Source organism: Notamacropus eugenii, chromosome 2 (assembly GCF_028372415.1).
Source record: "Notamacropus eugenii isolate mMacEug1 chromosome 2, mMacEug1.pri_v2, whole genome shotgun sequence".
In the NCBI taxonomy this organism is placed as follows: domain Eukaryota; kingdom Metazoa; phylum Chordata; class Mammalia; order Diprotodontia; family Macropodidae; genus Notamacropus; species Notamacropus eugenii.
Genome location: NC_092873.1, coordinates 392,334,892 through 392,406,980, shown reverse-complemented (window position 1 = coordinate 392,406,980; position 72,089 = coordinate 392,334,892). Strand labels below are relative to the sequence as shown.

General features: G+C 38.6%; 1 long non-coding RNA gene across 2 annotated transcripts; it reads left to right on the top strand.

Annotated features, from left to right (window-relative positions):
- The first annotated feature begins 18,793 nt into the window (after window positions 1-18,793).
- On the top strand, window positions 18,794-70,416 carry LOC140529098 (uncharacterized). 2 transcript variants are annotated; one of them, XR_011975420.1, is made up of 4 exons: window positions 18,794-18,996; window positions 20,744-20,844; window positions 59,000-59,091; window positions 60,606-61,145. It is a non-coding gene; the product is annotated as an uncharacterized lncRNA (long non-coding RNA). The 2 variants fall into 2 exon arrangements; XR_011975419.1 differs by lacking the exon at window positions 60,606-61,145 and adding an exon at window positions 68,401-70,416 and having other exon boundaries at window positions 18,864-18,996.
- Window positions 70,417-72,089: the final 1,673 nt, after the last annotated feature.

The following is a 72,089-nucleotide window of genomic DNA, read 5'->3' as shown; positions in this document are numbered from 1 at the left end:
CAAAGTAGAGGGGGACATCCTTGCCTCAAATGCAGAAATGAATGGAATATAAAAACAAAAGGCATAAATTGAACAAATGAAAGAAAATTCAGGTGAAAATTGGAATAATAAAATGATCAAGATCTCAGAGCACAATGGAGGAGAAGAACTCAAATGTCTTAAGTAGACGCATTAGTCTCCCCAAAAGGGGCCATCTCTTCTGAAGCAGACAAAGATGAGAAAGTGAGGGTGATGCTAAGGTTATTGGGGGATAAAAGGACACTTTTAAGAGTTGGTCTTAATTTTTTCAGGGAAAGGTCAGGTCCTCTTAATGGGGTTAGGAGTGGGGGAGATTGGATAAAAGAGCAAACACTGTGGAGAGTAAGCTAGAAAGTCAAATTGGTAATAAGTGAAAGGATTAGTACCTAGCAAGAAGTCCACTGGTTATTCAGTAGTTCAGTTGTGTCTGATGTATTGTTACCCTCTGGACCATACAGTCCATGAGGTTTTCTTGGCAAAGATGGAGGGGTTATCATTTCCTTCTCCTGTGAATTAAGGCAAATAAAATTTAAGTGACTTGTCCAGTATCACACAGCGAGTAAGTATCTGAGGCCAGATTTAGACCACCTAGCTGTCCCTTAGTGATTTCTCCAAGGTCATTAGTGTCTGAGGCTGGATTTGAACATCGATCTTCATGACTCCAAGCCCAGTACTCTATCCACTGAGCCATCTTTCTGTCCCTTAAGGGCCCATTTGAGATTGACATAAATTTATAGTAGACCCAGGCAGCCCAGTTGAATGACTTCTGGTGGCATTCAGCAGCATGAGTGGAAGGGGGGAAAAGCAGATATTGGGATTAACCAGGGTTCAGGTTTAGAAAGATGAGTGACAAAACATCAAAAGACAAGGGATGTAGTAAAAGTAAAGAATAGTATAAAGCTGAACTATTTAACAAAAGGGCCAAGCTTTTGAAAAGAGGAAAGAAAGTGAAACCAGAGGAGGGATGATGGCCTGGGACAGCACAGCAAAGTGGGATGACTGTGTGTGTCTGTCCTTTGTTGCCGAAGAAGACCATGCCATCAGAAAAATAATGGCATGAATTGCACTTGACTTTGTTTTGAGTGAGAGAGGCTGTGCAGGTCACTAGCCTCACTTCTTCTCCAAAGCCATCTGAATCCAGTGACCAGCTATTCATCAGGATGACTGGAGATGACCCAGGATGAGGCAGTTGGGGTTAAGTGGCTTGCCCAAGGTCACACAGCTAGTGAGTGTCAAGTGGCTGAGGTGACATTTGAACTCAGGTCCTCCTGACTCCTGCACTGGTGCTCTATCCACTGTACCACCTAGCTGCTCCACTTAGGGACTGTATGAGAAAGTAAAAGGAAGAAGTAATGAAGACAGCAATAATGATGGGAGATGCCGAGGCTTATCACAGTACCCCCTTAGCAATTTCTCATAAAAATATCATGATGAAGACAGCTCCTCCTGTTTACAAGCACCTAATTCTGACTCTACTAATTGGGGAAATAGGGCACCCTCTTTTGGAGGTGTGGGATAAGATTTCACAGTTAAGTAACTTAAGGGAATAGGGAAAAGATAAATTACCTCAAGAGAGAAGAGTCAATAGCCAGTGGATTCAAGCTATTGGGCAGATGGAGGATAGATTTTGGAGACATGACACACAAGGAGAAATGGAAGACTACAAAGTTATAATCAGAGAGAGGGATTTCAAAGTCCTAGTCTGTAGAGGTAGGGCTCTTGAGGGTGATGAGTTCAAGGGCACAGTCACATGAGGCAAGTTAAGGTGCAGAGCATGGGAGATAATGCCCTTAAAGCTTTAAAATCCTGAAGTGCTAAATAAATATTAGATATTAGTACATATTTATCATTATTACTAATAATCATATAGATGATAAATATCCATAGATTGAATTTCACTTTTACAAGAAACAGGATTGTTTCCTATCAACTAGAAATCCATATTCACAGACTGAGGGCTTAAAATAAAAATGTAAAAAAAGACATTAAAAGCTCATGAAACATTCACACATTCAATAGCCCTGAGGCAGTTGATGACCTTCAAACACTTCCTCATCTTAGGCACATCTTAACACTTTTTTTGCTCTTTTTGTCCTTCCTTTTTTCTTCCTCTCCAATTCATTTCCCCTTCTTTTCCTTTCCTTCTTTCCTCCATTTCTTCTCCCCTTCCAACTCCTCTCATCCTTGGGTCTATCAGTAGGTGCCATCAGTATTATTTGACCCCACGACCTCTCAGAGCTAAGGATGCTGCTGACTCCTCTCTGCTAGGCTGGAGGCTGACTGCTTCCTCCTGCTCTGCTCCTATGTAAAGAGTAATGGGTGGCTTGTCTGTCCTCTTTCCTGAGCTCTTTTTGAAAATTTATGTCAATTAAAATGTCCTGAATGCTCTAAGCAAGAAGAAAAGAAATGGTGTTCTCTATTTGTAGTCAAGGTGTTATTAACAATTCAGCCTTTGGACTTTCAAGACCAACCACAGTATGCCTCAGGCATGTACACACAAATAATAATAATAAAGCAATATGTTGGTGTTAATTGGGATTGTGTTTCCTTTTCATCAAAACTTCCACAAGCAAAACCTGAAGCAAAATCTCTGAGCTTTTCAATTGTTTTTTTCAAGTTGAAAAATATAATAATTACCTCCAGCTGACAAGGTTAATGAGCATCACAGGAGCTGTTCATTTAATTCTAAGATGGTTTCAGTTCCTTTATATGCCAAGCTTGGTGGGAAATTGCAATAAAGGAATGCCATTTATAAAGCAAAAGCAAATTGTTTTATGCAGCAGAGTGTAATGATGTATTCCTCCCTCTCTTCAATCTTTAAACCCACACACATTCCCTAAAGGCAGCTGATGGGAAGAACTACATGTTAACATCTAGGCACCTCTGAGGTCCTTTATACTAAAGAAGGGTGTTCTCACTGAGTATGTTATTAAAGACCTGGTGAAACCTTGTTGCCTAGAGTTTTCCTAGGCAACAAGGTATCATTTAGTCAGTGGGAAAAAATATTTAGACCTCAGCACAGTATCTGACACATAGTAGGTGCTTAATAAATGTATGTTGATTGACAGTAAATAATACTGATGCCTTTGATACTTCAGAGGATAGCCAGGCTTATTTCCTTCAGTTAGGATCCAGGAGAGTCAATCTGTGGCAGTACATGTGCTGGATAGGCAGAAAGAATATATACTGAGACAATCCCTCCCCTGCCCTCATGCAAAGTCTTATGCAAAGATTCATCATGCATGAGTCTCTATAGAAAAATATTCCAGTATAACATTACAGATCATTTTGACTATGAAGAAAAGAGGTAGGCGCCTAAAGAGAACAATGTGAGCAAACCCGGAGATTATCAATAATTTTAGATTTTTAAAGGACAAATGCAAGAGATGTAGAAGTCTAGACTGAAAATGAGTACAAAACAGTGCTAACAGTATAGCAGAATAATTTCAGCCCAGTATGAGCTTAGAATAAATGCTCAATTGAATTAAAGGGGGAGAGGTTAAAATCTATAGGAGGCGAGAGAAAGATCAAGGAAGTTATATGGAACCCTGCTAGGTAGAGAAGAGAAGAAAGGTAAATAGAGAGAAGATGAGGGGGGAAGGGTCAGCTCCTGTTGGTTTCTATTTTCACTGTCAGGCAAAATGATCTTTAGATTGGAAAGGATAGGACTAAAATGATTAACAGGGAGCTGAATCCTTGCATAGACATATGGTCCAAATGTATTATATTCTAAGAGCCTGAAAAAACTGGTGGAAATGATTGCTTAGCTGAATCCAATAATTTTCTCTCTCTCTTTTTTGAAGTTTGCAGAGTGCTTTTTAAAGATTTTATTGCTATACTTTGTTTTTGCATCATATTCATTTCCAAATAAATCTTTACCCACTGAGTTATCTCCTCCAAGAAAGAATTAAAAAAGAAAGAAAAAAAAATGTTTCGCAAAATTAACCAATATGACAACCATATCTGGCAGTGTATTCAGTGTTGCATACCCATGGTCCCTAACCTTTGTAAAGAATAAAGGGAGATAAATTTTCTCAACTCTTCTCTGTCACCAAGTTTGGTTATGATCTTTACATCAATCTTTGTTGGGACTGGAAGCTCAATTCCGTGTGGACAGTCTCGGGCAGGTAAAAGTGGGACTTCTAAATCTTAGAGTCTTACGAGGCCCTCCATGAACAGCGGGGGTTCGAGAAGGTCAGACCGAGCTAGCTCGGCTAGCTCGGGTATTTCCGCCTCTCCCCCGGAGATACCTGATGGGTGGAGTCTCCCTGCCCTCGAGGTCGTCCCGGATTGGAGCACACCTAGTTACCTAACAGCATGGTATTGAGATGCAAACTGTGTGGCTGAAGATTAAGTAGGATTGAGGAAGCCAGGAAGCTCTCTCTTAGCACGTGTGGAGCCAAAGAGAAAAGTAGGGCTCCGCTTCTTTTCTTTCCTCTCTCCCCTCCCCCTCTCTCCCCGCTTGTACTTCTACTTCCATTCCCTTAAGCTTAGCCTTCTTAGGAAATCTCCCCCTCTTCGTCCTAAGAAAGAAGACTCCCTGCATTTGTAACAGAAACCCTGTAATAAAGCTCAACCCCTGTTTGACTCTGGAACGTCCTTTCTCTCATATGTGCATCCGGCGTGGCCAGCCGAAGACCTGGACAGGTAAGAAAGACTCGGGTAGCCCAATACAGGCCTCTAGGCTTGGCAGTTGGCGCCCGAACAGGGACTGGGAGCGTAGATAATCCTGGGTGCTTTTGGGGTACACCCGGAAGGGGCTGTGAAAGAAGCGAGTCCCGAATCCTAGATTCGGAAGGAGAGAAAAGGGAGAGAAGCTTCCCAAACCCCTGGGAAAAGGGCAGGGATGAGGAATCAATTGCCAGTAATAAAGCCAGAGGAACAGGAGGTCTGGGCTGAGACACTTCACAGGGAAGGCAGGGAGGCGGGGGTCACAATAGAGTTAAACGACCTCTGAGAATTTTGTAAGGAAGGGCCGGAGAGGCCAGGGCGGGATTGGAATAAGAGTGGAAGCGGAGAGAGGGGAGGGGAGGACCTTGGCGAGCAGAACCCTGGCGAGCAGAAAGTTAAGGAGTGTAGAGAAAAAATAGGTTCGGAGCTCCATCTAGAGGATGGGAAAGGCGAGGCAGGGGAGAATACGCCGTGCCTTCCCTCCGCGCCTCCTTATAACCTGCTCCATTGGTCAGACAGTTCAGGGCCACAGTCCAGTTTGGAAAAAGGAATAAGAAAGGCTATAGAGAATGGAGAAGATGTAGGGACATTTCCTGTGTTAGAAATAGCGGACCCCAGTGTCCCCGGTGGGGTTCGGAGGAGCCACATACCTATAGAGTGGAAGAGAGTGGCGACTCTTAAAGAGGCTTGTACCAAGCATGGCCCTAATTCACCCTTTGTTATAGCCATGCTTGAAACTCTCAGCGGTCAGTTCATTCTGACTCCTAATGACTGGAAGAGCTTAGCTAGAGCCTGCCTTACCCCTGGGCAGAAAGAAATAAGTACAGGGAGGGGCCAGGATCAGCTTCCCATAGCTATTGCCCTTCCCTTAAGGCACTGGAAGCTCAAAGAAAGCCAGAGACCAGTGTGGGGAATAGGAGGGTGCCAAAATACCTTAGAGACAATGCACCCAGTAAAGTGGGAGGCAGAGGATCGCCAAGGGACCGTATGGCCGTTGGTGATTCCAGGACTTAGTTTTAACATCTGGGGCAGGGACATTATGAGCCGCCTCGGGATGAAGCTATCAAATTTTTAGTAAGGGCCATTGCTGTTGTACTGGAGTTCCCACCCTTGAATTGGAAGTCAGACACCCCGATTTGGGCCTTGACTCCAGAAAAACTCCAGGCACTACAACTATTGGTTAAGGAGCAATTAGCACCCTGGAATGCTCCTGTGTTTGTTATAAAGAAAAAATCAGTAAAGTTCAGGTTCCTTACAGATGTTAATCAAGCATTTGTAAGCACCTGGCAGCAGCTATACCTAAGTAAAGAGCCACTATGCATTCTTATCAATTTTACCTTAAAGGCGATCCTCGCTAAACAAAGAAGGGGAGATAGAGATCGCCTAATACAATCAGAGCCAAGATCAAGAGGCCTAATACAATCAGAGCCTGATACAGCTGTCTCAAGGAGCGCACATACTACTCCAGCTATGAGACATTTTAAGATACTAATAGGGGGTCGAGGGTATGTTTGTGTCTCCACAGGAAAAGGTGATGCGTGGATTCCCATTAGAAGGATCCGTAGGTGGGAACCGAGGTCGGAGACGACGGAGACGCAGGAGGCGGAGACCCCGGAGAGCCCAGAGACCCCGGAGAAGGATCATACACCACCTGAGCCTGCTGCTGACAGCTTTAACCTTGCTGCCCAGAGAGGAAGCAGCCCTCATCACAACCGCAGACACTGCTGCTGACAGTTTCCCATCTAGGCATCCTTTTTTCGCCAGCTGAATGAGGACTTTGATATCACAAACCCAGGACACTTGGGTGGGGAGGAGGTGACCAATTTTCCACCTGTATAGATCCATTTGCAAGATTAAGGGAGTGGTGACGTGTAAGGCGCCTACACCAGCTGCTTCTCTTAAAATATGCTTTGGGATTTTAGTTGATTGCACTTCCCCAGTTGTAACTCAGCCATTTAGTTTCATCTTTGTTTTATTTGAGGCCTCCCTTTGTCAGTTGTGCTAGCTGCAGATTTCTGTGTGAATGAAGTCTTGTTGTAAGGTACTCATATGCTAAAGGCCTTCCTAATCCACTCAGCCTCCAGCCACTGTTTGCTCTAGAGCCAGGTGCGCTCCGCGCATAACAAAGAAGGGGATATGTTGGGACTGGAAGCTCAATTCCGTGTGGACAGTCTCGGGCAGGTAAAAGTGGGACTTCTAAATCTTAGAGTCTTACGAGGCCCTCCATGAACAGCGGGGGTTCGAGAAGGTCAGACCGAGCTAGCTCGGCTAGCTCGGGTATTTCCGCCTCTCCCCCGGAGATACCTGATGGGTGGAGTCTCCCTGCCCTCGAGGTCGTCCCGGATTGGAGCACACCTAGTTACCTAACAGCATGGTATTGAGATGCAAACTGTGTGGCTGAAGATTAAGTAGGATTGAGGAAGCCAGGAAGCTCTCTCTTAGCACGTGTGGAGCCAAAGAGAAAAGTAGGGCTCCGCTTCTTTTCTTTCCTCTCTCCCCTCCCCCTCTCTCCCCGCTTGTACTTCTACTTCCATTCCCTTAAGCTTAGCCTTCTTAGGAAATCTCCCCCTCTTCGTCCTAAGAAAGAAGACTCCCTGCATTTGTAACAGAAACCCTGTAATAAAGCTCAACCCCTGTTTGACTCTGGAACGTCCTTTCTCTCATATGTGCATCCGGCGTGGCCAGCCGAAGACCTGGACAGGTAAGAAAGACTCGGGTAGCCCAATACAGGCCTCTAGGCTTGGCAGTTCAATCTTTACATCAATTTCATTTACATTGTTGTCATCATTATCTATATATTTTTCTGCTTAATTTCATTTTACATCAGTTCCTATAAATCTTTCCTTGCTCCCCTCAAACTTCATGTTTATTAACTATATGACACAGTGATATTCCTATATTACAATTTGTTCCTCAATTGATGTGTTGCCAGGAATTTTCAAAGAATCCAGAATTGGAGATGCTATCTGGCAACAGAAAAAGGCAAGTTCTGATTTTCAAAGGGAAGAGAAAGTTATTTCATACAATGAACTAATGATCTAGACATTGACTCCAGGTTAAAATTTCAGAATATATTTACATACATACATATGCACACATATATGCACTTACACATATACTCACATATGGAAGTATACGTACACATATGTACATGTATATTTAATGATTTCTGATCATTGAAGAAGTACCTGATAAGAATCAGCATGGAGCCTGAATTGATAACTAATTTAAGAAATTATAAAATGGGGACAGGCACACCTGGTTTGGGTACTGGGGAAAGACCATAACTAGTAGAGGGGAAAAGGCAGCAATCACATTTTTTTCTGTTTATTTATTTATTTATTTTTAGTTTTCAACATTCATTTCCAAATTTTCTCCCCATCTCTATCCTCCCCCACCCCAAAACACCATGCGTTCTGATTATCCCTTCCCTCAATATGCCCTCTCTTCCATAACACCCCTCATTTCCCTTATCCCCATCTTCTCTCTTTTCTTGTAGAACAAAATAGATTTCTATACCCCATTACCTGTATTTCTTATATCCCAGGTATATGCAAAAACAATTCTCAACATTCATTTCTAAAACTTTGAGTTCCAACTTTTCTCCCTTCCTCCCTCCCCACCCATCCCCCCATTGAGAAGGCAATCAATTCAATATAGGCTATATATGTACAGTTTTACAAAAGACTTCCATAATAGTCATGTTGGGTAAGACTATATTTCACTCCATCCTATCCTACCTCCATTTATTCTGTTCTCTCTCTTGACCTTGTCCCTCCCCAAAAGTGTTTACTTTCAATTACTCCCTCCTCCCATTTGCCCTCCCTTCTATCATGCCCCCCAACCCACTTGTCCCCTTCTCCCCTACTTTCCTATAGTGTAAGATAGATTTTCACACCAAATTGAGTGAGCATGTTATTCCCTCCTTAAGCCAAATGTGATGAGAGGAAGGTTCACTTTTTCCCTCTCATCTCCTCCCTTTTCTCCTCCATTGAAAAAGCTTTTCCTTGCCTCTTTTACGAGAGATAATTTGTCCCATTCCACTCCCCTTCTCCTCCCGATATAGTCCTCTCTCACCCCTTAATTTTATTATTTTAGATATCATCCCTTCTTATTCAACTTACCCTGTGCTTTCTGTCTATATGTGTGTATGTGTATGTATGTGTGTGTGTGTAATCCCTCCCACTACCCAAATACTGAGAGAAGTCTCAAGAGTTACAAATATTATCTTTCCATGAAAGGAATGTAAACAGTTCAACTTTAGAAAATCCCTTATGATTTCTCTTTCCTGTTTACCTTTTCATGCTTGTCTTGATTCTTGTGTTTGAAAGTCAGATTTTCTGTTCAGTTCTGGTCTTTTCATCAAGAATGCTTGAAAGTTCTCTATTTCATTGAAAGACTATTTTTTTCCCTTGAAGTATTATACTGAGTTTTGCTGGGTAGGGATTCTTGGTTTTAATCCTACTTCCTTTTACTTCTGGAATATCATATTTTGCACCCTTTGATCCCTTAATGTAGAAGCTGCTAGATCTTGTGTTATCCTGATTGTATTTTCACAATTCTCTAATTCTTTCTTTCTACTGCTTGCAATATTTTCTCCTTGATCTGGGAACTCTGGAATTGAGCTACAACATTCCTAGGAGTTTCTCTTTTCAGATCTCTTTCCTGAGGTAATTGGTGGAGCCTTTCAATATTTATTTTTCCCTCTGGTTCCAGAATATCAAGGCAGTTTTCCTTGATAATTTCATGAAAGATGATGTCTAGGCTCTTTTTTTTGATCATGGATTTTCAGGTGGTCCCATAATTTTTAAATTGTCTCTCCTGGATCTATTTTCCAGGTCAGCTGTTTTTCAATAAGATATTTCATGTTGTCTTCTATTTTTTTCCTTTGGTTTGTTTTGTAATTTCTTGGTTTCTCACAAAGTCATTACTTCCATCCGCTCCATTCTAATTTTTAAAGAACTATTTTCTTCTGTGAGCTTTTGAACCTCCTTTTCCATTTGGCTAATTCTGCTTTTTAAAGCATTCTTCTCCTTATTGGGTTTTTGGACTTCTTTTGCCATTTGGGTTAATCTATTTTTAAATGTGTTAAATTCTTCAACATTTTTGGGGGGGGGGTCTCCTTCAGCAAGCTGTTGACTTGCTTTTCATGATTTTCTTGCATCTCTCTCATTCCTCTTCCCAAATTTTCCTCCACCTCTCTTACTTGATTTTCAAAAACCTTTTTGAGCTCTTCCATGGCCTGAGATCATTGCATATTTATTTTGGAGGTTTTGGATGCAGAAGCCTTGACTTTCATGTCTTCCTCTGATGGTATGCATTGTTCTTCCTCATCTGAAAAGATGGAAGAAAATACCTGTTCACGAAGAAAGTAACCTTCTGTAATCTTATTTTTTCCCTTTTTTGGGAATTTTCCCAGCCAGTTACTTGACTTCTGAGTCCTTTGTCAAGAGGAGGGTATACTCTGGGGACCTGAGTTCTAAGTTCTCAGTTCTCCCAAGGTGGCACAATCAAGGGAGAGGAGTTTACTCCTCTCATGGCCTGTGCACTGCTCTGAGAGGAACCAAAAACTTTTCTGCCCAGATTTGAGAGTAGAATTCCCACTCCACAACTGCCTCCAGCTCCACCACACCAGTGCTCTTCCTCACCCCAGGGATGAACTCAGGGCTGACATTAAGATCACTTGCTCAGTTCCCCCAGGATATTTAGGAGGAGGGCTCCAAAAATGGATGCTGCCTCTGCAGTGGCTGCTGCAAGTGATCCAGACCACACTCCCTTCTCCTGGGTGGAGGAACTTTCTCACTGACCTTTGAAGTTGTCTATGGCATTTGTGGGTTGAGCATTCTGGGAACTGCTGCTGGTGGTGGCTCCCTGAAGCCTTTTCTGGGTCCTGTCCCTGCTGCGCTGTGCAGCCCACACTGGGCTGCACTCTGCTCCACACCTGATTCAATAGACCTTTCCTTTTGGCCTTCCAGGCTGTCTTGGGCTAGAAATCTCTTTCACTCTGTTGTTTTGTGGCTTCTGCTTCTCTAGAATTTATTTAGAGTCATTTTTTGCAGGTATTTATGGGCTATGTGGGGGAGCTTCTAAAGGTTGGTCTTTCCACTACATCATTTTGGCTCCACCCCCAGCAATCACATTTTAATTAAGAACAAAGAGTATGGGGGCAAAAAGCACATAATGACAGAGACAAGTAGTAAAAGGGTCACAGAGATAGACAGTATGGGAACAGGGGATAGGGTGGTGAAGGAAGGAAGGAAGAAAGTGTGAGGAAGAAGATGTAGAGGTGAAGAGGCAGAGAATATTACTCTGGTAGTCATGAATTAGAGTTGGGAGATCTAGGCAGCATGGACCCAATGGAGATGGAAGATGTCCTTTCTCCCCTGCTGGGGTGGGAAGAGTTTTTTATAGGGGTGTGTGTCTGTGTGTCTGTGTCTGTGTGTGTGTGTGTGTGTGTGTGTGTGTATGTATGTGTAAATAGACCAAATCCTATCTATGCAATTTTGGAGTTATAGTTCATTAACATATCCAAATCATGTCACAGTTGTTGATAAAACTTCAAAGTTAACATGCCTGCATCATTTTGTAATCATCAGTACATTTTGTGTTCTGCACATGTTGGGAACTTGTCAGAGATTTCCATATCATAAGACAAGAAGGCCCTGAGAGCTGTGCCTACATGGCTTCTGCTAGTTCAGCACATATTATCAGGATATGAATTTTGGCTAATATATAATTCAGTTTGTAGATGATGCTCCTTTGATCTTTGGGACAATTTGTACATGACTTGAAGTTTTCTCTTTGCAATCTAATTTCCTGCTATTGTCACTTTCTACTGGCTGCTTATAAATTTACTTATTATGTTGTTGTTTAGTCATTTTAATCATGTTTGACTCTTCATGACCCCCCCTTTTTCTTGGTGGGGGGAGTTTCTTGGCAGATATTGTAGTAGTTTTCATTTCCTTCTCCAGCTCATTTTACAGATGACGAACTGAGGCAAACAGAGTTAAGTGACTTGTCCAGAGTCACACAGCTAGGAAGTGTCTAAGACCAGATTTGAACTCATGAAGATGATTTTTCATGACTCCAGGCCCAGCACTCCAGCAACTATGCCTATGTGCCACCTATACAGACTAGAAGAGATGGAGTGGTCATTGGGACCAGAACCAAATATAATTTTAACACATAGCCATGAAGAAGTATTCATGCCCTTACCTTCATTCTGTATTTGACAGATATGTTAAGGGAATTGGCTTCAGTGGGAAAGAGCTGTATGGGAGTAGAGAAAGAAAATGACTTGGCATGGAAAAGAAGAGGGGATCATGGAAATTGTGAGGGTTTTCTAATTGTGAAGATGAAGACTAGAGATAGCAAGTGGGAAGAGGAAATTTAGAGGGACTTGAGTTGAAGGAGAAGAAATTGAGAAGAGCTCAAACAAAACCTAAGAATGAGAAGGAACAGGAACAAAATGAAAAAGGTATGCTAAGGAAAGAGAAAAGACATTAAAAAAAGACTGGAGGAATAAAAGGGAAAGGAAGAGAAGGGAGTTGGTAAACTAACCAAGAAGTTGATAAGATAGGTAAAAGGCAGTAAGAGAAAGAACTGAGGTGTGGTTACCAAGCTGCTATTAAGGTTAAAAGTGAGGAGAGTGACATCTTATGTTGAAGACCCCCACAAACAGTTTGCCAGGATAGTTTCCAGTGGGGAGCTATTAGCAGGGGAAACAAAGTGACTGAATTTCACTTCCAACAGAGATGGAGTTCAGGAGGAATTTTTCAGTGACTTACATATAATGAACCAAGTAAATGGTATATGTGCTCAAAGTATAGATTGGTCTGCCTTTTGGAAGAGAAGGTAAAGAAACCTTAAGAATGGTTCTCTATTCTCTGGACTTTTAGGAAAAATTAAATATTCCTAGGACAACTAGATGGTCAAAATGTTCCACTTACAGACTTTCTGATTCTGGGTTGAAATCCTTTCTAGCCACTCTTGGGCAAGTCACTTAACCTTTAGTCCTAGAGGGTTTAACCCCCTCCTTTTATCCTCTACTTCTTCATCTGATAACAGATAAAGAATTGTTTTGAGGATTAAATGAGATAACAAATTGGTGGGCCAAACTTGAAATTCCTGGATAAATGTTAGCTACTGTTTTTTTTTTTTAATTAAAGAACTTTAATATGAAAGTGAAGAAGGAAAAAGTGATCTGGGGAGGGTGAGCTTCAAAGTGAGTCTAATTGGTTGTATTGATGTTTAATAATAATTTTATATAATATAAATATTATATTATATAGCATAAGTAATACATTATAATAAATCATTTAATTTTAAAATAGATTAGGAGGCAAAAAGGAACACTGATCTGTATCCAGATATTGAGGGTGAAAGAATGAGGCACATAAAAGAAAGGGGAAAAGAATGATTACTGAATTCTTGATTATGAGAGCCCTTACCAAAGAAAAGGGGTTGAAACTCTCTAAGAGCAAACAGCTATTTGTCTAAATGAGTTCAAATGCAAGAGTGGTAAGCAGGGAAAAATAAGAACAATAGTGGTTGGTGACTCCTTGCTGAAGAGCACTGAGGCAGCTATTTTTCAACCTGATAAAGAGACTGAAAATACATATCAACAAATCACTATCAAAATTTGTTGTCTTTCTGGGCCATAACAGGGAACCTCCTAAAACTTGTCCAACCCTGATTTGACTCTCTGCTTAAGATGAGTCCCATGAGTACTAATGACACTTCCAGAAAGAATGTAGAAAATATGGGTAAAGAGCAAAATATGTCTTGAGCAAAAATACTGAAGGACTATGGGACAATGGTGGCATTCTTGTTACTAATGTGTAATATATCAAGACAAGAAATTCAGGAAACAAAGGTAGTTTCAAAAAGTGAATATCTGCTTAAGACAGAGTCTGAAAATGGGAGTTGGATGTTTGTATTATACAATTCATGTAATTTGTCATTCAGTCCTTCAATATGCATCTATTAATATGTTAATTCACATGTGGACTATTTGTGCCTGACCTGTGATAGAGCTTTCCAAGCTCATACTGGGCTAATCAGCCTCAGTTGGACACACTGTACCCTGACCCCAACATAGTGATGTCATTTTGGTCCTCTTCCAGAACAAAAGACAGCAACCAACCAACCAGATACAGAAGATGCAGAGGTAAAAAATCACTATTCTCAAAAAGTTTACATTCTATTGGGTGTAAACAATTTGTATACAGAGCTGTGTGTGTTTGTCCTTCGTTGCTGAAGAAGACCATGCCATCAGAGAAATGGTGACATGACTTGCACTTGACTTTGTTTTGAATGAGGGAGGGTTGTGCAGGCTCACTTCTCCTCCCCATTTGAATCCAGTGACTAGATATTCATCAGGATGACTGGAGATGACCCAGGATGAGGCAATTGGGGTTTAGTGACTTGCCCAAGGTCACACAGCTAGTGAGTGTCAAGTGTCTGAGGTGAGATTTGAACTCAGGTCCTCCTGACTCCTGCACTGGTGCTCTATCACTGGCACCACCTAGCAGCCCCAAACAGAGCTAAATTACAAAATATATAAGGTAAATACAGAACAGTTTGTGGAGAGATGCAGTAGCAACTGTAGGGATCAAGATAGCCCTTTGTCAGAGAACCTACTCAGATTGAGGCTTGAAGGAAAGTATGAATTCTACAGGGATAGAAGTATAGAGGGAAGGTATTCCAGGCGTGAGGGCAAGCATGTAGTATGCAGAGAGATAATAAGTGTCATGCCTGGGAAAGAAGAATCATAGATTTGTTCTTTTTGACCCTGGAGAATAGAAATAGGAGCAACTGAGCAGAAATTACAAAATGGATTGCTGCCCAATATAAGGTGGGGGGAACCCTCTGGTTAGACTGTCTTAAGTGAAGGGGCAGCTAGGTGGTGCAGTGAATAGAGTGCGGGACCTGGAGTCAGGAAGACTCATCTTCCTGAGTTCAAATCTGGCCCCAGGCACTTATCAGCTGTGTGCTCCTCAGCAAATTACTTAACCCTGCTTGCCTCAGTTTCCCCATCTGTAAAATGGTTTGGAGAAGGAAATGGCAAACCACGGTAGTATCTTTGTCCAGAAAACCCCAAATGGGGTCATGAAGAGTCAGATATAATCAAAAACGAAGCAATAACAATAAGAAATGGTAGGTGGCCCCTCAACTGAGCTCTTGAAGCAATTACTACTTATTGGGGATATTACGGAAAGGATCCACAGTTTGGTGTGAATTGGCTGCTGAATTCCATTCCAACTCTGAGAATTTTTTCGATTTACAGAAAGAGCATCCTTCCTTACCATGTCCAGCCTTAAATCAAAGACTGTTGATTAATGGAGTGACATCAGTCTAAACTAGATCTGTCCCTGGTCTTACTCCATTCAACAATTTTATTAATGGCCTGGATCAAAGCACAGATATCACACTCATCTAATTTTCAGGTAGCATGAAGCTGGCAATAATTGCTAATACACTGGATGACAGAATCAGCATGCAAAAATATCTTGCCAAACTGCAGTACTGGACTGAGGATAGTATGAAGAAATAAAAGGGAGACAAATGCAGTCTCACTTGAGTTAAAAAATATCAACTCTACAAGTATGGGATGGGTAAGACGTAGCTGAAAAATAGGTTAAATGAAAGATACCTAAACTGTTGGTTTACTGTGACAGCATTTATAATGAAGCAGACCAAAAATAAAAGGTAAAGCCTTTTTATGCCTAAATTAACAGAGGCATAGTTAATAGAAGGAAGAAGGTAACACTTCCATTGTCTTCTACCTTGGTCAGACCACCTCTGGGATATTGTGTCCAGTTACAGGTACAGTATCTTAGAAGAGATATTCATAAGCTGGTGCTTTGTCAAGGGCAAGATGACCTGATTGATTGAGAGGAGTTAAGCTCATGGCATGAGAGGATCACATCAAGAAACTAGGTGCTATTTGACCTGAAGAAGAGAATCCTTAGGCATGATAGTGATCCTAAAATATCTGAGGGAATAAGACCCATGTGCAGAAGTATAACAGGGAGTTTTCAGCTAAACAAAGGAAAAAATTCTAATTATTGAAGATATCCAGAGATATGTAACACAAGTTTGATGCCTACTTGCCAGGGAATTTGTCAATGAGATTCTTCTTTTTTCTTTTTTTTAGATACTGGTTGGAATAAATAAATGACCTCCATAATCTCTTCCAGCTGTAAGTTTATAATTCAAATTCCACAATTCATTTTTAGCTGAGCAACAATACAAAGAGTATGTTATCCTAATACATGATTGAGAAAGAGGAAGACCAGCCCTGGAGTAGGGTGTTGCTGAGGCAACCCTTCAGGCCCGCTGAGATTGTGGTGGTGGGGTTGCTAAGGAAACTCTGCCAAGAACGTAAGGACAGCTTCACCCTTGAGCCACACACTCTCCTGAAAAAGCCTTTGCTCCAGATCTCCAACAGCTTAATGGATTGCCAACAAGTAACAATTATATAGTGTTTTGTAAACCTCAAAGTTCAACATGAATGTAAATTATCATTATCATTGTGATTACTTTTGTCCTTCATCCCAGCATGCTCCTGGCTAGAAGTGTGACTCTTTATAGAACACCTGCATGACATGCCTAGCATGAGCTCCCATTTCCAATCTGGGCTAATTTATTCATCCCAGCCTATTCATCTATTACTCTTTATATTGGTAGTTCCGGGTTTCTGGAGAAGAAACCTTTATGTAGTTACAATTCAACCTCTCTTAGGGTCCTACGAGTAATATTGCCATGGGAAAATGTATTCCTCCTACATGCTACAATGGGCAACTAGGTATAGTACACAGAGTGCTGAGCCTGGAGTCAAGTCATCTTCCTGATATCAAATCTAACATCAGATACTTTCTAGCTGTGTGACCCTGGGCAAGTTACTTAACTCTGTTTGCCTCAGTTTCCTCATTTGTAAAATGAGCTGGAGAAGGAAATGGCAAACTACTCCAGTATCTTTGCCAAGGAACAACAAAAACTTGCTATAATAGGTCATATTACCCACACCTTTGTGCTTCCAATCTATACCAAATCAGTCACTCACAATGACACTATTAACTTAAACATAAAACATTTGCATTATGACAAAGTAAAATTAATAATAGGCATATCCAAATCTATACATAAACCTAAGTCACATTCGCCCACCAATGCCCACAGTGATTTTGGGGGGAGAATGGGCAAAAAGAAATCCAACAAGCAGACCCATGATTGGGGCCAGTTTGTGCAGTCTGGGATGACTCACAGCTCTGAACCGAAGTCCTTGAGATCCTTGGTCCTGTAGCGAATAATTTGTGCCACACAAAACCACTTCTCTGTCATTGATCCTCTTCTGGAACTTATCACTCTCCGGCAAGGCAACTCTACTCTTCCTCCATTCTCAAACTGATAAAGTAGTTGAGAATTCTTACTCACTATCACCCTTACTAGATCAATGTGATAGAGGTGCACTAGTGAAATGATAAGGAATTCCCTTAAGCCAAATACCTTCAAAGCTCCTTAGGTTGGCTCTCAGGCCAATCCAGATAAACCCTGACTGTTTTTCCCATGACTGAAATGTGTCATCTGCTCAGGTCTCAGTATCTTGTCAAGCAAAGCTGAGCTCCTAGCAAAGCCTGTCCTTCCCCATCTGCTTTTCCCTCTTAAAAGAGAAGGGCACAGTAAGACAGTAACCAGGAATTTATAGGGTGAGGAAGCACAATTAAATGTGCAAAATTCTGCTCCCTCATTCAGAAGCATCACACTTTCCACAGCCAATCCACACATCAGTGTTGTTTTTTCTCCACAGCCAATCCACACATCAGTGTTGTTTTTTCTCCAATCAGCAGCCTCCTAACTACACTATCTAAAGTTTTCCTGTAGGCTGACTGATCCTACTAGTAGCTTCACCCTCAGTTCATGCTCCCTTATTAACTATAAGCTGTGGTCTTCTCTCCTGATGGGTACTTCAGATCTCTCAGTGTGTCAAATTAGAACCTTCTGGTGCTCAGTGATTTATCTCACCCTTATGTAAAAAACTAATAAAATCGGTTAGTTTTGAAATGAACAATCTATTTAATTATTCCATACTCCCTAGTCATGTGATTTAAACTCGGTTAGTACCTTCTAAAAGAAGGTGCATGCAAATAAGCCGCAGGACTACAATGTCCCACAATCTCAGTCATTTTTCTGTTCTCAGAAAGATCCTCTATGTTCTCTGTTCAGTTCTCTTCATATTATGGTTCTCTTACTTCTGTCTAAAAACTTTACACTTGAATGCTTCATAAGCAAAAGACCTTATTTTTTCTACTTTTATACAACCCAACTGTTCCCACAAAAGGGGTATTACCGTACATTCTTTGCAAATTTAATTCTTTTTCTTTACACTTGAGTTCATTTTTTGCCTTCTAAACATTTAATAATAATATCAAATAGCTGCTATTTATTTGAAATTCTAGAGTTTGCAAAGTACTTTATACAGGTTAACTTCGTTGATCATTTTATGCCTCATTTCAGCAACCAGACTGCTCATATAAGAAAGAAGCAGCACCTTATGCTTGGTTGTAAAGGATACTTGATATCTATTCTCAGGTACTGACTCCAATTAGATTTATGCCTAGGGCTGAACTCACCTCTGCTAATATTTTTGTTCCTAATCACCTCTAACTTCCTGATGATGTTTTAGTGGGCTTGACTAATCTAACCTGCTCCTCCCTGTTTTGTACCTTTCCATTGTCCCTTTCTTTAGTGCCCCATGGCTTATTGTCCTGGCCACTTGACTCTAATTCAATTCTACAAACATTTATTAAATACAGTCTGGGCCAAAAGTTATTCTAATTGTGTGACATACAAAGAAAAAAAGAATAACAGTCTCCAACAATGAGTTTATAGTTTAATTATATTTACTTCCTTCTCTATTTCATCACTAAATTATTCCTTGTTTTAGAGGAATTCTAATTATATCTGAATATCATCTTTTGTCTTATACTGGGTGAGGAGTAGGTGGGAAAGTGGGGTATTACAATAGCTGTTCTAGCCCTGTACCTGGTTCTTCCCTGCTCCCTATTGTCTGTTTGCACCTGTAGCAGGTTAACCTTTTGGCAGTAATTGCTTCTCTGCCCTCCCCTGGAAAGAATTAGTTAATTAAGAACAGGCCTGAACTCTATAAGTTCATGCCTCCAAGAACTAAAGGTGGCGAAAGGAGAAACCTTTTTGAAAAGGTTCTCTTGGGGTCCTGAAATTTAAACTTAAAACCATTGCATGAAGCTAATTCCTACTCACTGGATTTAGGAAAAAATTGGAAAGGTAAGATTGGCAAAAATCGTGGAGACTCAGGGTTAGAGTTCATGTGTCACTTAGAATGTTATATATAGAAATAAGAAGGGAATAATGCAATGGATAGAATGTAGTGATTAGTACCACAATTTGCCTATATGCAGCCTTTATTAAACCAAGCTTTATATTATCACAGAACTTTTTGTGTCTATCCCTTACCTATTCTTTGGATGGCAACCAAATAAGTAGCCTATTCATTTCCAAACTCAAGACTGGAAAATTCTTGTTCTCTAATAGGAAGAAGACTTATCAGGATGGTAGCCAATAAGATGTCTCTTTAAAAAAAAAAAAAAGGAAAGAAAAAGAAAATATTTAAATAGCAGCTCTGGTAGAGAGGAGGGACTTACTTTTCTTGGTTGCATGATGCAAAAAAGCTTGAGATATTTTTCTAGAGAGTGAAAGATTATAAACTGCAATATAACTGATTTGCAGACAAATACCCTTAGAATAGTGGAGGAGAGAGGGAGAGGAAAAACCTTCATACAACTCATTCATACAGTAGGAGCTAGATGAGGAAAAAGGAAAATTGGTCACACTTGCCATATTTTTTTTAATCTTAAATAGACATCTAGGGGGTTAGTTTGCTACAACATCTAACATGGATATAAATGCTGAAAATATTACATTGGATCTAAGGCAAAGGATTGGGAGTCAGAATCTGGAATTTATGGTCTAAGACCCTAGTGGTGAATATCCTGAGAAGTTCACTAAGCTATAGGGGAGCTATCTGGTAGCACATGGGTTTCAGGGATGGGAGTAGGGAGTTCTATATGCTAGATGACACATTTTTTGATGCTTTCTTTAGTGAGTGTGCAGGAAGGATTCTATTTTTATTGCTTGACTCCAGTGGGCAGAACTAGGATTAATGAGTAGAAGGGTCAGCTTTAGCCTTCAAAGATCGTAGGATCATAGATTTAGAACGTGAAAGGGCCTTAGAGGCTATCTAATCTAATCCCCTCATTTAGTGGATGAGGAACCTGAGACCTACAAAGGTTAAGTGATTTGCTGTAGATCACTGTGTAACAGAAGCAAAATTTGATTTTAAAGTCCATGCTTTCCCTCTACAGTACCATACTGCCTTAATGTAAGGGGAAACTTCCTGTTAATTTAGAAAATGGAATGAGCTATCTCAATAAGTAATGAGTTCTATAACACTGGAAATCTCTAAGCAGAAACTGGATGAACACTTGTAGGCTGTGTTAGAGAGTAGATCCAGAATCATTTAACAGCATTCTTGGAATGCATTCCCTTTCTCAGTTCCACTTCTTATAATCCCTAGCTTTCTCAAAGTTCAGCTCATGTGTCACCCTTTACTAGAACTCTTTTCTAATTCGTGTCTTGCATAATACTTTCTTCTTCCTTGAAATTTGATCATCTTAGCTAGGCACAAAGGAGGACTTGCTTTTATATTCCTGGGTCACATGACTCACAATGGCTTGAGACTTTCTTTTAGATAATCAGAGCACCTGTGTAGCAATACATTGATCACTAATATGCTAACAAAACCCCAAAGAAATCCATGGAAAGGAAAAAAAAAAAAACAATCTCCATACAACCCATTGGGGATTTGTATCATTATGTCACTTTAAATTTCGCAAAACACTGTATACGCATCCTCCCATGCTCAGTGACCAGACTCAGTGGTGGCACAAGCACAGATTGAGGAGACTCAAATTGCCCTTTCATATCTAGACTATGTTATGTGTTCTAATTGCAGCTGAAGGATATTATGGTATTGTAGAGTGTCAGAGAAGACTCTTGGAGGTAATCTCTTCCAACTTCCTCATTATACATATGAAGAAACTGAGACCCATAGAGGTAAGGTGATTTACCCAACTATTTAAAGAAAAAGACAACATAGGAATGAAGTCATTTTTATTCACTTTCTTTTTCTTTCTCCTTTGTTTTTTTGGGGTTTTTTTTTTGTAAAAGGATTATAGTTCTAGAGCTAGAAGGAACCCCAGAATCAGTCATTAAACATGTATTAAATATCCACAGTGTGCCAGGCATTGTGCTAAGTACTGTAGTTTCAAAGGAAGGCAAAAAATTAAAAAAAAATAAAAAACAAACAGACCATTCTTTGCCCTGGAGGAGTTCATGATCTAATGAGGAATTCGCAATTGAATATCCTCATTTTATAAATAAGGAAATTCAGGTACAGGGAGATCAAGTACCTCTCCCTAAGGAGAGAGGGAAAAGTTGGAGGAAGAGTATTGTCAGTGTTAATATAAATGACATACTATGGCAAGTTTTAAAATTTTTTCCTTGAAAATTTATGCAAGAGACTGTAAGCAGAAGATTCACTGAGAACCCAAAGGTAACTGGACTGGAGCCAGTTATAGTTTATCCTGGAAAAGTGACTGCAGTCTCTCTTCCTTTCTTTCCATAGCTCTCTGTGTTCCCTGAACAGAAAGGCCCCCCACTCACAAATACCCGTATCCAAAAAATGCAAAGGAGAATATCAAAATTATAGCACTGAAATGGGCCAAACAGAGACACCTTCTGGGAGAAACTAAGAATTCCACCAGAGTTTTACAGTCCAATCCAGTCCATATCTAGGATTTTAATAAATGCGAATTGCATTGTAATACTAGATCTGACTCGGTAATAGGGGCAAAAAGGAATAGGAAAGGTGTATTCTGTGGTCCAAAATGGCAGGCAGTCTTTTAGTTAAAAAAAAAAAAAAAAAAAAAAAGGCAATCAGGAATCTTGGGCAAAATTCTTTGACTTTCTAGGCCTCTCTGCCTTTCACTGATGAATCAGACTCAGTCAATTGATCAACAGGTCTTTATCAAATTCTCACCATATGCCAAGCACTGTACTAGAAGACTATGCAAAGAAGTTGAACTAGAGACTTTCTTTAAGGTTCTCTCTAGACAGTCTGTTTTCCTAGAGTAGGGCTTTCCTAGTCCTGGTTTCTGTCCTGTGAAACTCAGACCTCAAAGTTCTGGTTATGGTGTTTCCAAGACTGACCTTACATGTAGGAGAAGTAGAAGTCTTCAACATGGTGCTATGAGTTGAACAGAGAGAAAGCTACTTAACCAAAATATCAAATATCTCCCTTCTAACCCAGTGTGAAATTTAACTTTTAGAAACTCATTCATTTGGGTTTAAAATAGACTCCAGGAATGCTACCTGCCTTTTTTTTTTTTTAAAGAGATAAGAATTCATATGAGGAATGATAAAGCTAATTCTGGTTTAGCTTTAAGTCGTAAATACCCTAATGTAAATGGCTTTACCTCAAACTTTCCCTAAGAGGCCAGGTACCAAGCAAGGCTTGAGAAGTTGTGAGAACACTGGGTACCTTGCTGGGATAGCTAAAAGGGGGCACAAAACAAACTTCATTTATTTCACAACAGTACCCAGGGTTGGTCCTAAAAGGACCTGGAACATCCTCTAGATGTTCCAGCCTCTAGAACCAACAGCTCTGAGAATTTCTGGCTAGGTTAAATAAGACTTGGTTGGATTACACAAGATATTTTTAAGATGGTTCATTTTATGTTTTTTTCTGAGTATTTTCAGTTTTATGTTGGTTGCCCAGGAAACCTCTATTAATTTGAGTTCTAAGAACTGGAAAGTTTAATGTTTTTGCTTCATGGAAGACTCCTCCTAAAGCCACGATGCTTTCATATTCTCAGAAAGTAAAGCCAGAAGTAGTCTGGGAACCCAGTCCAATGCATGTGTGCTAATGAATGGGATGTTTGTATCTCCTGTGAAATATGGTTTGGTTTTGTGTGTGTGTGTGTGTGTGTGTGTGTGTGTGGTGTGTGTGAGGTTTTTCTTCAGCTCTATTTAGGCTTGGCAGGTAAGCAGTGGAGTGATGAATCTATTGATTTTCTGAAGCAAACACTCTTTGGCACTTTAACTGTGAGATCAAGGCATGTTGGGTACTTTAAAATGAACTGAAGTACAGGTGGCATTAGAGACTTCTTTACTGTCACCAATGATCATGGATGTCATATTTTGGGGTGTGCTGTATTACAAGCCTTGGTAGCTCAGTTCAACTCAATTCAACAAACATTTATTATGCACTTATGTTCCAGGCACTGTTAAGTGCTAGGGATACATAGACAAAAAGCTCACATTATATTCAACCACTTAGGCTCATGATTTTTGCTGAACTACCAATCTTCAGTGCTGCAATTGATGGCAAAAGCTTTAAGACAGTTTGACCACTATGTTGGCATCACATATAATCTGATCAAGTCATTTGCTGCAAAGATCCAAGCAAAACTGCACAGTGTCACACACACAAAAAATGACAGAATAGCAATACAGAAAACAGAAATCCAGTAGTTTCTAAAATGCACTTTAATAGTTATAACTAGTCTTGGAGGTATACCCATGGTTTTGAGGTCTGAGTTTCACAAGGCAAAGGCAAGCCTTTCTACAGTAGCATGTGTATGTGTTTCTATATGTGTATGTTTGTATATAAGTGCCATAGAAGCTACTTCAGAAAATCAGTAGGTTCATTACTCTACTACTTACTTGCCGATCCTAAAGAGAAACAAAAAATTTCATGAGAAATGCAAATATTCTATTCATTAGCACACATATATAAAAATACATGTATATAAACATGCATATATTTTTATATATGCACATAATTATATATTTAGCATATATTATTAATATTTAGATATTTATAGATTTATCATGTTATATATTTATATAGCATGCCAGTTATATATTAGTATGTATAACGTACTAATATAATTTATATATTATATATGCTAATATATACATATACCATTCTACTATTCTACCAAACAGTTCCAATACATATGTGTACAGACAGATATGCTTGTAACTATGAAATAATCTGTTCATTGTCAATTTGAGACTGCATTCCAAATTGTTGTTTTTAAATTTGATATTGAAGTTCATATTAATTCCTTCCCTACCTGCTTCAAATAACCCAGGACCAATGGTAGAAAACTAGTTCCTGCTATATAGAAAGGTGTATGTGTATATGTATTTATGTGTATATGTGTATAATGTGTGTAGTGTATATATGTGTGTGTGTAAAGTGTGTGTGTGTAATTTTAGAATTTTTTTATTTTGAATTGCAGTTCTCTGCCTCCTTCCAACCTTCTCCCTGCATTGAAAAGGCAAGAAATATGATACCCACTATGTGTGTGAAGTTATGCAAAACATGAAAAATACCTATATTTATAGAACTGGATAAGACGAGGGCCAGACTTGTGAGCTAATTGGTGTAAGAACTCCTGGTGTGTGCATAGGAAAGAGGTCCTTTTACCAACACAGATCAACAATTTATGAATAACTTACTCTGAAAATATTACCTAAGACACTGAGAAATTAGTTGGCTTGCCCATAATCACACCGCTAGTGTGTATGTCAAAGGCTGTACTTGAGAACAGGTCTTCTTAACTGCAAGACCAGAACTCTATCCCCTACCCAGTGCCTTTCATCTATAGAACAAGTGTTAAAAGTTGTGTAAAGCAAATTTATACAAGTCAAATTCTATTTTCCCTCATGGGAGTTTTACCATGATTTACAAATAATCTTCAATTGTTGATGCGTTCTAACTTTTTTTCTTTAGTTTGTTTCTGTCTTAGGAATTCTCTTCCTCAGATAAATACCACTCAACAAACACAGATTCATCAGGGCACTGACACTTTAAAGGACTTGTCTCTGAAGTTTATTTTTTTGTTGTTGTTGTTTTTATGAAGCAAATCTCTTTGTTCAAATGACCTTGAAATTTTTATTTTGAATTATGTTTGGAAAGATGTTATGACGATCCATTAGATATTCTGTGTGTATCATTTTTATTTGATAAGGATGCCATATTCTATGTGAAACTACACTCTCACCATTTACCTTCATCCCAATTTCCTACACTGGTAGAGTAAAATAAACTTTGACCTGTTTATTATTCGGTCAGTCAATAAGCATTTATTAAACACTTGTGCGCCAGGCAGTGTGAGGAAATTTTGTGAATAAAAATACAAGTAGAGAGAGTTCTTGCCCTCAAAGAATGAACATTCTAATTGAGGGAAAAGACCAAACAAAAAGAAGCTAAAAATTGTCAGGGGCACAAAGGTATCGTGTGTGGAGAGAGGAGAGAGAGAGAGTCTGGGGTAAAGCCCAGGGAACAATGAGACTTAGTTGACCTGGGACATCTTCCTTCAATGGAGGTCCTGGGAAGAACTATCCAATCAGAGAGGTTACAGGGGTAGAGAAAACTTCCAATTTGTGAATTTCAGGGTTAGAGTATATTAGAGGAAGTCTGAAGTACAGCCTGGAGAAAAATGAGGATAGAACTGTCTCTCTATTGTACTTTACAGCATGTATGCCTTAAAAGACAATTTGATATTTTAATGATGTATTTTATGGGAGACTTTCTTTACTATGAACTGATATCAAAGGACTGAGGTTTAAATTTTGTCTGTGCTATTTATTACCTGGGTTACCCTCAGAAATTCATTTGACTTCTCTGGGCCTTGATTTCCTTATGTGTATAATGAACATGTTAGACTGCATGGAAGAATAATGTTCTAAATGATGAATTGATAGTCTCAACCATCTCTGTCCTGATCAGAGATCTTAGAGGAAGCTAGTGGAATGGTAAATAGAGAGCTGGGTCTACAGTCAGGAAGACCAGAGTTCAAATCAGACGCTTAGCAGCTGCATAACCCTGGGCAAGTCACTTAATCTTTTTGCCTCAGTTCCCTTAACTACAAAGTGGAGGTGATGATAACACCAATCCAGTATCAAATGAGATAATATTTGTAAAAGCACTTAGCATAGTGCTAGTACATATTAGGTGCTATATAGATTCTCATTCCCTTCCCTGTCCCTTCTTCCTATGGTCAGATCATATCTGGAGTATTGTGTCCAGGTCTAGTGCCACATTTGAGGAAGAACTACTCAGAAGAGGGTAACCAGACTGGTTAGAGACCTTGAGATCATGCCATATGAGAAGTAGCTTAAAGAACTAGGGGTCTTTGGCTTGGAAAAGAAATTCTTGTGGGGAAGGGGAGAGAGGATGATAACCTTGAAATATTCAAAGGGTTGTCGCATGAAAAAGATTCATATTTCTACTTGGCTATAGAGCATGAAACAAGCTTAATAACAGGAAAGACTTCAACTACAAGAGATACCTTAATCTGGAATAAGCTGCTTCAGAAGATAATAGAATCCTCCTCACTTGAAGCCTTTAAGTGATAGCTAGATGACCACTTTTGGGTTGGAACAACCAGCCTCTGTGGAACACGCCAACTCTGAGATTTGGTGATTCTCTAAAACCTCTCCCAGCTTTAATATGTTACAAGTCTGTAATCATAAATTCACTTTGTCCAGTTTTGTTTCAAGAGGATTTTACTGGAGTGAATATTTTCATTTATATCTAGTCCCAAGCAAGGTGTCTCTATCCATATATTAAAATGATTCAGGATTCTTTGGAAGATGTAACAACAGAAATAACCTAGTTCAATAACCCACTGATCATAAACATTAGGCAACATATAAAACAGGAAAGAACCCATTCAACAAAGAGGTTTACCACTGTGATGGAGGAGATCCAATATAGAGGCCAGGTTAGTGAGGGATTCCCTGGGATTATTGGTGTCAAACTGAAATAGAAATGGCTCCCTGCCACTGAATATTGACTAAGAAAACCATAAATGAACATTATCTCCATTGTATTGCATGTTTAATTATTTTCTTAAACATTTCCTTACATATTAAACTAGTTCAACAACACTTAGGAGTTTTGTGGACTGTGAGTTTGATACCCCTGCTATGGGCCATGAGGTCCTCCAAATGTTCTTCTTTACAAATAAAATTGTAACTAATTTCAAGAGTACTGTGTATATACATATATACACACATATGTGTGTGTATATGTATTTGTATACATACATGTGTATACACATCCTATGAATTATACCACCGACAAATCTGGATTCCATGAGATGATCTATGAGTGGCATCATAATTGATTTTCTAAAAGAACTGGTGAATAAAGGAGCTCAGTTAAATAGGGTGGGGACCCCTAAGAGATTCCTCTCCCCTAATGATGTGACTTTGAACAAACTACTCAGCCTCTTTCAGGCTCAACACTCACTGTTGTAAAAGTAATGATAATCCTTGCACTGCCTTTTCCACAGTGCTGTTAAGAGAAGGGTCCTTGGTAAAACATAAATTTTAGTTATTATTGAAGCTTTTGGTCAAGTATTTGTGTGGTATCAGAAAGGCAATGGGAGGTCTTTGGAGGATTTCTTTCCACTCAGCTGCTCAGCATTGCATACATATTTGTGTACTATCAGGCAGCAAAGCCCAGAAGTGCGCTCAGTTATCAGGCTTGCTTTGCACCTGACATATGGAATTGTTATAGACTAAATCCTTAGGGGTACAATATATGTCTGGACCTCAGGACAATTTAAACATCATAGACTCAGGGGACAAATGTTTAAAATGTACATCTTCCTGATTACCTATCAGTGAGCAACCTAGTAGGTGGCAACCTAAGAGAATGCACACAGTAGACAGAATGTTCAGGAACTTGGGTCTCTCAGACTTCTCACCATTCTGAAGACTTGTCCCTTCTTTCCCTCAGTTCAGATTGTCATCTATCTATCTATCTATCTATCTATCTATCTATCTATCTATCTATCTATCTATCTAATCTATCTAATCTATCTACCTACCTACCTACCTACCTACCTACCTACCTAATTTTGAGAGCTAACCCAAGCATGAGCCTAATTCCATTTGTGTTTTATGTGTAAATGTAATGGCTGTTTGTAACCTTACTGTAAAAGATGGTTTGCTCTCCTGTTGCAGATCTCATATTTGTTCCCTTCCCTACCTTACAGTTCATCTGAATTTCTGTTCCTACTATGTTTATCATTTGCTTGGCAATATTTTTCAAATAATTAGGTTTTAATTAAATTTGGAACACTATTAAAGGGTACCAAGATAAAACATAAATTCAATTTGTGTTTTAGTGCATTGGGGGAAATACAAGTGGGGTCATACAAGTCTTCAAGTGATCATCTTTTTTTTTTTTTTTTAACTGGATTTCTCTGTCTTTTGAAGTCTGTAAGTAGAGGCCTGATTCTATTATGATAGGCAAGAGAACATTAATCTGCTCTGTTTCCAACCTGGGCTGGTTCCTTAAACATATCTCTTCCACATCTAAGGGCCAACCACATTAATGTTGAACTTATTGTGAATGCCAATTCAATTTAGCTCTCTGTAGCTCAGAACTCCCAAGTTTAAAAGGTTTACTACCCTCAGCCCTACATTGCAGCAGGGACCACAGACATATGCCACCATATCCAGTCAAGTATATATTTTTAGACAAATTTTGTAGATAGGCAAAAACTGAAGAGCATTGTGATTTCATAAAGTGAAGATTATAGTTCAAAGAACTATTAAATGAATTCTAAATAAAAATAGTCAAGGCAGTATAGCAGATGTATTAGAGAAAGAAATCTTGCTTAACAGAGTCCACAGTTGCCATGGAAAATAATGAGCTGACAAGAGTAGTGGGAACCTTTCCTCCTAAAGGGAAACTAAAGAACAAGTCAGCCCTGGACAACCTTAAAAACTCGAAAGACCCTAGATTCAGTGAGTTCAGAATTAAAATAACCACATAGTACTGAACACTTAAATTACTGAACCTTGAACTTCATTTCTTTTTTAGCCACTTTGGACTTGGCTATGATCAGGGGAGCTGCTGTAGGAAAGGTGGAGTGAGCATGAATCAATTCACAAGAATTTATTGTTAAATTTTCATTGTGAGACTTTCAGAGCAATTACACTTGGGAAATCAGTAAATGCTACAAATCAGGGTTTGATTTATTACTTTGCTGTCTGGATTTTTAAAATGGAGAAAATGGTAATAATACAGATTAGATTAGGTATGTCTTTGTGTACATTTTCACCCCAGACATCTGGTTGTTAAATGTTTAGCAATATTTACTAGTACACCACTCACTGGCTGTGAACCCGGTTCTGATCAGGCTCCTACCCAAGGCACAACTAATACTTGTGATCCTTTAGACAATAGAATTTATAACCTCTACACATCACTATGGCTTCCATATCACGCACCATTGTAGTTTCTAGGTGCTTCAGTTCCAAAATGCATTATCCTTAGGTATCTATCTCCTCTAGTTCATGATATGATCCTATAAATTCTTGCTAGGCTGATCCAAAAAGCAAATACTGTGAATGTTACTTGACTGAAGAATCTGTAAGCAAAGACAAGATGACCAGGATGTAAAAGATGAAGCAATTTAGTTTCATAGATGCCAAGGAGTCTGGGAAAATAGTATGTAAGTCAAGCCTAACAGAGGTATACAAAATAAAAAGGGGAAAATTGGATAAAAGGAGATATTGGGAAAGGTGGTAAGAGACAGAATTTTTACCAGAATTTCAAAGAACATAAGCAATAAGGAAAAGAACTTCTTTAAGACAAAGGAGCAGTTACTCCACTGGAAAAAAGATAATAGATTGTATGGCAGATTGGTACAAATTAAAATAAGACCAAAAATCAAAAAACAGGAGTTCTTAACCTGAAGTATGTGAACTTTAAACATGCACACACACACACATACACACAAAATTAATTATATTTCAATATGATTAGTTTCTTTTGTAATTCCATGCTTCCCAAAGAGGTCTAAGACACAGAGAAAGCTTAAGAACTCCTGACCTAAATGAAGGTAAACACCTGGAAAGCATATCTGGAACTGTTTGATTTAAACCTCTCAAGTTAACTGAATAATGTAATTCTGTTTGTGTGAGCTATCCGAGCACTGCCACAGTAACCCTCATACTACAGGCAAGTGCAGTTGTGCAAGGAACCAGCTATCCAGCTGTACTACAACAAGCATGGCAGGATAGAGAAGAAATGCGGTGAGAAAAGATTCTGTATGTTCATCCTTCATTGCAGAAGAAGACCACGCCATCAGAGAAATCATGACATGAGTTGTACTTGACTTTGTTTTTTGAGTGAGGGACGGCTATGCAGGTCACCAGTCTCACTTCTCCTCCAGAGCCATCTGAATCCAGTGACCAAATATTCATCAAGATGACTGGAGATGACCCAGGATGAGGTACTTGGGGTTAAGTGATTTGCCCAAGGTCACATAGCTAGTGAGTGTCAAGTGTCTGAGGTGAGATTTGAACTCAGGTCCTCCTGACTCCTGCACTGGTGCTCTATCCACTGCACCACCTAGCTGCCCCTGAGAAAAGATTCTAAAGATACATTATTGGGTAGAAAAATCCTCCACCTCTTTTTTTTTTTTGTTTCATTTGATTTTAGAAGTAGGCATTTAAGCCTGGGATATAACTATGAATTATTGGACCTGGGGCAAAGAGAAGCCATGGCCCAAAGGAAAGTCATTCAAGGGCATGTATACCCCCACAATAGGGGGCATCTATGATCTAAAGATAGTCTACTCATCAGGTATTGAGGTGTTAGTGGAGAGAAGACAGACCAAGGTAATAAGTAAGTACCAAGTGGTCAGGCAAAGTCAGACCGCCACAAAGGGATTAACAAAAGGTTTAATTGCAGAATGGCAAAAAGCAAAAGATAATGAGTGCCATCTGCTGGAGGACAATGAAATTGTCAGACTGTGGGAGAGGATGTTTGAACTAGTTTAACTACTTGAGAGTGTGGAGGACTGCAATGAAAAGATGGTTGCCACCTCTTGGGGAATTTCAACAACCTGGGGCAAAGGGGCAGGACAACTGGGGAGAAAAATAGGAACTACAAACATTTCACTACATCTTGATAGATTAACATATTAAAAATCTCCCAACCACCTGGTGGTCTAGCTAATATTAGAAAATTCCCAACCCTAATACAATGACATAGTAAAATGGATGGTCCCCTCTACTGTTGCTAACAACTACTTTCTATTGTTGGGGAAAAAAGACTCTGCAGTTTTATCTAAAAAGACTGCTTTCACAATTGTAAAAATATTTAGTTTCTTGCCTTGACCTCTTAACCTGAAATATGTGAATTTTTAAAAAAATATATATTTTGATGATTATATTTCAATATAATGAAGAACTCCTGGCCTAGAGGAAGGTTAACACCCCCTAAGACACACCTGGACCTGTTTAGTGATTTAAACCTTGAACAGGGAATGTTGTCTTATTCTAATAATAACTCATTGCCTCTTTCATTCCAGAGACTCCTGTTTTCTCTTTTTTGACGGATCCCCTGCTTTCTCTTCCCTTCCCTCTGCTATGAACTATGTTATCTTTCTATCCTAAATTGCTTCAGAATTCTGATAATTGACTGGCTATTCTAGGAGGACCTTAAAGGTTACCAAAAACAAAATCTGTCCTCCAAGAATCTGAATTTACTATCCCTGAGATTAGATTCTTTAGCTTGCTAACAAATCTCTTTACCTTCTTTTTGACCTCTCCTATCTTTGAACCACAATCAACAACCTACCTTTCCCAGGCCCTCCATTGATAGGTATGCATTTACCAAGAGGTGGAGAGAGTTCCCTAATAGCAACTAGGCCTGTTGGAGTGGTGGCTCTGCAGAAGCAGTGCCACGCTGATAGGGGTCTATGATCCACCACAAGACAATGTGCTGGGATGTTGGTTCCTACAGTGAGCCACTCCTGGGTGTTGGTACCCTGCAAAAAAAAAAATCTCATTTTTCTCATGCTAGAGATTTTTCTGCCAGTCTGTAGGGTATCTACCTACTTTCCTCACCTTCTCTCTTCCATTTTCCAAATAGCTCATCCAACTATAACACTGCATGTCACATGACATGTGAAACATTCAGCAAGGCCAACACAATCTGCTACCATTACCCGTACCCCTACTACTGTAATTGATGAGGTTGTCAGAGGGCAAGATTTGTCAAAACTGATCTAACCAATTGATAGGTGTAATGAAGGGAAGAGGGTAGAAAAGACAGGGAGAGAAATACAAAAGATAGAGGAAGAAAACTAAGGCATGACAGCAATAGAAGATCACTATTTTTGGCCAATGGTTTGATTAGCTTGTTAATTTAGCAAATTTTCTAAACAAAGTTATCAAATGTTATAAGAAACCTCCAAAAGAGTTTTTACTCTAACAACATCTGAAAAGAGCTAATTTTCCACTAATTTTTTGGCAGTTTCATTTTTTTCTTCTCATTATGTGGCCTCTCTTATGTACCATAAAGATAAATTTGGTGCTTTCATCTCTAAAACTTGCATCCTGAGATATTGAACATAAAGATTTTCCGTAATTCCCCATGTCTACTAAACAAAATTCAAATTGCTTTAGCTTAGTGTTTAAGGCCCTCTGAAAGCAACATATCCTGTAGCTCTGCCTCATCTGTAAAATTGGAACGATAATGCCATTATTGCAAAATTGTGAGAAAAGTGCCTTGCAAATTATAAAATGCTATTGAAATGTGAATATCACTGACATTTCAAAACAGTGTAGTTAGCTTTGTACATGTCATATCTCTCTTCCCAGATGATGAACCCTTGAAAGAAAGAGCCTTGTCTCATTCATCTTTGTGTAACCTATGTCAGAGGCTCTCTCAACTTATTGCCCAGGTATTTCAGGGACCACTAATTTATCCAGTTTGTTGCTTTCTTCTTTTCTTCCTCTTCCCCACCCCCTACTCTGTCTCTCTGTGTCTCCCGTGTGTGTGTATGTGTGTGTGTGTATGTGTGTGTCTGTCTCTGTCAATCTCTCTCTCTTTAGGAATTTCAGTATTTGACACTCCCCAAGGATATTCCCCAGCTCTCTTTATAAGCACATAGCCTCATAAGTCTCAAAGTATGAAGAGTTTTATTTGCAATTCAATGAGGGGAAGGGGGGAATGATGGCACTTACATATGAGGTGATAGGAAAGAACAACATAGCATGGAGTAAAAGCGACCATGTCGCAGAAACCAATACAGTCTCATGACTTACAGTCCTCTCCTTAGTAGGACTCTATTTCCCGGGATGGGTCAGCTCCTGTTCCATATCACTTATTTCTGGCAGCTCCCTGCCTCTCTGGGGGCACCGCTAGTCAATGTTCCCTCTCAGGCTGCTGGCAGTTGTCTACCTCTACAGCTTCGCTGGAGATCCCAGTTCCCAACAAGTGACAGCCATTGTGTTATATTCTGCGGGGTCTTCTTCATGCAGCTTTCTTCAGTCCATGGTCCTCTCTTCTGGTCTATGGTCCCTGACTTCCATAGCCTAAAAATGTTATTGTCAGATGGAACTCATTGTCCTCTGCTTCCTGCCATTCTGTTCTCACATCTTTTGCAATTTCCTGTGGTATGACAATTTGACTTTTCTTCACCAGGTGATCACATCTGGAGTTTTCTTGGCAAAGATCCTAGAGTGGTTTGCCATTTACTTCTCCAGCTCATTATATAGATGAGGAAACTGAGGTAAATAGATTTAAGTGATTTGCCCAAGGTCATGCAGCTAGTGTCTGAGGATGGATTTGAACTTGGGTCTTCCTGACTCCAGCTCTGGTGCTCTATCCACTGTATATATGTGTGTGTATATATATATATATATATATATATATATATATATATATATATATATATATATATATATATATATATACACATACATACATATATGCGCATATGCATGTGTATATATACACGTATATGTGCATGTATATATACACACACATATGTGTATATGTGTATATATGTGTGCTTATATCATAAATACACAATTTGATTATTTCAATCTCTCTTTAAATTTTTTTTAAAATGAGTATCTGACCCCTGCCCCTTCTCCTCCCACAATGAGAAAAGCAACAAAAATAAAATAAAATACACATTATTAACATGTATAATAAAGAAAAGATTGCCTATTTGGCCATGTTCACAAAAAAAAAAATCTCAATATCCTTTCTAATTCCATCACCTCTCTATTAGGGGATGGGTCGTCTCTTTCACCATGAGCACTCTGGGATCTTGGTTCATATCTGTGTTGATCAGAGTTTCTAAGATTTTCAAAATTTGTTGTCTTTACAATATTATTGTTATTAATTATTCTCCTCGTATATTCTGCATTAATTCATACAAGTCTTCCCAGATTTCTTTAAAACAATCCTCTTTATCATGTCTTACAATGCAGTAGTATTATCTTACATTCATATACCATAGTTCCCCAAAGGATGAACCCTGCCTTAGTTTCCAATTCTTTGCCACTGCAAACAAAGTTACTATGAATATGTTTGTACATATGGTTTCTTTTCTTTTTTCTTTGTTCTCTTTGGGGTGTTGACTAAATAGTGGTATCAATGAGTAAAAAGGTATACACAGATTAATAGCTTTTCAGGCATAGTTCCAAATTGCTTATTAAAATGGCTAGACCAGTTCACAGCTCCACTAACAGTACTTTAATGCACCTGTTTCCCCACAACACTTATCGTTTTTCTTTTCTAATCCTGTGGGAATGAGATAGAACCTTAGAGTTGTTTTAATTTACATTTTTCTAATTATTAATGATTTAGAGCTTTTTCATATGACTATTAATAGCTAAGATTCCTTCCTCAGAAAGTTACCTATTCATATCCCTTGTCCATTTATCACTTGTGGAATGGTTCTTATTATAAATTTGAATCAATTCTCACTTAGAAGTGAAACCTTTATCAGTTTTCATGTTTTTTCCCCAATTACTTGCTACTCTTGTAGTTTTACCTTTATTGATTTTTTTATGCAAACCTTTTTAAAATTTTATATAACCAAAACTGTCTATTTTGCCTTCTGTGACCCTGTCATTTGATAATGAACTCTTTGTCTATAGTTATAATAGATAATTTCTTCCTTGATCCTTTAATTTGTCTATAATATTATCTCTTATGCCAAAATCATGTACCCATTTGTAGCCTGTCTTGGTATATGATCTGAGATATTAGTATATCTAGTTTCTGTCAAATTGCCTTTCAGTTTTCTCAGTGGTTTTTGTTCAATAGTGAGTTATGTCCCAAATAGCTGGTGTCTTTGGGTTTATCCATCACTAGACTTCTGTGATTATTTACTTCTGTATTTTGTGTACTTAATCTCTTCCACTGATCAAGTTCTCTATTTCTTAACCAGCACCCAATCATTTCGATAGTTATGACTTCATAGTATAGTTTGAGATCTGGTACTAGTAGACTCCTCAGTTGTTTTTTTTCCATTAATTTCTTTGAGATTCTTAGCCTTTTGTTCCTTTAAATGAATTTTGTTATAATTTGTTCTAGTCCTATACACTGATCCTTAGGTAGTTCTAAGCTTTAGTCTCAGAAGCCCCAAACCTCATAGAAGACCTATGCTATGAGGGGAAGTGGTTCCTCTAGAAGCCCATCTCTTGCACCAATCAAGCAAGCTTCTGTCTCCAACAGCATGCCAGGGAATTATTCCTTTGATTCTATTATCTCAAGCCCAAGACACATTCCTCTGTCAACACTATTCACTGTATCTAGAAGTTCCTTTCACTCTCATCTCTTTATTCCCCATCCTGACAAAGGTAGTTGGGCTAGGTTCTTACAATGACCTAGGGTTACTTCCTGAAAAACATAGAAACAGACTGGGAAAGCACAGGAAGGATCTGTAGTCTTGATCTGCTACCACAGTAACTCTAGTTCCTGTCTTGTGTACTTTTAAGGACCATGTCTTAGTAGAGGAATCCTATGGGTAAAGGACAATGCTCCATAGTGGAACTCTGAGCATTAACTGTATATTTTATAAGCATCTTAAACTCAGCATTTCCAAATTTGAACTTCTTGTCTCCCCAACAAACTCTCCCCTCTTCCAAACTTCCTTATTAATGTAGAGAGCACTACCATACTTCTAGTCACCCAAACTCACAATCTAGGTGTCATTCTCAATTTGTCATTCTCCCTCTTTCTATACCCAATCTGTTATCAACTCCTATCAATTTTCCTTTCACAACATCTCTTGTATACATCCCCTTCTCTTCATTAACACTGCCATCAATCACACTGGTACAAGCCCTCATCACTTCATGATGGTACTATTGCAGTAATCTGCTACTGATCTCCCTGTCTCAAGTCTCTCCCCACTACAGTTCATCCTCCACTCATCTGGCAAATGAGTCTTCCTAAAGTGCAGGTCTGACCATGTGAACCTACTACCATTTCCCCTAAATTGCAATGCCTCCATATCACCTACAGGATCAAACACAAAATTCACATTTTTGCATTAAAATCCCTTTGTAATCTGGAAATTCATCTCCAACCTTTCTTACACTTTACTGCCTTCCACTGGTCCAATGACACTGGCCTCCTTGCTATTACCTTACAGCTTGGTACAGAACCATTTGCAATATTTCTTCCCCTCTGGATGACCTGAGTCCTCTAAATAATATAAAGTTAAATTAAAAGGAATAACTGTGCTCTCTCCTCCTGTCTCTTTTGGTGTTCCTCTGCTTTCATGCTATGATTAATACAGAAAATTCATTTCTTTTATCAGTCCCATCACTTTGCCTTTATGAAGCAATGTAATCTTTTGAAAGTTCATGTTGTTTGTGTCTTGACTTTCATAAAGCTTTGGGTACTTACCAATATAAAGTTTATTAAATATTAGTTTATTATGAACTTCTACAAGGACGCAAAGGCTGAAAAACTGACCTCATCTTTTTCCGTGCAGCACCATTTGAAATTGCTGTAAAGTGACCACATTTTTAAGCCCTTGCATCTTTGCTGGTTATCACATTCTGTCGCTATAGACATGAAAGCAATATGATTTACGTGTTTGGAAACATTCCAGATTTATAAAGCTTTTACTCTGAACAGCCAAGAGCTTTGTACTTGTTCACTACAAAGAAAGCCTTGATAGTAACTGAAAGTGACTCAGTACTGTGAGAATGGTTAGTTTCAAGCCAGTCATGAAATGACAGAAGTCACAGAGACTTCTCCAACTAACAAAAGGATAAAATTTTGTTAGTGTTTTTTTAGGTCTTGAAGAAAAGTCAATATTACTATTGAAATATAACACTACATAGTGGATAAAGAGCTGGCTTTAGAGATAAAAAATTTTGAGTTCAAATCCTACCCTTGACACAGACTAGTTGTGAGATTCTGGCCAAGTCACTTAAGCTTTCTGTGCTCTAGAAAACTCTTAGACTCTAAGTTGCATATAAGGTGCTGACCTGCTTTGGTAGAAAGAATTTCTTCTGCAGGTGTTTTTTCTAACAGTGAAATCATAAATCTAGTACCTATCTCTATGCTTGAGAAATTGTATTCAATTAGAAGCTATAAATTATATTATACACTTTAAAATACCCTTGAAGTAATCATTACCAAAACTGATATAAAAATTGTCACGGTGCTTTAATCATATTTGAGGCATTCTGCATGACCATAATACCAAGTAATGAAGAGGGATGAGAACTGATGCTCAGTTCAGGAACCATGATCCTCGTCAGCTGTAGTGGGCATGTTGTAAGATTTGTACTGGAACTTGGGAACTGTACCAGAGCAGACTGTGTGTGTTTGTCCTTCATTGCTGAAAAAGACATGCCATCAGAGAAACAATGACATGACTTGCACTTGACTTTGTTTTGAGTGAAGGAGGTCTGTGCAGGTCACCAGCCTCACTTCTCCTCCACAGCCATCTGAATCTAGTGACCAGATATCCATCAGGATGACTGGAGATGACCCAGGATGAGGCAATTGGGGTTAAGTGACTTGCCCAAGGTCACACAGCTAGTGAGTGTCAGGTGTCTGAGGTGAGATATGAACTCAGGTCCTCCTGACTCCTGCATTGGACCCGAGAAGACAGACCTGAAGAGAAAGAGGGAAACAGCTGACCCTTGTCATGATGGTATCCATTACCAAAGTGGACCAATAAACATTGTTGTTCTCTAGGCCATGAATATACTGACGGAGGCAAAAGAAGAAAGAGCTGAGGATATTGTCTGAGAAGTAAACAATAACAATGGGTTAATGGTGCTTATAGGTCAGAGCCTGAGATAATAAGAACCTAGGAAACTGACTCCACATGAAGACAATTGGTACTCCAAAGACAGCAAAAAGATATATTGATACTAAAGCCCTAATTTTGACCACTAGTGGCATAAGCTGTCATGGGAATACAGTTTTTCCCCTAATAGCCTTTGGCAGTATAGAAGAAAATACTCATTTGTGTATGAGGTGAGGCAATGCTTGCAGATTATTTTATTACCTGTTTATTCTCTTATGGATTTCTTTGCTATGTTGTACCAGTTAAATCTTTCTGTTTGGTTTATGGTTTCCACCTGATCTGAGAATAGAGATATGATTGTGGAGGAGGGTGGGGCTGGAATGAATCATGATTTCCACAATTTTAATCAGCCCCGAATACCCCATAAGGCAATGAGGAACTCCAAAATTTTGAGTTACCATTTCTTACACTTAGATTTTGAATTGAAAGGGACCACCCTTCTGCACCTATCACTTTATAGACAAGGAAACTCAGATCCTCTTGCTGCCCACCTCATTTTATAGATAAGGAAACTCAGATCCTAGAAGGTTGAGTGACTTAGCCAAGATTATATGGTGTAATGGGATATAAGATCTTTCCCAGCAATGAATAGGTCTCACATGGAGCCCTAGTGCAGTCTCAATTAGGCTCTGGGCCACAGGGATTCCCAATGAAGTGCTGATTTTCAAGCTTCCCTAAACCAATCAAGTGTCCAGTCTCTGATTGGAAACAGTATATATTGTATTGCTTTTGAGGGAAAAGGGTAGGTGGGGAGCGAGAAGCAGGCAGAGATAAACAGACTGAGGGAAGAACTTGCTTAGTGGAACTTGCTTGCAATGTCAGCTCTCCCTGGATTAGTGATAAGTACTTTACTAAATTTTGCCTTCTGGCATCTGAATAGCAGTGTTCCAAATAAACATTTTGGTTTTGTTTTGGAGGAGGAGAGTTTATTATATTTTGTGAACAAACCCTCAGAATATATATGCATATTCGTAGAAGCTGCCATGGGTATTGCATTGGTGTTACACATGGTTCTTAAGTGACTCATTCTGGCATGGAGATCACATATGCTAATGATAAATCTAGGGTTCTACTATACTCTACATGTTCAATATATTAAAAGTTGTATTCAAATATGTTTTGCTTTAGGCAAGGATAATATACCTATAAGACTTGTGTGCTTCCATTGACTTACATTAATATTTCCAACAGTTTTTAATTTATTTCTGATTGATTTTCAGTTATGGGTTACTCATTACATGCCTTAAGTTTCAGTGAAAATAGAGAAGTGCACTCACTTTTCCAAAAACTCAAGGATGGGTCCTTTTTATAAAACAAATAATCATCCTTTTAATTTTTCTATTTATTAAACTTGGATTCTCTGAATGGGGTTCTCCATAAACAGAGATACACCTCTAGTTTTAACAGAAAACAAAATAATTTATGGATGCAAACTCAAACATTTTCTGCTTTTAAACTTTTGGCATGGATTTGATTGTATCATGTTAGCCTTAGTGAATGGTCTCAACCGAGAGTCTTTTTCACTTAGTGGTCAAAGCCAGACTTCTAGGATTTCTTATTGATAATGAGGATTAACCTTGATAAGAAGAACGCTTTCATTCAATCTCAGTCTTGCCAGTTTGGGAATGTGACTACTTAACACTTCTTTTTCAATTTCAGAAGCAAGTAGTCCCTACAAACTAAGACATTCATCATTTGCTAATGGATGGAGACTTGTGCCTGACGGCAGATCTTTGGCAACATTTCAGTCCTTAAACTAGGAACATTTTCTAGATAACTTCTCTCTGTGTATACTGTTAACATGCACAAGGCAGCTCAATTTCAGGAGGAAAAGTTGCCAAGAAGCTAGAGACTGATGTTATGTGGTTCTGCAAATCTTGGTTGGTGGGGAAACAATCAGCCAAACTGACCTATGGCTATGACAGTAATGTGAGTTTTGAATAGGATAAAAAAAAACAAACCATAAAATAAAGACCATAAAAATGACCCAAAAATATAATTCTCTTTACTAATGGTTTTCGACTGCAAATGAGTCTTTGTAGTTGTTTCTGAAGAGGATTGGAGACCATATGAATCACAAGTAAAGAAAGTAGGCAAATAATAACTGGTATACTGTATAGCACTTTAAAATATGCAAAGCACTTTATGTACACTGTTATGAGAGTCTCAGAAGAATGCTGAGACAGGTATTAGTATCCCTACTTTACAGATGACAAAACTGAGGCTCACAGACATTAAATAATAAGCCTGTAGTTAGCTTTTGAGGGAAAAGGGTAGGTAACTAGCAAATGTCTAGAGGAGACTATGAACTTATTCCATATCTAAAAATACTTCATCTCGTAGCCATATAGCCTTTCATTAATCAGTTTTCATATTATAAATTTTGTTTTCTTTATTTTTTGTAATTTTTTTCCAATTACATGTAAAGATAGTTTACAAAATTCATTTTTATAAGATTTTGAGTTCCAATGTTTTTCTCACTCCTCTCTCCCACCCCCTCCCCAAGATGGCAACCAACCTGATATAGGTTATACATGTACAATCATGTGAACATATTTCTACTTTAGTCATGTTGTGAAAGAAGAAACAGAACAAAAGGGAGAAATCACAAAAAAAAAGTAAAAATAGTGTGCTTCGATCTGCATTCAGACTTCATAGTTCTTTCTCTGGATGTGGATAGCATTTTCTGTAATGAGTCTTTTGGAGTTGTCTTGGATCGTTGTATTGCTAAGAGCTAAGTCAATCCTAGGTGATCATTGCACAGTGTTACTGTTACTGTGTACAATGTTCTGGTTCTGCTCACTTCACTGAGCATCAGGTCAAGTTTCTCTGAAATCTTCCTGCTCATCATTCCTTATAAGATGTATTCCATCACTTTCCTATTTATTTATCTATTTGTTTTTAGTTTTCAATATTCACTTTTATAAGATTTTGAATTCCAAATCCCCCCCCTTCTTCCCTCCCCAAGATAGCACACAATCCGAAGTAGGATATACATATATACATATAGGTATATAGATACATGTACACATATTTACATATATAATCATATTAAACATATTTCCACATTAGTCATGTTGTGAAAAAATCAGAACAAAAGGGAAAAAAACAACAAAAAAAACAACAAAAAAAGAGAAAATAGTATATTTTGACCTGCATAAGACCTGTTTATCATTTCTTATAGAAAAGTAGCATTCCGTTACATTCACATGCCACAAATTTTTCAATCATTTCCCAATTGATGGGCATCCCTTCAATTTCCAATTCTTGGTCACCACAAAAAGCTGCTAGAAATATTTTTGTACATGTCAGTCCTTTCCCCCTCTTTTATGGTCTCTTTGGGATATAGACCTACTATTGATAGTTATGGGATCAAAGGGTATGCAAAGTTTTATAGCTTTTAGGGCATAGTTCCAAATTGTTCTCCAGAATGGTTGGATCAGTTCATAGCACCATCAACAATGCATTAGTGTTCCAATTTTCCCACATCTTTTCAAAATATTTATCATTTTTATTTTTTGTCATATTAGCCAATCTGGTAGATGTCATGTGGTACCTCAGTGTTATTTCATTTGCATTTCTCAAATCAATAGTGATTTAGAGCATTTTTCCATGTAACTATAGACAGTTTTGATTTCCTCATCTAAAAACTGCTAAATTTCCTTTGCCCACTTATCAATTAAGGAATAACTTGTGTTCTCATGAATTTGACTCTGTTCTCTGTATATTTGAGAAATGAGGCCTTTGTCAGAGACATTTATTGTAAAGATTGTTTCCCAGCTTTCTGTTTCCCTCCTAATCTTGGTTGCATTGATTTTGTTTGTATGAAAGCTTTTTAACTTAATATAATCAAAATTATTTATTCTACACTTTGTAATGCTATCTATTTCTTGTTTGGTCATGAATTCTTCCCCTCCCCATAGATCTGACAGGTAGACCATTCCTTGTTCCTTTAATTTAATTGCTTTATTGTCTATGGCACCTGTTAGTAAGATGTAGTTTCCTTTTTTATCTCTTTTAATTAGACATATTTTGGTTTTTACTTTTTCTAGGATCAGGATTGCTACCCCTGCTTTTTTTTTTTTTTTACTTCAGTTGAAGCATAGTAGATTCTACCCCAGCCCCTTGTCTTTACTCTATGTGTGTCTCTCTGCTCAAGTGTGTTTCTTGAAAGCAACATATCTTAGGATTCTGGTTTTTGATCTACTCTGCTATCCACTTTCATTTTATGGGAGAGTTCACCCCATTCACATTCATGGTTATGATTATTACCTATGTATTTCCCTCCATCCTATTCCTTTCCACCTCACCAGTGTTTTGCTTCTGTCTACCACTTCCTCTGATCTGCCCATCCTTATGTCAATCCCCTACCCCTTTACTTAATCTCCTCTCCTCCTACTTCCCTGTCATGGAAGATAGATTTCTATATTCAACTGATTGTCTACCCAATATTATTCCCTCTTTGAGTCAATACTGGTGAAAGTAAGGTTCAAGCAATGCTCATTGCCCACCCTCCCATCTTCCCTATCATCGTAATAGGTCTTTCTCACCTCTTTGTGGGAGATAATTTACCCCATTTTACCTCTCCTTTCCTTCTGCACCCTTTATACTACTCTTTCTCATCTCTTAATATTTTTTGTCTTTCCCTCAAATTCACCTTCTTCTTGTATCTTTTATGTATATGCCTTCTATCTGTTCTGTTACTAATACAGTGTTTAAGAATTGTGTCATCTCCCCATGTAGGAATGTAAACAGTTTAGCTCTATTGAATCCCTTCTTTTCTTTTCCCTTTTTACCTATTAATGCTTCTCTTGGGTTTGGAAATTAGAGGTCAAAATTTTGGGCTAGTTCTGGTCTTCTCCTTATCAAGGCTTGAAATTCTTCTATTTTGTTAAATGACCACTTTCCCCTGGATGTATTATGCTTAATTTTGTCAGATAAGTGATCCTTGTTTGTAGCCCTAGCCCCTTTGCCCTCAGAAATATTCTGTTCTATGACCTCCAACCTTTTAATGTTGCAGTTGCCAGGTCCTGTGTGATCCTGATTGTTACTCCCTGATATTTGAATTGTTGCTTTCTGGCCATTTGTAGTAATTTTTTCCTTGACTTGATAGTTCTGAAATTTAATTACAGTATTCTTTGGGGTTTTCATTTGGGAATCTCTTTCCTGAGGTGATCAGTGGATTTTTTCAGTGCCTATTTTGCCCTCTGGACAATCAGGGCAGTTTTCCTTGATAATTTCTTGAAAGATGCTGTCCAGATCCTCCTTTTGATTATGACTTTCAGGTAGTCCAATGATCCTGATATTATCTCTCTTGTATCTATTTCCTAGATCAGTTGTTTTTTTGATGAGGTATTTTACATTTTCTTCCATTTTTTCATTCTTTTGAATTTGTTTGATTCATGATATCTCAGTTATTAGCTTCCACTTGCTCAATTATAACTTTTAAGATATTGTTTTTCTTCGTTAGTTTTTGTACTTTCTCTTCCATTTGGCCAATTGTACTCTTTAAGGAGTTGTATTCTTCAGTGGATTTTTGTATTTCCTTTTCCATTTGGCCAGTTCTACTTTTTAAGCAGTTTTCCAGGCTGTTGACTCTTTTTTTTAATATTTCTCTTGCATTACTCTCATTTCTTTTTTGTAATTTTTTATCAGTATCTCTTATATGATTTTTAAGCTCCTTCTTTGTGACGTCTTTCTGGACTTGAGACCACTTTTCATTTTTCTTTGGGGTTTTGTCATTTGTCCTCTTCTGAATTTGAATCTTGGTCTTCCCTGTCATCATAATAACTTTCTATGGCCAGATTCTTTTTTGTTGTTTTCTATTCATCTCTTCCTCCTCCCACCCCCTGCTTTTTTTTTTGGCCTTTTTCCTTTCTTTAAATTTTGAGCTTTGCTCCCAAGGTGGAAGACCGACTGTCTCCCAGTTCTTATGCTTGTGGCTGCAGGCCCTGGTCATTTACTTGGTGCTGCATTGATGTTGCCCTGAGACCTACAGAGGACCTATCTGGTGCTCCACTGTAGGGATGGGGTGGGCTTTGGCTGGTATTGCTGGACTCCTTGGGGTTCTGGCAGATTACTTGGTGCTGACCTGGGGTCCTATTGGTGGTCTGTGGCATGTGCAGAGGCCCAGTGAGGGTGTTTCTGTAGTTTCTGTATTTCCCAGTGGTTACGCTGAATCAAGTGGTCAGGTCTCTGGAGGCTACCTATCTGCCTGGGGCTATGCTGCAGCATGTGGTGGTTCTGGAAACTGAAGTCTGCTGATTTCCCTAGCTATGCTAAGGCACATGGGAGGTCCTGGTGTTGGCATTTGCCTGATTTACCACACTGGGGCTATATACCTTTGAGAACCAGTGCCTCATTAGAAATTAACAAAAGGTGTGGACCTTCCTACAAAATAAATCTCCCCTAATCAGGCTTCCCATACTGAACAGGTCCATTAATGGGTGGGGAAGATCTTTAACTCTTATTAACATAATTAACATTACAATTGCCCCCCCAAAACCTGCTGCTGACTTGCCAGATGCTAGTGGTCTGTGCTTCACTCTCACCACAGTGAGACAAAATTTTACTTTTGTTATTAAGTCATTTTTTCAGTTGTGTTCAACTCTCTGTGACCCCACTTGGGATTTTCTTGGTAAAGATACTGAAATTGTTTGCCATTTCCTTCTCCAGCTCATTTTACTGAGGATTAAGTGACTTGCCCAGGGTCACACAGCTAATAAGTGTCTGAGACCAGATTTGAAATCATGAAATTGAGTCTTCTTGATTTCAGGCCCAGCATTCTATCCACTTTTCCTCTTTGTTGCCCTGAGATCTTCTCTAACAACAGCCTGTCTTGGGCTGGAAACTTGTTTCACATTATTTTTTTGTTGGTTCTGACACTCCAGAATTCATTTTGAGGCATTAATTTGAACTTATTTGAAGGGGGATTTGGGAGAGCTCTGCCTTTATTCTGCTATCTTGGCTTTACCCTCTCTAGGCTATCGGTTTTGTTTTTCAATAGGATAAAGAGGAGATTGGACAGCATCTTATAGGAGTTATATATACTTAAAGAAATCTGGGAATCAGAGTAGGGAAATACGTTATTAAATATTTTGTTAAGAATCAATGAAAGAAGACACAAAGGCAATTTTGTCATCAGAGCATATTACACAATAAGAAGAGAAAGAGGGAATGAATGAATAGATTGGGGAATAGACCACAAGTCTGGAAGATGATATAGGATAGAACATAATACCTAAGCTCACATAACCTGCTCTTGTGAAGTTTATAATATAAAGTTAGGAATATAACAAATATATAGATTTGCTTATATTAGCTTAGCTTATATTACTTATATTTCTTATATATCTCAACTAATATCCAACTTTTCAGTGTGGGCCATCAACCTTTAAGGATTACAACCTGTCTATACCTTCTTATCTTGTATGATTATTATTTATATCTTCCCACGAATTTTCCATAGCAGCTACTAACTTCTTGACTTGCCTTAATAATAATTTTACCACTGTGATACCAGTGATTGTGGAAAGATGTTATGACCTAGAGGAGTTCAGATCCCCGCTAAACACTCTAAGACTCTAAAAATGTGCCAAAATAAACAATGATAGAGGAAATCAAAGAGAATCAACTATAAACTATTCCCTTCACTTAGAACTATAGATAGAAGACTGTCAGAATGCTCAAGGGACCTTGAATGAAGAAAAGCCAGGGTAAATGGAAAGTATATTGCAAAGCAGACTGGTTCCACACACAGGTTAACTCCAGTGCTCCATAGGACAAAAGCCTCCAGATGTACCCCAAACTGGGCTGCTTTGGAGCCCCAGTTGCAACAAGAGACCCAAAAGAGTATACCAGTTGTCTGTACCCAGGCAATTTCATGCAACCCAGAATCTAGGCAAAGTGACCAGAACCAGAATAATAATAGCATTTATGCAATAACATTACCAGAAAATAGACAAAAAACCTTTGAAAGACTGATGGACTCTGATCAAGACAGTCACGCCTTCTAAAGCTGAAGCATTCTATTTGCTGTATAACAGAGAAGAGATAGACACATATATTTGGGCATTTCCAACATGTTTTGTTTGACTGTGGATATTTGGCATGGGTTTTCTTTTTGTTGGTTGCGCTATTGCTTAATTGGGGGTTAGGTTAAGGTGGAGGAAGAGAAAATAAATTCTCATTAATTCTTTTTAAAGAAAACAATTTTAGAAAGGATTTCATCCTTCAAAAAGTAAAAAAAAAAAAATACGAGGAAAAAATATTTACTGAGTGTAATTGCCACTAACGTGGAAAAAATTGGCTGCTGTGCTAGAAATTACACATTATGATAATTTAGACCTACCTATTAGGATTTCTTCTTAATCAACCTTAGGAGGAAGTAACCACTCCCTCCTAGAGTTTGTGATAGAGAAGAGGAAAGCCCGACATAGTTTGACATACATCCCAAATTTTGGGAAAGCAAATTTCAGGATACAGAAGCAAAATAGTCATGATCCCTTGGTCCTGAAAATATCACTTCCTTTCTGGATTATATTAGTTAATTTGCAGAGTAAATATTTTTCACAACTACCACCACCACCACCACAACAGCTAGCATTTAAATATGTTAACTTACTTGATCCTCACTGTAACCCTGAGAAATAGGTGCTATTATTATCCTCATCTTGGAAAAACCGAGATCTAGAAATATTAAGTGACTTTCCCAAGATCACACAGTTAGTAAGTGCCTGAGGCAAGATTCAAATTCATAATTTCTTGACTTCGAGTATCACACTCTCTCCCTTGTGGCTCTGCTGACTGGACACGTATATATATATATATATATAGAGAGAGAGAGAGAGAGAGAGAGAGAGAGAGAGAGAGAGAGAGAGAGAGAGAGAGAGAGAGAGAGAGAGAGAGAGAGAGAGAGAGAGAGAGAGAGAGAGAGAGAGAGAGAGAGAGAGATCAAGGATATGGGAACTTGTGCCAAAATAGAATAACTGGTCCTTTACAATATTTACTTTGAAAACTGACTATGCTAATTACCATTTCTACCACTTACTACTGGCTATACAATCTGCCTCTCCTATGTATGAATCAAATTATTGTGTCAAGAACTTGGAATTGCAAGTCAGGAGACCTCGTTTTAAATCCCTGCTTCACTGTTAACTGTTTGATCATGAACATGTCATTTAATTTCTTATTCTGAGCTTCCCCATCTGTAAAATTGGGATTATAATAGTTTCTACCTACTTTACAGGATTGTTGCAAAGAAAGCACTTTGTAATACCTTAAAATATTATGTAAATTTGAGTTATTTTATTAGCTTAGTTACTGTTATGCCTCATCTCATTTCCTGGGATGGTAAGATGCTTGAAGAATCAGACTGTCTTCTCATGCTTTATCCCTCCCCAACACTTAGTTCAGTGCCTTTCTTTGTGAAAGCACTTAGACACTAGAAGAATTTCCTAGAAACAAAGACTGGACTCTTCTCCCCCATCCCACCACAATGTCCTCTCATTAGAGATAAAACCTTTACTTCAAATAAAATAGTAGACACTTTTCATGCTCTGAAACAACCCACCCCTGTTTTGTTCTAAACTTTATAAGTCACTGAAGTTTACATCATGTTTTATCTTTATTGAATAGCCTTTGGTCAAAAGCATTCAGATTCTGACCTTAACCCACAAAGCCCCAAATACCCATCTTTTTTTAAAAAAATGGCAACTGGGAGAGTTATTTATTTGATGTCTGCCAGTTCAACCTGGGGTACAGGCTATTACTATTCTTAAATGGACATAATGCCTAAGATAAAGAATGAATAAGGACTCCAATGTTATTGTAACCAGAAAATCTCTGGGCCATCCAATTCAAACCATACCTGAACACAAAGTCGCTAGCTCCCAAGGCAGTTCTTTCTGCTTCTGGAACTATTAATTGTTAGGAAATTTCTCTTCATACTGAGTCAAAATCTAACTTCTATAACTTTGACCCTTTACTCCTATAATACCATAGCATCATAGATTTCAAATTGGCAAAGATCAGAGGTCGCTTAATCCAATCCACTTATTTTGTATATGAGGAAATTGAGATTTGAAAAGTGACTTTCCCATGGTCACGCAGATCATACATGTCAAAAATGGTCTTTGAATCCCACTCCACAATTCAAGACTCTTCCTAACTCTAACATTATGTCTCTCCATGGTACAAATTTAAAAGTATTTAAAGGTAAATTCTTTCTGCTGTTTCATCATGTCACTTCTCTGTAACCCATAGAAAAGTTGATTAGGAGAGGGAATGGAGAGAATCTTACTGACAGATGTTACCTCATCAGGAAACATACTTCCAAATAGATTGGTTAAATATAAGATGGTCAGTTTTGCTCCCAGAGAGTAATAAATTTAACCTATTTCTGATTTCAAGGTAAATATTATTGAGTCCTTTAAATGAAACCTTCATGTACACAGTTGGAACTGCAAATGTACTACTAAAATATATATTATATGTGTGTGTATGTATATTATATGTATGTGTGGGATGTGATATGAGTGGTGGCATATTTATTGCCATTATTCCTAGCTTCTGTCTCTGGTACTGTGCAGTTTAACTGAGAAACTTTGTGATAGAATGGAAAGAACATAATCATTGGAGCCAGAAAATGCAGGTACAAATCCCTGCCCCTTCGCTCACTGATGTTTAGCCTTGGGAAATTCACTTTGCCTAAGACTCAGTTTGCCTGCCTATGAAATGGAGACTAAAAATACCTACAGTACCAACCTCGCAGTTTTTGTAAGGGTCAAATGAAATAAAATATGCTAAAATCCTTTGTTATCAATGAAGAAACATTTACTTGGCCCCTATGATGTGTCAGGTACTATGCTTGGTGCTGGAGGATACAAAGGCAAAAAAAATAAAGCTATCTCTGCCCGTAAGGAATTCAGATTTTATTAGGAGAGAAAGTGTGTGTATGTGTGTGTTTATATCTACACACACACACACACACACACACACACACACACACACACACACACAGATACCTCCAAAACAGAACAGTGCAACCTTGGACAGCAGGCACTATAAGGTGTCATTTAAAGGTTGGCTATTATTATTAAGATCTTTGGGTTAAACAAAGAATAGTTAGTCACTCGATAAGCATTTATTAAGCATTTACTGTGTCCAGGCATAGTACTAATTGCCAGGGATACAAAGGCAAGAAATCCCTTCCCTGAAAGAGCTAATGATCGATCTATTGTCCAGAATTGGGGTGGGTAACCTATGGTCTAGAAGCCACAGGTTCCCCACCTCTGGTCTAAATTAATGCATTTCAGTGTCTCTAGAGGTTTGCGAAGTTCAATTATTTTTTTGATTTCATAACACCTCTTTTCTCTGACAAGTGGTGTGTGTATTTATACCCATGTATGAATGAGTATATATGTATGCATTTAACCTAGAATGGAAGTGGCATTCTGAAACGACTTTGTGAATTTCTCAACATATGGGACCTAATTAAAGGTAATCTGGAATATCACAAAACCAGGCTGAGGCATGAGTTTAGTCTGAGTTGTTCCATGAATATTTCTGCTTTAATTTCTTAAATATTTCTGCTTTATTTTTATTTTCTCCAGTCCCAAGAATAGTATCTCCAAAATATGCCAAGGACCAGCATTAATCAGCTAGCATCATGGATTATAGATTTATGAAAATCCCAGGCCTTTTCTGATAAAGGATGCCAAGTTATCAGAAAATAACAATCTAGTTACAGGAGGAAGATAGATTTTTGCTGTTGGCTTTTTTGTTTCTCAATAATTCTTTAACTAAAAGACCTCCTACATTTCCCTAATTCAATAGGAAAAACCAAAGGGGGCTTTGAAATGTCAGACTAATGCTCATGGTGATTTCCAGATAATTAATTTGATTTTGAAATCTAGGAAAAAATAGATTCATTTCAGTTCAGCAAATAACTTCTACTGTCAACAACTTTCAATCTACTTATTTCTAAACACTCTGTACTCAATGTTTTTAAAAAAAAATCTTTCAAATAAGAAAATATATTGCTTTAGCGATAATCATTAGTCATCATGAAATATCTTTTCCATTATTTTTCTTTGGACTATTCAGGTCAGGGGGACAAGGGAGAAGAAGAATAACTACTTTTATTTTACAAACTTGGACAGGTGAAGAGAGCAAACATTTATTTTTAATAGTATTTTTTTCCAATTACATGTAAAGACAATTTTCACATTCATTTTTTAAAAAATTTTGAGTTCCAAATTTTATTCCTCCCTACCTCCTCTTCCCCTTTCCTAAGATGGTAAGCAATTATACATACATACATATATATATATGTGTATATATATATATATATATATATATATGCAATCATGTAAAACATATTTCCATTTTAGTCGTTATGAAAGAAGAAACAGAACAAAAGAAAACACACACACAGTGAAAATAGTGTGCTTTGATCTGCATTCAGAGTCCTTCAGTTCTTTTTCTAGATGTAGACAGAATTTTCTATCATGAGTCTTTTGGAATTATCTTGGGTCATTGTATGGCTGAAAAGAGCTAAGTCAGTCATAGCTGATCATTGCACAGTGTTGCTGTTACTGTGTACAATGTTGTCCTGGTTCTGCTAACTTCACTTTGCATCAAGGCAATTAAGTCTTTCCAGCTTTTTCTGAAATCTGTCTGCTCATCCTTTGTTATAGTACAATGGTATTCCATTACAGTCGTATGCTACAACTTATTCAGCCATTCCCCAATTGATGGGCATCTCCTCAATTTCCAGTTCTTGGCCACCACAAAAAGAGCTGCTATGTTTTTGTGCATGTGGGTCTTTTTCCCTTTTAGATGATCTCTTTGGGATACAGACCTAGTAGCAGCATTGCTAGATCAAAGAGTATGCACAGTTTGATTGTCCTTTGGGCATAGGAACAAGCATTTATTGAGTATCTACTCTGTGCCAAGTACTTTATAAATATTTTCTTACTTTATTCTCACAACAACCCTGGGAGATAGGTAGTGCCATAATTATCCTCTTTTTACAGTTGAAGAAACTGAGGGAGGAAGAAGGTTAAATGATTTGCCAAAGGTTCATACAGTTAATAAGTATCTGACACTGAATTTAAACTGAAGTCTTCCTGACTTCAGGCCCAGAGCTTTATCAACTGCACTATCTTTCTGCCTTTTTGGGCCTTCTGCTCCAACAGAGTGGAAAGGTCACAGGAATTTGGGAATTAAATGATAATAAATGGTTGGTTTTGATGGTTGGTTGTTGTCCTTAGTTCACAAAAAGGAGCAAAATGACATCACCATGATAAAGTGAAGTTTCAGTGTATCTGATTGTGGTTGATCAGACCAATATGAGCTCCGAATGCTCTACCACAGGTTGGGCACAGATAGTCCATGTGAACATTTGGGGTAGATATGCCAAATTTGCACATCCTGTGTTTCCTTTGTGCTGTGTCAATTCTGCTTTGCTCATAGAGCACAGCACCTTTTCTGATGTGGGCACAGCATGCTGAGTGGTCCTGTGCCAGAGTCTCCCATGTTGCACAATCAAATCCAAAGTTCTTGAGAGACACCTTGAGAGTGTCCTTGTATCACTTCTTCTCACCATCATGTGATCACCTGTCCCACGTGAGTTCTCCATAAAATAGTCTTTTGGGCAAGTGTGCATTCTGCATTCAAACAACGTGGACAGCCCATCAGAGCTGCGCTCTCTGAAGCATAGTTGGAATGCTTGGCAGTTTAGTTCGAGCAAGGACCTCAGTGTCTGGTACCTTATCCTGCCAGGTGATCTTCAGAATTTTCCTAAGACAATTCAAATGGAAGCACTCAGTTTCCTGGCATGGCACTGGTAGACTGTCCGTGTTTCACAGGCAGTGATAATAAATATTGGGGGAGTGAAGTAAGATAAGTGTAGAAAAAGTAGAAAATAGGAAATTCATATCCAGAATTTTTTGAAGGATTTAAAATTTTTGAAAGGTCATTTTTAAGAAAGCAAATTAAAGGATAGAATATTAGCACTAAAAAAGATCTTATCTCTGAATCAGTTTTCTCAACTATAAAATGGGGTATTTGAACTATGTGACCATAAAAGTCTTTTTTTTACATGATCTATGATCTTACAGTCTGAAATGGGGGAAACAGTAATTCTGTCCTCATATGGTTGTTGTGGAGTAATTGCTTTGTAAATAATAAAAAATGAGTGAAGTATTATATAAGTATGAGCTATTAATATCTGGTCAACCCCTCTCCCCATATTTAATATGAGCAAATAACCCCACAAAGGTGATGTGATTTGCCCAAGGTTATATAGCTTAATTCTGGCTTTGATTCCAAGTTAAAAAATATTAACTATATTATTATACTATAATTATTATATAATATATTATAATATAATTACTCTATGACAATATTATAATATTATATTTATATTATAGGATATTATAATATCCTACTATACTATTAGGAAATAATCTGATAAAATATTCAGTTCAATCAATGGTCATTTATTAAATGCCTAGAATGAGCAAGGTACCATATTAATGAAACTAGGTATGGACAAATCCCACTCTGTTTTACTTAAATCCAATTCATTTGCAAGTCAAGACATAACCCTCCAATCCTGGATATCTCTGTTGAATCAACCAGCGTATCCATCACCTCACCCTAAATGATGTGGCTGAAGAAAGCCTAGACCTCTATTGAATTAAATGAGTGAGCATGGCATGAACAAAGCAAATATACTGGGATTGGTTGAAAAGAATTAGATACCTCTAGTGAGATATACCACAGAGCAGAAAGGAGAGGGGCCAGTGAACCCAGAGGGAGTGGCAGAGTTCCCAACCCCCATCAACCATATTATCAGAGACAATGCACCAGAAATAAACTGCATCCAGCTGGGAGATAGGAAAGCACACTAGACAAACTAGAGAAATGTAGCTTCAGGAATTTATAGAGGCTCTAGTACTAGATGCTCAACAGGAAGCTACACAAGCCAGATGGCTACTTCCTGAGGATTCCACAAAAGAAGACTTCCGCCAATCAGGTCCTATAAGTTATCCCTTTGCCAAATAGATTCTCTATTCTTGCGCATGCTTGCCTCTGGATTGTATTTGTACTCATGGGAGAAAATGTATCCAGACATTAGTGGAGGGGAATATTAGTGTACAACAGTCCTTGCTATGCCTTTTTAGTAAATATCCCTTTGTAAAAACTAATTTGTTATTTGATACTGTGAAAATATTAATTGGTTGAATGATACTAAGGAGCACATCAGTTGGGGATCCATAAGTGACAGTATTAGAAAGCCCAACTACACAGTTATCCCTAGATGTCTGAGTAATCAGGTACCCTCTGGCAACCCAACCTACTGTTCTGAGTTCAAGTTGGCAGAGTGAGCCCCAAGAGGGCACCTCATAGACTTTGGAGAGGCAAGGACAAAAATGAAATAGACTCTGCCTTCAAGAAATTTGCATTCTCCTAGCACAGTTGACACTTACTTTGTATAATCAGGGGAGGTTCACACAGGAGATTGCACCTCCACAAGGACTTAAAGGAAATCAGGGATTCCAAGAGGAGGAAGAGTGCTCCAGGCTTGGAGCCAACCTATAGAAAGACATAGAGGCAGAGGATGAAATTCGGTTTAAAGGAAGAGAAAATGAGCCAGTTTTAAAATGTATGAGGGGAAGTAATATGTAATCATATTAAAAACATAGACTAGAACTGGATTGTGAAGGGATACAAAGACCAAACAGAATGCTAAAGTTTCTTGATCAGAGAAATGAAATTGACAGAAGCATATTTTAGTAATATCCATTTGTAGTTGCATGATAGGATTTGAGAGAGTGAGAAATTAGAGAAAGAAAAACCAAGTTAGGAGTAGATTGTAATAGTTTATGTGAGAGGTGATCATCATTGGGATGTCAATCAACAAATATTTATTAAGCATTTACTTTGTGCCAGGCAAGTTACTAGTGCTAGAGATACAAAAAACAGTAAAAAGACAATCTCTATCCTCAAGGAACTCACAGCCTAAGGTTTCAGGTTAGGTTGGTAGCTGTGTGAGCGGAAAGAAATGGGAAGATGTTGGAAAGGCTATGGAGGTTAAATTGGCAACTGATTGGGTAGAGGTGGTGAGACTGAAAAGTCATGGATGACTGAGCTTGTGAACTTGAAAAAGTAAGAAAAATGTTGGTCCTTTCAACAGAAAGATGGAATTAGGAAGTACAAGTTATAGTTAGGTGGCCCAATTTATAGATTGTCAGACCTGGAGTAAGAAAGATTTATCTTTATGAGTTCAAATCTTGCTTCGGACACGTAATAGCTGTGTTACTCTGGGCAAGTCACTTAACCCTGTTTGCCTTAATGTCTTCATCTGGAAAAAGAGCTGGAGAAGGAAACGGCAAATCACTCAAGCATCTTTGCCAAGAAGATCTCAAATGGGGTCAGAAAGAGTCTGCAATGTCTGAAATGACTCAACAACAGCAGAGAGCACATTGTGCTTTTATAAATTCACCCTTTGCTTGCCATTTCCTTCTCCAGTTTACTTTACAGATAAGGAAACTGAGTCAAAGAGGATTAACTGACTTGCCCAGGGTCCCAACAGCTCACATCTAGAGGTTGTATTTGAACTCAAGTCTTCTGACTCCAGGCACAGTGCTCTATCTACTATGCCATGTGGCAGCTTCTAAGAATTTTGCTGCTTATATTTCTTCCAGTGACCTCAAGGCCACATGTGGCCTTCTAGGCCCTTGGATGCTTTTATTAAGTGAATTTGTTCTGTGAAGTTTGGATTCAGTCAAAGGCTGAACCTGAGGACCTAGAGGGTGATGTGACCACCAGGCTGCTGGTGCCCCACCTCTGTTCTATTTTACCACGCTCCTTGGAAGTGTAGTCATCTCTTTCTCATTGAGTTGGGATCATTAGATTTGTTTCTCCCTTCATGGTATCCAAACATGTCTTTTCTCTTTCCTTCCAACCCTTTCTTTTCAAGAAAAAGAACGTGGGGAAAGAAAGGAAATAAAATCAGGATGAGCTTTCTTTAGCGTCAATTGCCTGATTCTCCTCCTTAGCCCTAGATAACTTGGTCTTGCCCTCATTTTTTTTTTCCTTTTTTACCTCCCTTTTTCTAACTAGCCAGTCATAGCTGAAGTATGTTTTGTTTATGACTGTGCCTTTCAACTCCACCCTTTCTCTTCCATCGCTTTTTCTTTTCCCTGCCCCTGCTCACTTCACTGCCTACTTTGCTGTATTGCTGTGTTCAATTCCCTTTTTTGATTGTACAATCCAGAGAAGAATGAGAATCATAAGATTCCCTCTCCCCTTCATTCTCACCCAAGTGATTGAATGCTCTTCTCTCACATTCCAAGTTTGAGAAATAATAAGCTTCTCCCTCCTCCCATTCTTCCTCCCAATTTTAATAAAAAACAAGAAAGAGGACTGTATAAGAAACTGTGAACCTCTCTTCTGTACAGTTTGTATTTTAAGTGTAATTTACATTTAACCATGTTCATTTAATGCTTTGCTCTATATGTTTGTGTCACTTTGTCTCCTCTGTATTTTTTAATACTTTCTTGATCCTCTTTTTCCCCCCATCTGTCATGTTCCACAAATTTGTCTCATAAAAGTTATTCTTTATAACAGGTACAATTAATTGCTCATCACAGAATGACAAACATTGTACACTATGAATATCACTGAAAATTTTCTTTTGCCTTCCATCCTTCCTAGATCTGATATCCTCAGTTCTCTCTCATTATTGTTAACTTTTGAGGCCAACTATACCATGAAGAGCTCCTAAAATAAACTGCTGGTGGCCACACCTCTTCATCTCTCTAAAGGTTCCATCATGGAGAGGTGCTGAATTTGGCTCTATTTTTTTTTAATAGGACCTTCGCCTTTTTCAGAGAAAAGGCTAATTTTCTTAACATCCTTAGATTGGCAATTAGAGACTATTAACCAAAGGCCCTATACAAACAGTAGCTGAGTGTAGCTGATTATAGAAGATTAGATTTAGCTAAGTACAATTTAGGTTTCACATATGGAAACTCCCAGCCAGATTTAATTAATACATTAAAATTACTATTCTTCCCTAAAATTCTTACCTTCTCATTAGTTTTGAAAAATTGGGTCATTTGGTTTTCAATTCAACATAGAATAGGAAAAATAATAGGTTGGGGGTACAGAAGACTTCAGGAATACAAGGTTAATTGTCAAAAGGGCAGAGTAAATAAAATAGGGGCTCATAGAGGAGATATTCCTCAAGCTAAACTGGTAAAGGATGTTTTCTTTACATGTAGGATTTGAACTGAGTCTTGAAGGATGGGTGAAAATTAGACTGGTGAAGAGGAAGGAGAGAGCATTACAAGTGGAGAGAAAAGTATACAGTAGCGCTGAATAAGTTGAGATATGTCACAAAAAAATTGAGAATTCCATTTAGGTAAGAGAAGCTGGGTATACAGGAACAATGTCATTATTTTAAAAAAGGAGGTGGTAGAAGAACAAGAGAGCCTGACAACAAAGGGGATTTTCCAAAGGGATAGCATTCACAGTGGTTTCTTTTCTGAAGAGTTGTGATTAATATTTTCTGTTTCTTACATCACCATGGTATCCTAGGTATCCCTGCCCCTCCTTTTCCTAGAAAGCAATCCTATATGACAATAAACAATTTTTAGAGGAAAAAAGAAGTCATCACAACTGATCAAAGCATTGAGAAAATTCCCAAACATGCAATTTGCAACACTTTTGGACCTCCTACCTCTAATTTCCATTTCTTCTATTATCAGTGTTCCGTGTGATTTCTGTGAAGCTCTTTTAAGGCTAAGAATCCAAGTTTGGTAGAGAGTGTGAAAAGTGAAGGCTATGCATAAATAGTAGTGATTTTACCTTAATTTTACGTGCCTTTTCTTCACCAATAACTTTCAGCGATACACATCCCCTCAAATCAATAAATTGCTTTAAACAGTCTACACTCTTCTTCCTCCTTTCCAACCTATATCTAATTCTATGATCCCATTTTACAGACAAGGAAACTGGTTAAATAACTATATAAGGTCAGATAGCTTAACAAATAAAGGAACTGGCTCTAGAAAACAAATATTTTTATAGGCCCACTTGCAAAAAGAAGTAACTCAGAATAGATTACTAATGATGCTGCTTTTGCATCAGAGACATAGGCAGGCAAAACAACAGGGAGGAATGCGCAAGGATCATGGGATCAAAGTCTTGGAGCTGGGAGGGAACACAGAGGTCATCTAGTCTACCTCCTTTATGTATCCATCATGCCATGCTTCCTGCCTCTCCATGTCATCCTGTGCTCTTCTGAATTCTTCATATTCATCCCCAATTATATCATAGTAGCATTTTTTTATATTTGTAAAGTACCAGAATTTGCTTTAGTCATTCCTCAATTCATAAGCATTTACTTTGCCACTAAGCCCTTTGTCACCACAAAAAGTATTATTATCAATATTTTGGTGTAAATATGTGATTTTTCTTCCTGTCTATGGCTTCCTTTGGGTCTATATCTAGCAACAAGATCTCTAGTCAGAGGTTATGGAGTGGAATGTTCACTGGAGTCAGAGGACCTGGGCTCAAATTTCATGTCTGCCACTTAATATCTTTCTGAAAATCACTTAACCTCCCTGGGTCTCAGTTTCCTTTTCTATAAAATGAGAGGATTAGAATAGATAGCATCGGATGTCCTTTCTGGTTCTAGATCCATATAACATTTTAGTTTTTTTATGAGCATAATTCTAAATTGTTTTTCCAAATAGACCAATCAACAGCAAAACCTATAGTTTATTGTGTGCCTGCCTTTTTACTGTATCTCCAACAATGAGTATTTCCATCTTTTTTTCTTCTTTGACAATTTCCTGCGTATGAGGTGAAACATTAGAGCTGTTTTAATTTGCACTTCTCTTATTAACAGTTTGCAGCAATCTTTCAAATATCTACTAATTTGTAATTCTTCTTTTGAGAACTATTTCTTCATATCCTTTGACTACTTATCCTTCAGGGAATGCTTTCTCATGTAACATATTTGATCAATGCCTTACATATCTTGGATATCAGAGATATTTGATGTGCAGACTCCCCTATTCCCCCAACTGACAACTTTGTTTCTAATCCTGGCTGCATTGATTTTGTTCTCTGAAGGGCTTTGCAATTTCAGAGAACTGAAATAATCAATTTTGTCTTTTGTTCTCACTTCTGTCCCTTGTTTGGTTCATAACTTTCCTCCCAGTCATCATGGGGAAGGCACCTGATTTCATTCTCTTTGTTGGTACCTGCCTCTAACTTGAATTTGCATTGCTTTCCTTATTGTGTACCTATCAGGTCTCCCACTTTAGTTTCCTTTCCTCTACAGCATGAATTCCTGGGAGCTGGACTTTTATCATTTTATCTTTTAGACTCCATAGCATTATCATTCATGGCAGATGTTCCAGCACCAACACTCCCTATAGGAAATTACACTCAGTTCTCAGGCTCATGGCTCCTTCAACACTTTGTCATCTCTGAAGAGGCGATGTTCTTCTCACCATGCTTGGATTATTCAATAATATATGCAGTTTGGTTTCCTGAAGGCAATTTGTTCCTTCTGGGATACAAGTGCAGTTTTGAGAGGGGTTATAGACAGGGGTACAGTATTCAAAATTGTCATTCTGATGTAATCATTTAGAGCAATGGTATCAAACACAAATAGAAATAGGGGTCATTAATCCATACATAAGAATCCCCATGGATCATATATTACTTTAGTTTTAAAATGTAACTCTATATATGTGTGTATATATTTACCCATGGACATATATATATATTGTATTTTTATTTGTTTTATTAAATATTTCCCACTTACATTTTAATCTCATTTGGGCCCACTCAAGAACATTGCAGCCACACTTTGACACCTCTACTTTAGAGGTTTAGGATGTGTTTTAATAGAAGGTACCTGTGTGCAAGGGTAGGATTAAGTTCATTTGGGTGTGTGTTCTTGAAGGACTCTGTTCATAAGATTATATTATTTACAGCTGGAAGAGAAGTTTAAAAGGATATAATCCAGGGGCAGTAAGGTGGTGAAGTGGATAAAGCTGTGGTCTTGGAGTCAGGAGGACCGGAGTAGGTAAGTCTCTTAACTGAGATTGTCTTTCCCTCTCTCCCCAAATTCACAGTCTTGCAACTGATGAAACTGTGAATGGAGAAATGGATGTGCCCAAAGTCTGCCTTCTGCCTGCCCCTCCCTCCTTCCCTCCCTCCCTCCCTCTCTCTCCCCCTCTCTCCCCCCCCCCCTCTCTCTCTCACACACACACACACACACACACACACACACACACACACACACACACACACACACACACACACACACACACTCTCACACTCACACTCACACTCACACATATCCTCATTAGTGTGGCAGAACTGGGATTCAGTCCTAAGTCTTCTGCCTCCAAATCCAGCTCTCTGTACCATGCTGCTTTGTTTCTCAGTGCATTACCTCCCATTCCTTTTCAGCTGTCTAAGTCTTCCTTTCTCTTGGTGCCTTGTCAAGAGATTAGTCATTTTGGGTGACAGACTATAACACTGTCATTTAGTACAGAGGTCAACATAATTTAACAAGTTTCTGCAGGGTCTAAAGGTTACTTGTTAGATTTGAAAAGTACAAGAAAGTAAGAGGACTGATTTATGTAAAACAAATATATCAAAATTTACATGATGACATGTTTTATAGACTCTAACTCCACCTGAATAATTTCCTGCTTGTGTTGTGTTGCAGCCTGCTCACATCCACCATGCCCCTCTCTGTTGCCCTCTGGGTGATTTCCAACTTTTCTTTGGAGACACTGCATTGGAAGCTTTAATAGGAGCTGGTAACAGAAGACAGGTCCCCAGACTGTGTGAGGGGGTGAGTCAGCAGAGAGAGCTGACTAAAGCCTCCTGATAGACTACTTAACTCTTAGAAGTTCATTGGAAGAGAGTAGCATCCTGTTTCTGTGCAAACAGCTGTTTGGGTTTATTGCTCTCCAGGGTCAACTATGTCTCCAAAGAGGAAAAGCCCCAGAGGAAGCCTGTGCTGCCCTCTGCTTTCTTCCCTGGTTTGAGAGGGTGAAAAAGAAAAGGAGGAAGACATTGCATCTGTTTTGCAATGAGAAGGGTATTGGTTTTGCTGATAGCTAATTGGTTAAAATGGAATCCTTGACAATCCTAAGGGTTGCCTGGGAAAAAGCTGTCTTGAAAGAGAAATTCCTGAGAACCCCAGAGCATATTTGACAAGCTTGGCAGGTGTCCAACTTGTCACTGGAGGGACATAACATTTGTTCAACACCCTACCAAGAGTCACTGTGTACTACAATATTTTGTGCTTCAGTGAACCCAGCCTAACACAGAGAAAGCAGCTTTCCCTAGCAGGAGTGTTAGGTTTTATTGCTGGCTCTTTTCCTGGATTTTATTTACTGTGAATTACTGGTCCTCTCCTCTCTTCTTCCTATGTTGTACATGCTCTATGACATCTGACTTGGCAGATATATGTGGGAAGCTTTCTCCTTGCCCCTTCCCTTTTCAGTTTTTCAGGCTATATTATATGTGGTGGTATATTGATATATGTTATCATGGTGGTAATTCTCTCTACTCTCCCTCCAGAAAAGAAGCTACTGTAGCTAATGGCAAAAGTTACTCAGTAGAGAAGTAGCGGTGTCAGAAGCAGAGAAGACTATGGCAAGTCATGAAGGAGCAAGTTGGCAATCCTCAGGGACAGGAAATGTAAGAGGCAGAGATGAGAAACAGCAAGGAGATAAATCCAAGAGAGATATTCCAATACCAATGCAACTCTAAGTGGGAAAGCATGTGTCTTCTAAGGGATGCTCCCTTCCCCCATTAGTGTAGGAATCTGTGCAAGATAGTACTTTTTGTGTGTATGTGTGTATAGTAGGGAGGTAAGACTGATCTTGTACCTTGATTTTCTCTTGCTATTTGCTTTGCTATTCTGTCCTAATTAAATGCTTTGCTATTTGATTTATGGTTTCACTCTGGTCTGTTAGAACATATTTACATAATCATGATTACAGAAAACACCCCACACTGTCAAGTAGTCAGGGATTCCAGAATTGTATTTGTTAAATTGAGTTTAACTGAATAGCCTTGGAGGTAATGAAATAAATTGAATCTATTGCAATGATTTGATATAATGATTCTTCTTCATTTGTAAAGATTTTGTTAACCAGTTCCCTAGAGCAATATGCCATCCAGAAAATGGAATTGTCTTTTCTTGGTACAAAAAAAAAACCCAAAACTACTTTGAAAAGTTCATTGAAATAATCAGAGTATAGATTGCCTTATGCATAATTATTCTAAATCAAAATAACTCAAGGCCACAGAACTCAACTTTTGTAAATCATTTTAAAGTTTATAGAGCTTTTTCCCCACAATATCTCTGAAGTGGGTAGTACATTTTGCAATTTTATTCCATTTTGCAAATGAGAAAATAGAGACCCAGACTTTCCCAAGGCACAGTACAATGAGACGATCACCACCATATTCCTGGAAGAAATGCCCTCTCTTAAAGATCTTCTTAGTATTTTTGTTTTGGACAGTCATGGGGTCAGATGTGATCCTAATTAAACATTTAGTCCACTGAAATCCCCAGATCCTTTTTTCTTTTTTTTTGAAACTTAGTTCTATCCATTCCTCTTTCATATTATATTTGCAAAGCTGATTTTTTCATACACCAGTGTAAGAATTTACATTTATCTCTATTGTATTTCATCTTATTGGATTTGGCCCAATGCTCTAGCCTAACTCTGTCAGTCGGCATATTAGGTATTCCTTGTCATCTGATCATTTGTTGAATATTCCATCTTTGTCTCCAAATCTTTGAGGAAAAAGCAAAACAACATGTTGCCTTCAAGACAGACTGCAAACTCTTCTGTCCTACATTTAAAGCTATTCTCAATCTTGTGCTTATCATTTTGATATTATTCCCTTTCATGACCTCTGTGGTCTAGACAAACTGGCCCGTTTTCTGTTCCCCAGATACAAAATTCCATCTTCCATTTCTATTTTGCACATTTGTGATTTTGCACAGACTGTATCCAAAACACAAAAGAGTATACCCATCACTTTTGCTTCTTAGAACCCCTGGCTCCCTTCAAACCACATCTCAAGGACTCCTAAAAGAGGCCTTTTCTGATTTTCCAAGTTAGGACTCCTCTCAGCCAAATCACTTGCTATTCATTTTGGATATACAGTGTTTTTTATTTTTCTTTGAACATTTTGTATTCCCTCAGTAGGCTGGAAGCTCCTTGAAGGCAAGAATTTTGTCTTTTGTGTTTGCATCTCTAGTGCCTATCATGCTGTCTAGCACATAGCAGACATCAAAAATACTTAGTGGTGGACTGATTGATTTTTTTCCAAAGTATTTCAATAACAAGACTAGTTTAAGACCCTACAATAGAGAAAGTAGCCTCTTGAGATTGCTTCTACAAATGACAGCAAATAACGTCCACTTCAGTGTTGGCAACCCAAAGGAAAGAAACACCATAAAGCTTAGATTTGAGATGGAATGAGGAGGAATCCTAGCTCTGTGCAGGAATCCTTCACAAATCTTAGGTACAGAAAAAAAGTCTACTTTAATGCAGAGAGAAGAGATGGTCCATGGCCATCTTTGTCGACGTGTTTTAACTAAAAGACAGTCATTTTTTTTCATTCCCCTATGCTTTGTCTTCTCTATTTGTAAAAATGGAGCCAGAAACACTTTCCAGATTTTTCTAGTAACAAGTGTGTGAGATTTCTTTTAATAATAGTGCCACTAAGTATTAAATATGTATCTCCTCTCCTCTTTTTTATTCATTTTTGGCTTCAGCATTTTCTTTCCTTTTAGGAAAGCAGTTATACACTCAGCATGTGAGATGGACACTGAGGGGCAGATGGTTGGTTCTACTGATAACCATTCTTTTGTGGTAGTAAATACAGTCAGGAGAGTTTTGCAATCTGTCTGTATTATATTGTAGCAAAACAATACCTTAAGAATGAGTTGCATTTATCTGTAAGTCATTGTTTCTACTATGGAACTAAAGTGATAATTCCTTGAATGATGATGTGTAGGGAATTTGGTTTTTTTTTTTAAACATGGCTTTCAGACAATCCAATAATTCTTATATTATCTCTCCTTGATCTATTTTCCAGGTCAGTAATTTTTTTTTTTAACTTTTAACATTTATTTTCACAAAATTTTGGGTTACAAATTTTCTCCCCTTTTATCCCCTCCCCTCCCTAAACCCAAGCATTCTAATTGCCCCTGTGATCAATCTGCTCTCTCCTCTATCCTCCCTCCCTGCCCTTGTCTCCATCTTCTCTTTTGTCCTGTAGGGCCACATAGCTTTCTTGACCACTTAACCTGTATTTCTTATTTCCCAGTGGTAAGAACATTACATTTGCTCCTAACACTTTGAGTTCCAACTTCTTTAGCTCCCTCCCTCTCTACCCCTTCCCCTTGGAAGACAAGCAATTCAATATAGGCCAAATCTGTGTAGTTTTGCAAATGATTTCCATACTAGTTGTGTTGTATGGGACTAACTATATTTCCCTCCATCCTATCCTGTCCCCCATTACTTCTATTCTCTTATGATCCTTTCCCTCCCCATGAGTGTCGACCTCGGATTGCATTCTCCTCCCCATGCCCTCCCCTCCATCCTCCCCCCCACCCCGCTTGTGCCCCTGTCCCCCACTCTCCTGTATTATGAGATAGGTTTTCCTATCAAAATGAGTGTGCATTTTATTCCTTCCTTTAGTGGAATGTGATGAGAGTAAGCTTCATGTTTTTCTCTCACCTCCCCTCTTTATCGCTCCACTAATAAGTCTTTTGCTTGCCTCTTTTATGAGAGATAATTTGCCCCATTCAACTTCTCCCTTTCTCCTCCCAATATTTCTCTCTCACTGCTTGATTTCATTTTTGTTTTTTAAGATATGATCCCATCCTCTTCAATTCACTCTGTGCACTCTGTCTCTATGTATGTGTGCATGTGTGCATGTGTGTGTGTGTGTGTACTCCCACCCAGTACCCAGATACTGAAATGTTTCAAGAGTTACAAATATTGTCTTTACATGTAGGAATATAAACAGTTCAACTTTAGTAAGTCCCTTATGACTTCTCTTTGCTGTTCACCTTTTCATGGTTCTCTTCATTCTTGTGTTAGAAAGTCAGATTTTCTTTTCAGCTCTGGTCTTTTCATCAGGAAAATTTGAAAGTCCTCTATTTCATTGAAAGACCATTTTTTCTCCTGAAGTATTATACTCAGTTTTGCTGGGTAGGTGATTCTTGGTTTTAGTCCTAGTTCCTTTGACTTCTGGAATATCCTATTCCATTCCCTTCGATCCCTTAATGTAGAGGGTGCTAGATCTTGCGTTATCCTGATTGTATTTCCACAATACTTGAATTGTTTCTTTCTAGCTGCTTGCAATATTTTCTCTTTCACCTGGGAATTTTGGAATTTGGCCACAATGTTCCTAGGAGTTTCTCTTTTTGGATCTCTTTCATGCGGTGTTCTGTGGATTCCTTGAATATTTATTTTGCCCTCTGGTTCTAGAATCTCAGGGCAGTTTTCCTTGATAATTTCATGGAAGATGATGTCTAGGCTCTTCTTTTGATCATGGTTTTCAGGTAGTCCCAGAATTTTTACATTGTCTCTCCTGATTCTATTTTCCAGGTCAGTTGTTTTTCCAATAAGATATTTCACATTATCTTCCATTTTTCGAATCTTCTCGCTATGTTCTGTGATTTCTTGCTTTCTCATAAAGTCCTTAGCCTCCATCTGTGCCATTCTAATTTTGAAAGAACTATTTTCTTCAGTGAGCTTTTGAATCTCCTTTTCCATTTGGCTAATTCTGCTTTTGAAAGCATTCTTCTCCTCATTGGCTTTTTGAACCTCTTTTGCCAATTGAGTTAGGCTAGTTTTCAAGGTGTTATTTTCTTCAACATTTTTTTGGGTCTCCTTTAGCAGGGAGCTGATTTGCTGTTCATGCTTTGACTTCATGTCTCTCATTTCTCTTCCCAGCTTTTCCTCCACCTCTCTAACTTGATTTTCAAAATTCTTTTTGAGGTCTTCCATGGCCTGAGCCCATTGGGTGGGCTGGGACACAGAATCCTTGATTTCTGTGTCTTTACCTGATGGTAAGCATTGTTCTTCCTCATCAGAAAGGAAGGGAGGAAATGCCTGTTCACCAAGAAAGTAACCTTCTATAGTCTTATTTCTTTTCCCTTTTCTGGGCATTTTCCCAGCCAGTGACTTGACCTCTGAATATTCTCCTCACACCCACCTCACCTCCTGATCCTCCCAGCCAGTGTTTGGGGGTCTGAGATTCAAATGCTGCTTCCAGCCTCAGGGCTTTGGGCGGGGGCAGGGCTGCTATTCAGTGTGAGATTAAATTCAGATGCTCAGGTGAGGGCAGGGCTGCCTCTCAGGCTCAGTTCCCTCAGGGGGTTTATGCACAGATCTTCCACAATGGATCCAGGCTCCCGCCCGCTTGGGGAGCCCCTGTCTGCAGCCGCCTCTCAGCTTCTATCTCCTGGGGGCCCAAGCCATGGGGGTACCCCACTCGCCTCTCGACCCGCCAAAGAGACTCTCTCACCGACCCTCGTCACCTGTGGGTGGAGGAGCTTGTGCCGCCGCTGGAGATCCCATCTCTGAAGCCTGCTCGGATCTGTACCTCTCGGAGCCGGGGCTGCAGGAGATCCCGTCCCCGTAGCCCCCTCAGATCTTTTCCTCACAGTGTCGCGGCCGCTGCCGGGCTGCACTCAGCTCCCAGTCCTGGTGCCCAGTCCGCAGCGCGAAGGACCCCCCGCGAGAGGTTTGCAGGTCTCTCCGGAACAGAAATCTCCCTCGCTCCAATATTCCGTGGCCTCTGGGTGCAGAATTCACCGTGAGTTGGTCCCCTCTAGCCGTTCTGTGGGTTGTGGGTTCGGAGCTATGTGTACGTGCGTCTTTCTACTCCGCCATCTTGGCTCCGCCCCCCCAGGTCAGTAATTTTTTAATGAGATGTTTCACATTCTTTTTCTATTTTTCATTCTTTTCATTTTGTTTTTATCATCTCTTGTCTCATGGAATCATTAATTTCCACTGCCCAGTTATAATTCTAAAGGAATTATTTCCTTTAGCGAGCTTTTGTATCTCTTTTTTCCATTTGGTCAATTCTCTTTTAGGCTAATTTTTAAATTATTTTTTGTGCATCTTTTCCCATGTGTCTAATCCTGCTTTTTAAGGAGTTCTCTCTTCAGGGGATAATTGTGCCTCTTTTACCATTTGGCTTATTCTGTTTTTAAGGCATAATTTTTTTTTCTTGCATAACTCTCATTTTGTTTCCCAATTTTTCTTCTACCTCTCTTATTTAATTTTTAAAATCCTCATTGACCTTTTCCAAAAATTCTTGGGCCTGAGACCAATTCACATTTTGAGCCTTCACATGTAGCTCTTTTGATTTCATTGTCTTATTTTGAGTTCATGTTTTGAGCTTTCCTGTCACCATAGTAACTTTGTTGTTGTTTGCTTGTTTTTCCAGTTTGTTTCTTGATTTTTGACTGTTAAAATTGGGTTTGGCTCCTAGGAGAGAGAGGGCACTGTCCCAAGCCTCAGCTTTTTTGTGCTGCTGTTTTCAGAGCAAGTTCTTGTGGTCTATAAGTTTTCAGTTCTTTTAAGGTGGTATGATATAGGGAAAGGTGTGGTCACTGTTTTTCTGACTTGTAAGCAGCCATAAACATTCTTTTCCACCCTAGAACTTGCTGTGACCTCAAGCTGTACTGTGCTGGTGCTCCTTTTCTCCCTGGAGCTGCAACTGTGAATGGCATATGGACAATTCAACAGAGTTCTGATCCCAATGCCAGTCAAGGGTTCCCTGTATTTCTCCTTCTAACTGGTTAACTGACCCCCCTATCTCCCACTTACTGTCTAGAGCTGAGAACTGTTGTCATCCCATGGCCTGTTGCTAGTTTGTTCCTGCATTGTACTGAGCTCCACTCTCATCTCCATGAAACAGACTTTAATTCAGATCTTTTGAGTTGTCTTGAGCTAGAAAATTCACCCTGTCCTTTTGTTGGTTCTTTCACTCTAGAATTTATTTTGAGGTGTTATTTTAAAGTTATTTGGAGGAGTATCTGGAAGATTTCAGGTGAGTCCCTGCCTTTAATCTACCATGCTATAACTTCTGTTTCTCTTTATTTTAATCTATTTCTTTTTCCTGAATTTTATTTGATGTGAAAACCCATAGTCACTTATGAAGACTTGTATTACTTGTCTGTATCTTTAACCTGTGCAAAGAAAAGATAAATGGAGAAAGCAATAGGTTAGCAGGAAATAATGCAAAATTCATATCAAGGCAGAGAATTAAACCTCTGTCTAAATTTCAGAGATTTTCCTGACTGGGTAGGAGAGGTGTTCTCATTTAGTGTGATTTTAGTAATAAATTTTCATCAAATATAAATGCAAAAAAATGCCAGCAAAGATGGCCATGTATGTCAGAGGGACATTATATTGCTTCCAGGCTAAAACTCAGTTAACTCTGGTAACTTGTAAAATCCCCCATCTTCTACCTGAAAAGTGGGGGTACTTGGAGGGGGGGAAGGGAAGTAATCAAAGAAAAGGTTACATTCCAAAATGACCTCATGGGAGGACAAAGGTATGGCCTGGGAGGATTCAGCCCTAGTGCCTTCTATAAGGAATGAAGGAGTAGAAAAGTGCAATGATAAAACAGTCTGCTGCTTTACCTTCTCTAGCAACACCTGGTGGTTATACAAATAGACTTATTAAACTACAATATTTATATTAAATATTCATCATTTACTTTTATAGATCAACATTAAGAGAATATATGTCAATTAAACGAATACAACAGAATGTCACTTTCCAATTTGAACTTTTTCCAATCAGAGTTTAGTAATTCCTAATTTTAGTGTTAGAACAAGTGAGCAGGATGGGTAAAAAAAAATACACACTTTGTATGCCTCTATTTCATTCTCTTGGCTTTCTTTGACTCCATTTGTTTCAAGGAAATCACTTACCTTTGCCTCTTGAGGGAAGGAGAGAGGAGTAGAAAGAAATGGCAATAGAGAGGAGGAAAGAAAGGAGAGGGAAGGAATGGGGCAAAGAGAATGAGGGAGGAGAGTGGGGAGAAGTGGGTAAAGAATAAAGAGATTAATTCCCTGTCACTCTTAGGTTTAATTAGCTCTTTAAGTGGATTTCCAAACTGTCCATCTTTACTATGGGCAAAAAAAAAAAAGACAAATGCTACTTTCTTCTTCCCAACTTGACCAAAACCATTTGGGTTGTACTTTCTAGGCCTAATATGTATAGCTAGTGACTAAACAGGCTATAACCCTCTTCCCTTTATGATTTTCATGCTTCTCACTTCCTCTTAAATCAATTAATGATTTATTAAATGCCCATTACAGGTGGCTTGGTGTAGTGGAAACAGAGCTGTCCTCAGAGTCAAGACGACCTGTGTTCAGAGTCAAGACGACCTGTGTTCAAATTCTGCTTCTGATCCCTACTGACTATGCAACCTGGGCAAGTCACTTTACTTATTGTTGCCCTAAGTAACTCTTTAAGGATGCTAATTGCACCCTTCCCTTGAGCTATCCTAGGTAACAGTTAAAATGGTTAGGTACTCTCTTGATCCAGAGATCCCCCACAAAATCATGCAAGTCAAGGGTTTCAAATCTCTGGGTCCACTTCAATAACACCTGTGAAACAACCCACGCTATCAAGGACATGCATATCCGAACAGCTACTAAGTATTTGAAAGATGTCACCTTGAAGAAACAATGTGTTCCCTTTCGTCGATATCCTGGTAGAGTTGGCAGGTATGCTAAGCTAAACAATGGCGTTGGACACAGGGTCTTTGGTCCAAAAAGAGTGTGGAATTTTTGCTGCATATGCTTAAAAATACAGAGAGTAACACAGAACTGAAGGGTTTGGATGTGGATTCTCTTGCCATTGAGCATACCCAGTTTAACAAGGTTCCCAAAATGCAAAGGCATACTTACAGGGCTTGTGGTTGAATCAATCCATGTATAAGTTCTCCTTGCTATATTGAGATGATACTTACTAAAAAGGAACAGATTACTCCTAAATCAGAAGAGGAGGTTGCTCAAAAGAGGAGAGATCCCAGAAGAAACTGAAGAAACCAAAGCTTATGCCACAAGAGTAAATATAACATAGTGCAAATAAAAGTGAAATGAAAACAAACAAAAAGAATGTTAATTACAGGAAAGGTGCTGTTTTCAATCTGTATTGATAAGGAAAGTTCCTCATGAGATACTCCCTATAGAAATGAAGTCACAGATCCAGTCTGGAAGGGGGAAAATAGCATTGAATTGATTGAGAAATTTATTTTCCTCTTAAAAGTAATAATCATTTACATAAAAATTATATCTCTATTGAAACAGAAACTCTATGAAAAACATCTGATGTAAATCACAAACCAACTTCATTTAGTTTGGAGTTTTATTTTTAGATCTTCTTTGTTTCTGAACGTGAATTGTTAAAGGGATTTTCCTCTTTCTTGTGGAATTTTGTAATGTATTTTGAATGCAGAGAAGCCATATTAGACACAATTGTACCATAGTTTCCTCAAGGTATTTAATGCTACAGAGAATTTTAAAGAACATACCACAGCCTGTACAAAACAGATAGTGACAATATAATTGTTGGTTTGATATGCTGACAGTTAAATATTCTACAAACATATAGATGAAGCCATTACTGCTTTAGTCCAAACAGGCACTTGCACGTATTGCAGCAGAAACTAAATTTTCTTCTGCTTTTTGAATTAGTCTTCAAGAGGGAGTTGGCATTCTATGAGTTATTTAACCAAAGGGAAGGAAAGGTCTTGGTAAGCAAAGGAAGATGATGGTTCACTCAAGCACAGAAGAAAAAGAGTCATGGAACCTTAGATGTGTCTGTTCTTCAATGGAGACCTGAGTTTAAATATATAATTTGGATGGTCTTCTTCATAAATCTACAGTTTGGGGGTCTTTTCTACCTATTACTTCAACATTCTCACATGAGAAGAAAAGGCAGTTAGAATAGTGTCTGAAAAAAATACATGCTAATTGTCAGTGTCTTTCCACAGCATGAAATAACCTACAGTGAATTGCTTGATGTGTCTTCACACAGACTTAGGAAATCTGGTCTTCAGATGGGCAAATGGCTAGAGAAAATTGAGTAGGAGGGTAGGATCAGGAAAGGATAAAGGACAGGGGAGAAATTATTGTATTGTTAGCAACCTGCAGGCACTTTCAGTCTTAACCATAGTAGTTAGTTGCTCAATAAATATTAAAACTGATGAATAATTCTTTTATGATGCATGATGATGGGAAGCCTGGAAACCAGAAGGAAAACTGCTTAAATACAATTGTTCACATTTCATTCTGCCATATATTAAAGAATAATAATTTATAACTGCATAGTACTGTTCAATTTTCAAAACACTTTCATAGTTATTACTAGAGAAACAATATGGTACTCCGAAAAGAGAACTCAATTCAGAGATGGGACATTTGAATTGTTGGTTACAAGGAATGTTGTTTTCAGGGCAGCTCAGTGACACAGTGGACAGAGTACCAGCCCTGGAGTCAGGAGGATCTGAGTTCAAATTGAGCTTCAGACACTTACTAGCTATGTGACCCTAAGCAAGTCACTTAACCCTGTTTGATACCACCCCCCTCCCCCCCCCAAAAAAACTCAACACCAAGGAATGTAGGATTGTCCACAAATTTCCTAAGACAAAAGACATTCTTGATCATTACGTTAATTATATTAGAGGCTCAAAAATGTAGAATTTGAAGGGGTTTAGAGATTCCAAGGCATTCATTTTTCAAATGAAAAAACTGAGACCCAGAAAGATAAAGTGAAGAGTCTAAGATCATAGAGTTTAGTGAGCAGAATCAATTTCAAATCCATGTCTTTGACTAGTAGGCACTTAATAAATGTTGGCTGGATTGAATTGGATCAATATTTCTCAGACTTAGCTGAGTAGCTCTTATTTGAGGGAAAGAAGCTTACCCTATCTCTTCTCCATATGCATTATACCAAGTGACTCACATTGCATCCTGGGCTGTCTCCAGTCATCTGGATGAATATCTGGTCACTGTACCCAGATGGCTCAGAAGAAGAATGTGAGGATCTTGCATAGCCCTCCCTCACTCAAATCAAAATCAACTGCAAGTCATTTCATCATCTTGATGTCATGGTCCTCTTTGAGAATGAAGGACAAACACAACCAAGAGAAGATTCACTTGATGAGATCTCTTCCTATCCTGTAGTTCAATGAGTCTTCAGAATGATCATATCAAAGTCCCTAGAATTCAAGATCCCACCTTACATATCTGAGGAATAAATCTTCCTTTGTTTTTTGACTTGCTTACTCTGGCTTCCTTAGAACTTAACCAATTGGCAGATCAACATAAAGCACTGCCTAAATGTTGACTCATATACCCCCCACCTTAGCTCTTGCAACAGCACATTGTGAGTTCATTGCAGGAGGCATGCCATCTCAATCCCCTAAGCTGATATCCAATGGGAATACACCATTTCCTAATTGTGGCCCTCTTGTTCTTGATTGTCCTTCACTTTTGTACATTTGCATTCCCAATCAATTGTTGTTTCTTTGATGAGACTTGCCATTGTAGGTTCAAGTTTCTCTCTTCTGCCAACTATTTCTGTTATTGTCATTGTTGAGTCATTTCAATCAAGTCTAATTCTTCATGACCCCATCTGGGGTTTTCTGGGCAAAGATACTGGAGTAGTTGGCCATTTTCTCTGCCAGCTCATCTTACAGATGAGGAAACTGAGGCAAACAAGGTTAAGTGACTTGTTCAGAGTCACACAGCTAGGAGGTGTCTGAGGTTGGATTTGAACTCAGGTATTCCTGCCTCAAATCCCAGGGCTCTATTCACTGGGCCACCTAGCTGCTTTTTCTGCTATGCATCCCTTTAGTTCTGCTTGCACAATTCTCATTTCTCTTTTAAACTGCCCTGGAAAAGTGTGTTGGGGTTTCATGTTTTTTCTCAAATTCTACAGGGCTCTCTCACCAAGTGTTGAATCATTTTCCTTTGTTTTGCAATATTTGTTCATAGAT